A 72,089-nucleotide genomic window follows, 5' to 3' on the forward strand; every position below is an offset into this window, starting at 1 on the left:
GGGATCTCTTCCATGTAGGAAGCAGAGATGTACATTGATCACACTAGGATGGATCTGAATCAGTTTTTATTGTGGCCGGGAAAAAATGAGATGGGGATCTTTATGAAGAGGACTGACAGAATGACTAAGTACTCCAAGTACTGTGTATTACTTCTTTTATACACATGAAAAAAATTTCTAGATGCATTGTGAGGGACAAGGAAATGTAGCCCCTAATTACTGAATTAAAAATACACTTTAGTTTTACTGGTGTATCAGTTTATTTTTTTCCTATTTTTTTATATAAATATTTTATATTTATTACAAAAGAGTGTTCCACAAATAGACAAACCTTGCAGTTTTGTTGCTACTGGGGTCAAATTGTGGACAGCAGAAACTTTGATAAAGGCAGTTTTACAGATTCATGGTGTACATTTTTTTCACACTTTATTTTCAAAACAGTAATAACAATAATTTAAAACAGTAACACATATTAACAGTACATTATCAAAGTATAGCCTTCCTGAAAGGCATTAATCAACAACTTCCTTGTAAGCAGCAATTAGGGCACTTGTTTTAACAGTTCCAGAAAAAAGGCAGAAAAACAACTATCGTAATAGAGAAATACCATACATTTATGACATGTGCCTTATATACTGATTTCTTTCTTCTACCCCTAAAAAGAAAATAATAGACTAGGTGGTTACTTTGGAAAGATAGTTTGATACATAGCAGTACATTTGAAAATGATCCATGCATCCTATGTCACAGAAAACTTGTCAATATTATCCAGGCTAATGGCCTTTGCCTCCTCCATCAGGTATAACGAATTTACTTTGCTCAACCAGAGTCGCAACTTAGGTGTCTCTTGGGAGTTCCAAAACAATGGGATGACACTGCGTGCTGCATTTACTAGGTGGAGTGTCAAGGACTTTTTGTATTTTTTCAAGGACAAGTTATGTAAATGTAAGAGACATACTTCTGGTCTCAATGGAAGTGAGTATCCAGTGATAAGTTGACTAAAACAAGCAAGTTCCCTCTAAAAATACTGAATCTTAGGGCAGGACCGCCAAATATGGGACACAGTACCCACATCAGATCTACAGCGCCAACTGATATTGGGCTTCTGAGGGGCAAATTTGTGGATTTTATACGGGGTCCAGTACCAGTGTGTGAGAATTTTATAAGCATTTTCCTGCAGTCCCGTGCTAATAGAACATTTATGTGCCAAAAAGCAAGCCCTCACCCATTGCTCATCTGTAAATTGAGTAGTAAGGTCTTGTTCCCATTTCTGTCTAAAACTTCAGGAACAGTCTGGAGTTGATTGATTCAAGTAAGCATACATCCAAGAAGTTGTGTGTGGAAGAGGAGTATCCTCAAAACAATATCTTTTGAAAAGCGTGTGCTGTGTGGGTAGTTTGGATCTGGAGTCAAGGGCATTTATGTAGTGTTTAATTTGTAGGTATGCCCACCACAGGAATTCTTGTCCCTCTCCTACCAGGCCCCGTAAGTCCAATCTACCCAACAACTTCCCATTTCTGAAAAAATTCCCGATATTTGGTTGCTTGTTTGGCGTCCACCCTTTCAAAAAGCCGCTATCCAAAACCTGGCGTAAAATCAGGGTTTCCCAATAAAGGGGTCAGAAGACCAGGGATAGTAGCCACATTCTTTCTGGGCAATAATTTCCTAAAAATCTCCAGTGTGGCTCCCACAGTGGGATGAGATCTGGCCAATAATGGTAGACAATGTGGTTTCAGCCAGACAGCTGTGCCTAATGACACTCCACCAATTGTGCTTTCTAACTGCACCCAATCCTTGTGTTTAGCGTGACAATACCAGTCTAAGATTCTAGCAAGACCAATGGCCTGGTAGTACAGCAGTAGGTTAGGAAAACCCATGCCGCCCTGTACTTTTGCTTTTGTCACAATAGAGCACCGAATGCTTGGAGGACGCCCTAACCACAGAAAATTGGTGAGCAGAGCTTGCAATTTGTGAAAAAAGGATGTTGGGACTTTAATCGGTATGGCCCTAAAGATGTACAAGAGGCGGGGAAGAACATTCATCTTAACAATAGCATCCCTACCAAACAAAGAAAAAGGTTTACCTCTCCAGCTTTGCAAATTATTTTAAGTAAGGGCATATAGTTTTTGTCATATTTTGTCAAATTCTGTCATATGTCTAGTGACCTGAATGTCTAAATATTGAAGACTAGTTTGTTCCCAGGTCAAGGAAGAATTTTGCTGAATTTCACAGATTGTTTGCTGCAGCAAATCAATATTCAGAGCGGCAGATTTACTGTAGTTCACTTTGAAATTAGAGATCTACATGAATCTATCCAGTTTCCTATGTAATCTTGGCACCGATGTTTGTGGTTGTGTTAAGAAAAATATCAGATTGTCGGCATATGCCACAGTTTTGTATTCCCTGTTGCCAACCCCCTGATATCCTTGTTTGCGTTAATCATTCTGAAAAATGGCTCCAAAGTAAGAATAAACAACAAGGGTGACAACGGGCACCCTTGCCTGGTTCCATTACTAATCCCAATTGCACGTGAAAAAATGCCATTCAATCTGATTTTAGCCCTTGGAGAGCAATACAGGGAGTGAAACAAGGAAGGCATATGTCCCTTGAGACCAATGAACTTCAAACATGTAGTCCAAGGCTACGCTTTCGAACGCCTTTTCAGTGTCCGTGGACAGAAGCATACCTTTAACATTCTTAGAGCGCACCCAAAAGATTAGATTCAGGACTTTGGTAGTGTTGTCTCATGCTTCCCTGCCAGGGAGAAAACCTACTTGATCCAGGGCAATCAAATTAGACACAGACATGACTATCATACTTCTCAGTAATTTAGCTAACAGCTTAATGTCCTCATTTAAAAGCAATATTGGTCTGTAATTTGTGCAATAATGGGCATGCTTACCCGCTTTAGGAAGCACTGTAATATATGCCTCCGTCCAGGAATTAGAAAACCGGCAAACCTGTGGCCAAACTATTTAATGCCGGTAACAGGTTGTATCAGTGTAGTAGCAAATGTTTTATAGTAGAGAGTAGTAAAGCCATTTGGCCCCGAGCTTTTTAGCGATTTTAGCTGAGAAAAGCCATTTTGTAATTCCTCCACAGTGAATGGCTGTTCAAAACTATTGGCCTCAGCTTCCAACAGCTTAAGAAGCTCACTCTGGGTGAGGTAGGCTTGAATCAGCATCTTCCTGGAAGCATTTTTAGTATTATCTTGGGTTTCAGGCACGTTATACAGGTCTGAGTAATAATCATGAAAACACTCCGCCATCTTTCTGGCACAATGTGTGACCTGACCATTTGGTTGTATCAGCTCGTAGATATGAGAGGCCGCCTGGTATTCACAGGGCACCCTCACCAAAACCCTACCACTCTTGTTGCCTTCCTCATATTAGAGATTGGACTTGAAAAAAGGGAACCTCTTTGCCTTTTCATCTTTCAAGGCCTTGAGGTCCAGTCTAGCCTGTTGCAATTCTTGTGCTGTCTGTTGTAACATTGATTGTGTATATACACTTTCTAGATCAGCTACCATCTGCAGTAAGGTGGACAACCTCCTATCTTGCTCTCTCTTTTTCCAAATGCCTATTCTAATCAATTTCCCTCTGATAAAGCATTTATGAGCCTCCCACACTGTCATATGAGACATAGTAGGTGAGGCATTGTCCTGATAAATTGAGATTAAACGTTCCTCTATTCTCAGTTTCAGAACTGGGTCAGTGAGAATTGTGGGATTTAGCCCTCAACACCAATCTTGGTGTCTGCTATACAGTCCTGACAATGACAGTGTGATGGGCGCATGGTCAGAATATGATTTGGTACCTATCTTTACTGAATCAACCCTGAATAAATCAGATTGTGAAAGAAAGAAATAATTCTAGAGTATTTCTGGTGCACTGTGAAATAGAATGTGTAATCCCGTTCTAAGGGACAAAGGAACCTCCACACGTCAACCAACTGCAAAGACTGCAGCAATTGTTTCATTTTTGAAGCACGTTATAGGGGACTGAGGACCTGTCCTTGGATGTATAAAGTCCTGGGTTGAGCCGGATATTAAAGTACCCTCCCATTACCACTATTCCTTTGCCAAACTCATGAAGGGCAGACATTATCATTTGTAGAAAAGCCAGTTGACCAGTATTCGGAAAGTACACATTACCAATCTAAGTTCTTTGTTTTCCATGGAGCCCGAAAGAAAAATGTATCTACCCTCAGGATCAATTTGAGTGTCAGTGACAGGGAAACCTGATTGCTTACTCAACAGTATTGACACTCCTTTCGTTTTGAATATTGAATCTGTGGTGTGAAACGCCTGGGTAAAAAAGAATTTGTCATTTTCGGTGTTTTGTCTTTTTTAAAGTGCGTTTCCTGTAGGAAAAAGTGCCAGCTTTTTTAAATTCTCTCAGTAACATAGTCCTCTTTTCTGGAATATTAGGTCCTTTTGGGACATTTTGGGACAAAAGCATTTGAGCATGTACATTGTGATTTGAAGGAAGTCTATGCGCCATGGTTACCGCAAATGGCACCACCACCTCTAAATAGTATCTAATAAACAGCACCGGTGGGGTGAAGAGAAAAGGGGAAAATGAAAGGAATTTACACACAAGGCCCTGACACTACAATGTGTCACGGGTCCCTAGGAGTTTGGTGTGCTATATCTATAATATAGACACCACCAGAGTTGGGGGACGGCCAAAAATTGACCAATTTTATGACTGATCTGTCTAGCAACGAACAAAAAAGAAAATATTATTAAGCAGTGAAACGTTGGTATAGACAACCTCAATAATCTAATCTTTACTAGGTGGGGGAGTGAATAACTAATATAATATATTAACACCTTATATTTTAAGCAAGCATTCTATAGGTGCCAACATACATAAACCAATTTTGAGCTTCAATAAAGACAACATGTAAAGCAATAATAAGAACATGAAGGAGAAACCGGCCCCATGTGCGACTTGCAGTTCAAAAAACAGGGAGTAATCCAGGCATAGCTTTTACATCATAGCAAAACATGCACAGCTAAGCTGGTTCAGTAGCTGTCTGATGATGTCCCTGAAACAGCCCTCTTTCAGAACATTGGTAAATCAGAGGGTATACGTAACACAGCTACTTTCCAATTAGATATGGCCTGGAGGCTGAATGGGAAGCACCATCTATAGGGTATTTTCTTCTGGCGAAGCATTTGTAAGATGGGTTTTAAATCCCTGCAATTTTCAAAGTAATGGGTGATATGTTCTGGTACAAGGACACCACATGCTCCTGAAACATGATAGAATCATTCTACTTGGCAGCAGCCATGATTTCCTCTTTCAGACTAAGTCACTCTTATATAGTTATATAGTAGGATCAGTTGAAAAAAGACAAAAGTCCATCAAGTTCAACCACTAGGGAAATAAACATATCCCAGATATAAAACCATAAAAGATCTCTCCTCATAGCTGAGCTTCTCAATTCCTTTTATTAATGTAGTTGCCCTTTTCTGCATTCTCTTCAATTCAACAATGTACTTTTTGTGAACTGGTGCCCAAAACTGGACTGCATATTCCAGATGTGGTCTGACCAATGCTTTGTACAGGGGCAGAATAATGTCTCCATCTCTGCAGTATATTCATCTTTTAATACAAGAAAGTACTTTAGTGGCTTTAGATAATGCAGTTTGGCATTGCATGCTGTTTTTAAGTCTATGATCTACCAGAACCCCCAGATCCTTTTCCATTTCTGACTCCACCAAATGTATTCCCCCTAGACAGTATGAAGCATGCATGTTGTTAGCTCCCAAGTGCCAATGTCATTTGCCACTTGGCTGGCCAATCAAACGGTGCATCCAGGTCTGCTTGTAGATTATAGACATCCTATATGGACATAATTCCATTACATAGTTTGGTGACATCTGGAAACACAAAATTGGTACTTTTAATCCCAAACTCTATATCATTTATAAAGATGTTAAACAGTAAAGGTCCCAACACTAAACCCTGGGGTACACCACTAATAACCTTAGACCATTCAGAGTATGAATCATTAATTACAACTGTCTGGATGCAATCTTTATGCCAGTTCACTATCCATTTACAGATTGACTTTTCTAAACCAACTGACCCTAACTTGCATATTAACCGTCTGTGGGGTACAGTGTCAAATTCTTTAGCAAAGTCCAAGTAGACTATATCAACTGCTATTCCACTGTCTAGCTGTTTACCTACTTCCTCATAAAAAGAGAGTAAATTTATTTGACAACTTCTGTCTTTCTTGAAGCCATGCTAACTATCACTTATGATATTATTTTCTAGCATAAACTCCTCTATGTGGTTCTTTATCAAACTCTCTAAGACCTTTCCAACCATAGACGTTAAACTAATGGGTTTGGAGTTACCTGGTAATGACTTTGAGATAGGAACCACATTGACCTTACACCAATCCATCGGTACCTTGCCAGTGACTAAAGAGTCTCTAAAAATTGGAAATAATTGGCTTTGAAATAACTGAGCTCAGCTCTTTGAGGACACGTGGATGTAATCCATCAGATCCTGGTGCTTTGTCAACCTTAATTTTTCCCAGCTGTTTCTCAATCATATCGATTCTGAGCCATTGTGACTCAAGGCAGTGACATTGCTATTATAAATTTGGACTTGAACTTTGCCATTTTCCTTTGTCTACACAGAGCTAAAAAAAAGTGTTTAGTAAATCTGCCTTGTCTTTATCCCCAGTTACTAACCTAGCGACATCCTTTAGACAGGCCTACATGCTCAGATCTGACCTTTTAGCTATTATTATATTTGAAAAATTTTTAGGGGTTTGCCTTACTTTTCTTTGCAATCTGTCTTTCATTTTGACGTTTTGAACATTCTATCTCCTTTTTACATCTTTTGTTATATTCTTTATAGGTTTCAAATGATGAAGGTGATCCTTTATTTTAATATTTTTGGAATGCCCTTTTCTTATATCTTATGGGTTTTGTTAACATCAGCTGTGAGCCATATATGTTTTAATTTTAGTCTCTTAATCTTATTACCCATAGGAATATATTTTTCAGTTTTTTTTAGAACAGACTTGAAACATTTCTATTTCTGTTTTATGTTCTTTGAGGACAATATTGTCAGTCCAAGTCACAGATAGCCGCCCTTAATAATGGAAATTGCTCTCTTAAAATTAAATGTTTTTTTCTTTCCTGTTTTTGCTTGCTGTTTACAGCTTACTTAAATGAAATCATACTATGGTCACTGCTACCCAGATTCTCTTTTTTTTGCACATTTGTTATAAGCTCTGCTATGTTAGAAAGAATTAGGTCCAGCAGCGTATCATTTTCAGTTGGGGCTTCTATAAACTGTACGATAAAAATATATTGTATAAATTCACAAATTTCCCTCCTTTTGATGTTCCTGTAGTACCATTACTCAAGTCAATGTCAGGGTAGTTGAAATCTCCCATGTCTAAAACACTTCCACTTTTTGCTGCTTTTTTTATCTGTGCTAGTAGTTGATTTTCTATTTCTTCACTTCTAGCACTGGGGGCCTATAGAAGACTTCAATAATTAACTGTGTGTTATTCACCCCCACATTCAACTCCACCCATAATGCCTCAACCTCATCGCTTGTTCCGTCCGCAATTACTTGTTTCACATTCACTTTTCGATCACTTACATACAGACACCACCACCCTTTCATTTGACCCTGTCTTTACGAAAAAGAGTATACCCAGGAATATTGACAGGAATATTGCATGTGAAAAAGCAGAAATCCAAGGTGCAACCCTTCCACCCCCTGACTGCCACATACACAAATTAAACCAACCAATAATAAATACTTGACAACAAAACTGGCTTTCTAATAAACCTCCTTAAGTAGCTGTACAATGTAATATTTTATATATCTACAGGTTTAACTGATTTCATCTGTTATCAAGAAAATACAGCCTTTCATGGTCATCACGAACATTAAACCAGAAAACATAAAATTCCTGTGCCACAGGGTTAGAATGATCAGAATGGATTCTTTATTATTCTTGAATAATATAATCTTAAATCAAATTTGCAGGGAATATCACACCTATCAAAGAACGCAAAAATATACTGTAGGATGAACAGTAATCTGTTACATACAAATGTAAATTTACTTAGAAGAGCTTTGGAGCTAAATTGTTCTTTTTCTTTGTATAGTAATTTTGTAAAAAATGTAAATTCAAAAGGGAAATGTGCTATTTATAGCACCTAAATACAGTCATGGCCAAAAATATCATGTCAGAAAATGCACCACTTCTCCCAGAAAATTGTTGCAATTTCAAATGCCTTCGTATTGCTATGTCTGTTTCTTTGGTTGGCACAGCAAGAGCACAAAAAAGCAGGAAAAAAAATTTGAGACATTCCACACTAAATGTCAAAAATGGCCTGGACAAAATTATTGGCACCCTCAACCTAATAGTTGGTAGCACACCCTTCGGATAAAAACCATAAAATTGGTGCAAATAAAAGCATTTTTCTTGACCATAGCACACAACAATCTTTGATTCTCTATTTTACTAGTGCAAGTTAGAAAATGAAAACAGATGTTTAAATGGATGCACTACCATTCTTCTTTGCTCCAGTTAGTATAATCAGGGCTCTCCCAATAGAGACGCTGTTCACTGTAAGCAAAATCGATCATGCAGAGAAGTAAATAAAAAAGAATTTCAGTCCAGCTTGCAGAAGGCATTACCTCATTTGACTAATGGTTCAATGATGCAGTGCTTTGTGCTTATATGGCATGATAATAGTTTCTAGTGAGACCCCAGCTATTGTTTAACATAATAAACTTTGAACTTAAACTCTAAACTTAAACTTTGCTGTTCTGCACTAAGCTAATTTGTGACAGAAAAGTCTTTAAAAAAATTTCCCCCTTCAGTGTATCACCAGGAAGCCAAGGTATGTAACAAATCTACTCAATTACTACAATACTACAAATTGGAAAAGTTGATCAAAACTTAGAACAAGCAAGGCAGTACAATACCGACTTTATTAGATTTGATTGCCTGGCACAACTAGCTTCATCAGATAAAAGTCAGTATTTCTTAGAAAAAAATGGTATAAGAGCCTCATGTCGAAGGATCTGTGGTAAGTGAAGAAGTGTGACCACACCATATCAACCACATACAGTAGTGGAACAGTCTTAAAGCATCCTGCACCAAAACATGAAGAATGGATGGCTAATAGTGGAGACATCAAGTCTGAGAGTATCAGTCATAACTTTCCATCCACTACTCTTTGCATTCATTTTGGAGTATCACAGGAAAGTGGCTCCCTGCATCGCTGCCATCCCTTCTGGCCCGTTTTGTCATCATATGAATCCATCTGACATTTACTTGAAGGAGAAGCACTGCCAGGATGAAAATCTCCTACTATACTATTTTTGGGCTATATGTTGCAGTTCTATTTGTGCTGAACTGACAAAACACTTTGCACTTGATGGAAAAAGTTATAATAAAGGGATTTAACAACCCAAGAAAATAAACTAGTATCTTGCACAAAGTCTCTGCACGAAGAGGAATATCAGAAGCACTGCCAGAACCTCAAGGGATGATCTAAAGAGGTATAGTTGTGTGCCTGTTTTTGACCAAACTGTCAAGAACAGACTCCATAAGAGTGGCATATGAGCTTGGCATCCTGCCCAGCACTGTGCAGCTTAATTGGAATTTGTTAAGGGATACCAGAATTTGCAGGTCTGCCACTGGGTCCCCATTTTCCTCACAGATAAGGGAAAGTGCATACTGGACACAGGTGACAAACATCTGGAGGTGCCATGATGAATAATATTTTCAGGAGTCTTCGAACACAGTGTAAATAATAGTTGGAGCCGACAGCAGGCAAAGAATTGACAAAGTAATGAATTGCTCCCAGCAGTACAGGCAAGTCTGCAGGACAATCCAGCAGGGAAGAATAATGCCAAAGTCCAATTCGAGTAATAATAACAACAGTTGAGAGTTACAAGCAAGCAACATCCCGGGGTGGACCACAATAAATAGGAAACAGGAAGATTCAGGGTTTAAAAATAAAAAGTTATTCATCCAGATTTTTCACAGGAACAGAGGCAGGTGCAAGTAGTCTGGAAATCAGTTTCCAGGAATAACGAAACCAGGATCAGGCAAGTTATCAAATATACCAGTGGCAGCCATGCAAGATTGCAGTTTAAAGTCAGGGAGACCAGTGTTTAAGAGAAGTTAGTTATAGGCAGTTATTCTAGTTGCAACCTTATGAAGGCAGTAAGTCTTCTGTAACACAGTCTTCCTCTCGCCTTTCTTTCATTCAAGCAAGTCGCGAGTCGCCGGGAAAAACCCACAAGTCGAGTTGCAAGTCGTTCATTAATTTGGATTCTTAATTTGGATTCGAGTCCGAGTCCGGTGACTCGAGATCCAACCTCTGGTATGTATATATCATTGCATCCGACTCCAAAAAAAACACACACACACACACTACCCAGTAGCTAACTGCTGCCTTGTTCCAAGTCTGGTAGGAGATTCTCCAGGGCACCACTTTCCATCTTATTGGAAGAATGCTCATATGTTGCCAGGAGTGCATACAGTCACATGGGGGATATACACATTATTGAGTTACATTATAGGTTGTTGTGATGAAATTCACACAAGTTTGATCATTGTGTGATTTCAGTTTTTTACTTTGACTTGTAATATATATATATATATATATATAAATATATATATATTTATATATTTACACACACTATAATACTACATAACAGGTAACAGCTGGTGAGGAATTACACAGGAATGTGAACGGTCTTAATAATGAAGGTTTTCTTCTGTAAATACTTTTCAATACTATGAACAGTGAGATAAGCAGTAAAAGGATTTAGACATTAAAACATAGATTCAATAGAACAAATAGAAGGGCTGATAACGATACACACTTCAATGTACAGGGACATACATGAGAACACATCACTGCAGTCACATTCAACTACGCGCAAACATTCTGATATTAGGAAACGCTAATGGCATCTGAAAGCTGGGGAAATATGTTGTGAAAGCACTTATCAACACACGGACGGCTCTCCAGATATTAAAAGCATTACTTATCATTATAACAGCCACTTCCCTGTGGAAATTGAGAGTGATTTTGCCACTTGCAGGATGGCAGTATCCTTGGGCTTTGATCTAGCAAATCTTCCCACCCCTTTACTAAAAAATATGGAGAGAAATGCATTCTTCCTTCAGCTTAAGAAGTCCCAGAGCGCAGTGAGAGGGAGGTGTTGGCCATTTATTTCTTACCAGTCTAGTTAATGGCACCTATTATTTTTCTTCCTTTCTTCAAACTGGCACAAAACCGTTTAATATTCAAATGCAGAAAAGCTAAATGGAACAAATGCATAATACAGGTGCCCAATATATGCCCAAACAAGAATACCTATTGTTAAAGATGTGGTCCAATTTGCATACATACATTTATGTATTTGTTATTTTATAAGCACTGATATATAGGCATAGAGCTGAAACTGGTCGGCTGAGCTTGCAAATGTAGATGTGAACCAACTTAGTGTTACTGTATGTGTATAGGGATTAAGGCCTTTTACCTGTTTGCCTGGTTCTAGCTAAGCAACATAGCCAAAAGTAGTGGTGATTAGAAAACTACAACACCTAAACTGGAATTTTTTTGGAGATAAAACCTGGATTTAGAATGTCTCAGAGTTTCCAACCCTAATCCCAAATACCTTTAGCATATCTTATCAGAAAAGATCCTGCTTGATCACCAAACTGAAAGCTGAATACTAGGCGAACAACTAAATAAATGAATAACTATATGCTACCCCACTTTTTTTCTCTGCTGCAGTTATCTAACACTTAGGGCCATTTTAGAGCCACTGTGAGCTGCAGCGTCCTGTTGTGGGCCTAGTCGTGACCCTGACCTTTGGAGAGGTTAGGAACCATGTTTTGTAGGTGGCTGCATGTGGCAGCTGATTGTGGCATAGCAACAAGTAGTTTTTGACCGCAAAGTTGTTGCTTGAAGTTTTGCACATCTGCTATTTTAATACAGAGCTGCATTCATTTGCATCTAATATATCTTTCTGTTAGTAGTGGAACATGCTCCTGATAACTCTTTCTTTTTGTGAACCCAATAGAGTAAGTGTAAATGACCTATGCATATAGGTCTTTGAGCAAAATAGGGAATTTAGAATTTTGCCTAATTATAAAACTTCTATATTGTCTTCAGTTTATTAAAAGAAAAAGAAGTCGCTGGTTGGTTATAGCCCAGACATATCTCCCTACAGACCACACATCAATCTTTAAACTTCGAAATTCCCTGCAAATACTGTCCAGTACTGTCAGAAGAAGAAAAGGATTTGTGGGCAGACATTAATCCTTTGTCCACAGGGAAAGACTTTAGGAGTATATTGCAAACCTAGAAGAAAAATGTAATGAAGACATCAGCTACACCAAATAGGAGTATTACAAACTAGACAAAATGGTTAAGAAAATAGAAACAAACAGTCCAGAGTACAAATATCTTCTTGAAAATACTCAGGGCTCGTAAAGTAGAAACTTGCCAGAGAAAATAAAATTGTTGGGGCCCCTATGAGTTTTTTTTAGCATATTATAAATGTATGCATGGCATATTTGCACACCAGGCATTACATGTCAGACTTACATGTAAAAGAATTTATGGTCTCCTTATGGCGATGAAATGATTGATCTCCTGACTGGAGAAGGCCTAGATTATGCACATGCACAAAGGAGTTACTCCAGCACAAAATCATGCTAAAACTGTACATCGAGCTGCACACTTGTGACTCATCATATACAAAAATAAATTATCTGCCTGTCAGCTCCTTTTTAAAATAATGAATATGATAAGATAAATTCCACTTCTAAGTAAAGGAAGGGTCTTTATCCTCACCTGATCCTCTTCCCAGTTCATGACCATCTTGACTGGCCACACTGGAATGCCTAAATTCCCACTTGTGCACAGCACATGCGTACCTCAGTGTTCATTTTGTGAAAGATTACGAACAGGCAAGTAAGTATGGTTTATGGCAGAGAGGGACATTATCGGTTCCATCTGCAATTAACAACCTGTCTGCTCACAATTTCTTTTTTTACAGGTTAGTTCCACTTTAAATCTGACTGCTATGTTGAATAACTTTAAAATTTTGCTCCATTATTTCTCTGTCATATTTATTGTTCGCTTCACACATGTTATCCATTTCCATGTGTATTTAAAAATTCCTCCTACAGCAACTAGTGTGTGCATGCTTAGTCTCCAATGTAAAATGAATTATAAAGCAATTAACCTACACAATATTTAGAAACGCGATCACAAAAAAAATAGATTTTGTTTGTGGCCACCAAGGGATAATCACACGGCAATGTACTCAGTAAAATGGACATTCTGTTACTCACCACCCCCCTCCTCTAGCCACCTCATATCTGTTCCACTGCCGCCTGCTTGAATGTGTGTGTGAAGTTTAATTAAACCATAATGCACAGTTACAGTGTTCTGATCAGCAGCACAGGCAAAGTGGCAGGCTGAAAATTAAAGAGGGTTCCACTCCTAGAATTTCATTATCATCGTAAAGACTAACGGCTTCACTGATATAAAGGGATATTGCAAATTCAACACAAGCACCCCGAACATGTTTAAATATGCTTGTTATAGGGGTTGTACATTACACCAGCTAAGACGCAGAGGCGGCTTTTAGGAGCAGCACTAATCCATAAAGCATAAACTGGCACTGCTTAAAACTGCAAAAATGTGTTTCACAACTAAGTATTATAGTAAGTAAGTATAAATGGCCCCTCTGCTTCATGAGAAAGAAACATGGTAAAGAACATAACAATTTTTTTCTTTCGTTAAATACTGTATTTATTAAATAAATCTTGTAGGGAAATGGCTCTGAAAATATAAACAACCAACAACAGACAGCAGGGAAGAATGGAGCCCCTCCATGGTGCACATCTGACAACCGTGTAGTTAAAGCAGAATTTAACCCAACTGATACTCACCTATCCATGTTCCATTGGGGGCCCCTCCATCTTCTTTATTCTTCCCTTCCTCATTCTAATCTTCGGCAATTTAATTGATGAAACTTCTGTGCAGGCGCTTGGTAGTACACCCAGTCCCGGCACCCACAGAGTTAAAGTGGTTCCCCTTAAATTGCTCTGTGGTACTCTTGCCATGGGTCCTTTGTTATCCTTTAGAACACTTTGAACTTTGTAACGGGTTGTAGTTGGCAAGTATTCCCATTCAAGTCTAGTTGTAGCTTAGTCAAATCTAGTGTACCTCAGAAGGGGTACAGCCGCAAGCTGTCCTAAGATAGTTTTAACACAACCACATTGCCTTTAAATATCTGCCAAAAATAATATAATTTGTTCTCATTCTTTGGACTTTGGTTTACTACCAGTTCAAAACCAATGAACCATGGTGCTACATTGTAATTCATAAGGGTTTTACTGATTTAAGTAAAGAAGTGTTTATTTAGTATGATCTAGAATATGTAAATAATTTTTGGGAGAAATGTTTATTTTTATAATCACCCTATCAAATCATAATATTGCAGCCTTATTTTATATGTGCGGATCCCCCCTCCAAGAAAAGTGGTTTAAATATTTAGAAATAAAGCAATTTATGATTTTTTTATTTGATGAATGGCTTAAATATTTAATAGATTATTCCGACCATGTAATGAGGAATTTTTATTCTTTGTATATTTTGATTCAGGCAAATTTTACACAGGAATGCCTTTTCTTGTTCCATTTTTACTGGGAAACTGTTGCCAACAATTCCATTCACTCTAACTATGATGGTTTCTGTAAATATGTTATGACCTATTGGGTTTGACTTAATAAAGAAATAGGCTGCTCACATAGCAAAGTGAACTATCTCATTGCAAAGGGATATTTCATTATTTACAAGGATCCTGCATTGAATGCTAGTGAAGGATAAAATCCGATAGTTCTATCATTGTATGCCAACAATACCCTCCCTGGGGAAGACAGTGGGCAGGTATTGTTTCTGTAAGATCGCAGCTTCAAATCTCAGCCAAGACACTATCTGCATGGAGTTTGCAGGTTCTCCCCATGTCTGTGTGGGTTTTTCTCCAGGTACTCTGGTTTCCTCCCACATTCCAAAAACATGCAGTTAGGTTAATTGACTTTTCCTAAAATTGATCTTAGACTGTGGTAATACCATATGGCTATGGTAGGGACATTAGATTGTGAGCCCCTTTGAGGGACAGTTAGTGACATGACTATGGACTTTGTACAGCGCTATATGATGGCACTATATAAATATTTTGTGATAATAAGATAAACACCCCCGTGGTATGTTTGGCAAATGAAATTAGGTTCACTTGATGTATAGTAACAGAATGGGAGGTTTAGCATAGTAAGCTTTTGTGTACCCATCAGAGCCAGGGCTCTCTCCATTGTGGAGGTTTAATTACGATAATAATTTATTGGAGGTGCTTTTTTTTTTAAATCCTCTTACAATATGTTGAAGAAGAGATTTCATGAGATGGCAGCTTATTTTTTAATGTTTATCAGTTTTTGTTCAGTATTTCAAGGTGAGTGGTTATGATGATTTTGGCAGTATTCAAGGAATTTTCTGGTACTTTTAGTTGTGTGTAATATTGTTTCTTCTAAACACACTGCCAGTTTTTGAATATGATAGGATGCCCTCTGATTCCTCAGTGCATTTCCTAACATCCTCCCACACTTATTGCCATGTTCAAAGAAATGATATGAAATATAGCATACATTTTTTTTCTATTATTGTTTTAGTAAATTGGCTAGTTTCCCCCCTAGGTTGTTTAGCTTAACGTTATCAGCAGACTGAAGAGTTATTTCATGTCTACTTTTATTAGAGTGTACTTCTAATAGCTAATTATTTTAAAACGTGTTCGGTGAGGGAGATAATAAATGAGGGTGAGGGTGATAACAAATCTGATGAAGTAGTGGTTGTGAAGTGGGGACAAGAAGCATTAATTTAAAACAAGGAAGGCAACGGGAGGTGCTGTACCTCCCTAATTGGATCTCATTTGTTTTAGCATTGGCCATAAAGATTTTTTTTTAATTTTTTTTTTTAGTCCATTATAGGACTGTTGCACTTCTTAAAGGTTCTAAAATCCTAATCAGTAGAAGTAAATATAAATGGTTTTGGGGGGGGGGGTAGAGAGGCCCATCAACGACATGGGGTTCTAACATTTGTAGTTATGGCCCTACATAGAAATACCCCCTAAAGTTCATCTACAGACAAAACATCTCCAGGTGCCCAACAGGTGGATCACAATCTACCAGTAGATCTCAAAGGCAATGCGAGAAGATCCCGTAGACCAGCATTTCAAAATAAACTCTACTGCGCACAGGAGTTATTAGGTCCAAGTTTTTATTGTTGGTAGATCATTTTGACTTGGTCATTTTAAAAGTAGCTTGCAAGCCAAAAAAGTGTGGGCACACATCTCCTATATTTTTACCTACCTAAAAAGTTATTACAGAGGTCTCCACATTTGCAACATCTGTGCAGTTGGTGGAGGAAACCTACAGGCTGCAGAGTGTGGTTGAGCAAGTAGGCAAGCTGTACTGTACTATGAGCCCTGGGAAGGGGGGACTCGCCTGTGATTACTGATGGTTAAGGCAATTTAGCACACAGAATCTGTACCAACAATCTGTGCAACACCAGAAAACCTGTCTGTTCATTTCAAGTGGCAGAAAAAGCTGATAGGTGTTGAAAGTGAGGTATTTAAAACTGTCCTGAACCTAAAAGGATAATTGAAGGGCACTTTTCAATGAAGAGACAATGACCAATGGTGTCAGAAAAAACACTGAAGGAAGGAAGAGAGTGGTGCAGAAAGTGAGGCGTTGCTAAGTTATTTTAGTGTCCTGAGCTTCATCAGTAAGAGGCAGGAAATTGAATAGTGGCATTAGTAGTTGGGATATGATAGAACAGTGTAAAGCAAGGTGAGGAATGCCCACTACAAAATAATAAACCCCACTAGGTCTGTTCCTTGGCATGCTAGCTTTCTGCCCTTCAATGGTATGAAACACTGCAAAATCTGCTGGAAAATTCCTAATGTACTTTTAGTGTTTATGTGAGTTTTGGCTTTCTGTTTTCTCCCAGAATTATCTACTTTGTCATTTTTTCCAGAAAACTGTTGATTGTTTTTATTGTGCACTGGAGTCCTGACTTGTTGTGTTTTAGTATCACACAGTTTTTAAACTCTTTTGGAAATATATTAGTGCTCTTCTATATAAAAACTAGAATTATTATTTATCTTGGCATGACTTAAGCCCTGTACAGAGGTAGGACAGATGTCAGATTTCTGCTACTGTAAATGATCTTTCATGATTGTTTCTAGTAGAATGAAGTAGAATTAATGAGCGCTGTACACACAGTGCCATTCTGTTATATTGAAGGGGAGGGGGAGAGGAAGAGTGAGTAGCACCTAGCTGTGCTCTTCTACAGAGTAAAGTATAGTGCAGGGGTCAGCAACCTTTACTATCAAAAGAGCCATTTTGCCTCCTCTTCCACTAAAGAAAAATAGTCTGGAGCCGCAAGACATAACACAGTTTATAAACTTTTAAAAGTTTTAATATTTTTTTAATTTTACCTGTTACAACAAGTGTGCATGTGTAGGCCTACTTTGAAATAAATTTAACACTGAACTATGCCCCTAGAAGCCTCCAGCTTCTAACGTATCATCCTGTTACATTAGCTGGAGGCTTCTAACGTAACAGGGTAGATTTTTTTGATGGGCGAGTTCTTTATGTTCTGACGATGCCTTAGCGATGAAATTTTAAGGGGTGTTAGCCACAGGTGTCCCTCATTTGCAGCTTAAATTTTGTTCACCTGTACCCCCCAATCTTGAGTAATTGGGGTTCAGGTGCTTGAAGCCTACAGCAATGTGTAACAGGGTAGATTATTTTGATGGGCAGAGTTCTTTATTTTCTGATCATGCCTTAGCGATTCAATTGTAGGTGGTGTTAGCCATAAGTGTCCCCCACTTGCACCTCTATTTTGGTCACCTGTACCGCCTCCCCCCCGTTCCAGAGAAATTGGGGTTCAGATGCTAGATGCTTCCAGCAATGTGTAACAGGGTAGATTTTTTTGATAGGCAGAGTTTTTATGAATTTTTAGGCGGTGTTAGCCACAGGTGTCCCGTACTTGCACCTCAAATTTTTTTCACCTGTACCCCCGTTTCCAGATAAATTGGGGTTTAGGTGCTAGAAGCCTCCAACAATGTGTAACAGGGTAGGGGTTTTTTGATGGGTGTAGTTTTTAGGTGTTAGCCACAGGTGTCCCCCACTTGCACCTCTAATTTTGTTCACCTGTACCCCCTTCCTGTTCCAGAGAAATTGGGGTTTAGGTTCCTCCAGCAATGTGTAACGGTAGATTTTTTTGATGGGCAGAGTTCTTTATGTTCTGATGATAGCCTAACAAATTAAATTTTAGGGGGTGTTAGTCACAGGTGTCCCCCACTTGCACCTATATTTTTGGTTTTGTACATCTCCCCATTCCAGAGGAATTGGGGTTCAAAGGAGGGGGATGTCATTGTACACACCCATTTGTACACGCCCCGTGGTAGATTTATTTCACTGGTAGATTTTTTTCATTAGAACACCGGATAGGGAATCCCCCTCCTCCGCAGTGTCTTGGGAGGAAAGGGATCCCCCATCAGAGATCTCCCCGCGGCAGCCGAAGGGAGCCACAACAAGGAGGCTGAAGAGCCGCATGCGGCTCCGGAGCCGCAGGTTGCAGACCCCTGGTATAGTGGTCATTACTAATCAGTTGTTTATTAATTCATCAGGGCAGATTGATGAATGACATTCACTGCACAAGAGATTTTCGCCCAAGTTGAGCACAACTGTTAGTCCCGGATAACAATCATCTGACGTGTTCATGTAGCTTTGGGAACTTCTTTTTAAAGGTGTAAACATTTTTTATTAGCTCGACATAGTAGTCACAGCTTATCTCCACTGCTCCAGGCAAAACTGACAAAGCCTGAATTTGACCAGAGCTCTACAAAACCAGCGTTGCTATGCAAGTGCTTTCAAACTCTCAAATACTTATTGAACATCAACAAATAAACTCAAAACACCATAAACCACAATTGGGGACCTGTCTATTTGTAGAGAATATATTATTCAGCAAAGCAAGATTTAGGAGTATATTTTTAATGGATCACTTATCTCATCAGTAATCCAACTCTAAATATTTAACCTATTCCATCTGTCATCATCCACTGAATCTGTAATTACCTTTAATTTTTGCAGCAGATCTGCAAAACACTGACATTAAGTTAATATCTGCCACATAGAAAAGGCATATAAATTTATGGTCTTGTTTTGCTAGATGAGTATTTGGGTTCTGTGTGCAGTATAACCCTGTGGCATTTAGTTAATAGAGCAATATAACAAAAGCACTTAGTAATGATTCCAATGACATTTCTCAAGGCACTGCATCAAATCAAATATGCACAGTAGGGCATCAATCCTAAGTCTTCGGGTACACAGTGCAGTTTGTATGTATATATTTATGGTGCTTTCCGTTACACTAATATAAGGAATTGTGCACCTATGTCAGAACAAAGATTAGTATTTAATAATAACTTTGTGATTTGTAAATATTTATTCTTCAAAGACAAATTAGCTTACATGTTTCCAGTATGCTGATGTATAATCTGTAGTTATGTCCAGAAGCCCCTAAACTTGTGGGATGCAAAGAGCCCTAGAAAGGTGGTGCATGGTGTTTGGCAGGGGGACAGGACAAGCTGGGTAGATTGAGGGCAGAACAGAGAGAGAACTGAATGAGAAAGACACACATTAGCAGGAACCACTCACAGTGACCGGATTTAATAAGAAGACAAAGAAGGAAGCTTCTGGGTGACAACTGCACTAATGGCAAAGAGCAGAAAGCCTTTTTTTTAAATTCCTCTGAATAGGAATAAACCTAACCATGCATCAGGGCTGATAACCCTACTAACTGCACTGTGTAATTGGAAGAATTGTTTGTAATAAACATATTTGTTTTTGTGACAGCCAAAATATCAAACAGGACACTCCCTATGCAGAAACATGTGAGCTGATACTGCTCACCTCTTTCTAAAATGATAGCTGGCAGGATCTCATCTCTCTGTCCTTCAATATTTTTTTTTTCAGAACAAGCATGAAGGAAGTGAAGTTAGAATCCACTATACTACACTTGTTGCAGATAAGTGCCTCTGCATAATCAGGGAATTCGCAGGACAAAATGGCAACTAGTATTTTCAGAAGGTGATTAGAAGTGGCAGCCCATGTATTTTCCACATGACAGGTATAGTCTGCAATGTTACAATATACAGGGTAATGTGATAGACTGTTAATGTTTGCTTTAAAGACATGCTAGTTTTCTTCATTAGCATTTCAGACATTTGTATTTTTAGTCTACTGTGTTTCAGATTTTCTGCTTTTTTTGAGGACTAACACAGTGCTTACAGCCATTATATATAGCAATTTAGCAACTTCTCAGGAGTTAGCATTAACCTCTCTAGCAGTATGAATACTATTTTTAAAAGTAAAAGCGGTACATTTAAAAATACTTATTTTAAATTTCCCACCTGGTCCCGCCTCCTAGCCATGTGGCTCCGCCTCCTAGCCACACGCAAGCAGATGCCCGGCCAGCATTGCCAGGGAAAGAAGATGCCAGGCATTGCTGGAGGAGGCCGAAGGCACCGCTGGAGGACGCCACTGGAACGTGGGAACCAGGTAGGACTTTTAAACTCCCTGGTAATGCCATCCTAAGTGTGGCTCGGGGTTACCGCTTTTGTTATTGAAAATTTACCCTGAGCACACTCAGGATTACCGCCAGAAGCTAAATGGTGGCCTATTATATTTTTTAGCACTTATATTAAGTTTTCACCCTAACACTGAATAAAAATAAAATGGAAAATTGCAATGGACATCATGCCCATTCTGTAAACAGGGCCACTGCCCTGACGTTCAAAATATTCCTTTGAGCACTGAAACTGTTAAATATGAGGGAAGTGAAATTTCATCAACCCCTTGTAAATTAGCATTTTGCTTTCCTCTTAATGCTGAGCGCCAGCCTCCCGAGCCTCAGGTTTATTCATGGATGAGCTCGGAGTAATTTTCAAAGCAGGTATATTTTCTATTCTAAGGCAGCTCTGGGGCATTAAGTTAAATCAGCAAATTATGCAGACACTACAGAACCACCTGAACATCTTGCAGTAGTTGGGGAGTGGGACAGGAAAATCAAACAGTTAGGCAGGAATTGAAAATCCAGGAAAGCAATACCAAGTTTATTTTTGCCAAAAACAGTAAAACAAACATAATGCCTTTAACATTCAGTGATATTTCATCATTCATTTGTGAGAAGAAGAAAAAGGGAAAGATAATTGCCGAATGGTACTGATTGTCACAGGTCACTGCCTTGTGCACATTATTTTCTTTACCTGTTTACAATAAACCTCAAAGGATAAACGCTTCAGTGTGCTAACTCACTATGGGTGACAACTGGTGAACCACTAAGTAAGGAAGTCCACTAGGTATACATAATTTTAGGTTTATTTGCCATTCCTGCATGCCTTAGGGTTGAGTTAGTGGATTCCAGATTCCCATTCCATGTTAATGTCATCAAATGATCACATATGCAACTGAACTCTCCCTGACTGAGCAACAGGGGCTAAGCAATGGAACAATAAGTGGTCCAGCTGATTTAAATTGTTAACCCTTAGGAATGTATACATGTCCTAGAGTGAGTCAGCAGATCCAGGTCAGTGGGTACCCCCAGCAGCTCTTCCATAAGGTCATTCCAATGCGCCAATAGGGAGTGATATGTGAGCGTATCCAAAAGTTGTAGTACAGTCACAGCTAAATGTTGCAGCACCAGCAAAGATTGTTTGTTGTAGGATATATGCAACACGTCAGGTGTGCAGTACCAATGCATCAGAATTTAATACACGTTTTCTTTATATGTGGCACAGAATGAGCTTTTCTAAGCTTGCTGTCAAATGATTTTTCATTAGTCATGAGGAAGCTCCCTACCCAGGATCTGCTCCCATCTCTGCATGTAACAATAATATGCAGAAAGGGTAATTAATTCAGTTTGTAAAATCTAGTTAAATCCAGGTATCGATCATATCGCATAGATCGTTACAGTAAAATGCTTGTTTTAATAGGTACTTCTGTGATGTCAGGATGTCTACAGGTGGTAGCAGCAAATGGTTCTATACATAAAGTGAATAGTAGCAGTGAAAGTGCGCAACTTTGCTTGGTTCCTTATTGGTTTATGAATAACTGAGAGTTGAAGTGGGGTAGCCTAACTTCTGCAGTTGGGGCACTATATAAAGCTGTTACTGCATTTAGGAAATCCCCACCAATTGTAACGTATGTAGCTAAAAGACCAGCTCAATCAGTCAAAGGCTTTTTCCGCATCTAGACTTAGCAGTACCGCGCCGTTGTCTAGTCTAGTCTTATTGAGTGAGCCAATGATGTTGATAGTGCGTCTTGCATTGCCACAAAATTGGCATGCTGCGATGAAGCAGACCTGATCTTTGGTTACTATTGTAGGTAAATAGATACCTATCAGGTAGCTAAGGTTTTGGTGAAGATTTTTAAGTCAGTGTTAAGCAGGGCTATTGGAGGGTTGTTGGCTGAGTTTATTTTTGCCCAGTTTCAAAAACACTGTAATGTAGGAGTGGGGCATTGAGTTGTTGGAGTTTGTCATATGGGGGACCATTGTAGAGGCAAAAGTTTTGTAATATTTATAGGAGAAGCTATTTGTTCACAGTCCCTTATGTACGAGTAGGTTGATTATGGTTGCTAAAATTTGGTGCATTAGGAGCTTTCACTGTCTTCTGACTTAGTTACATAGTAGGTTAGGTTGAAAAAAGACTGGGCTGCCAGTGCATTCCACTATGTTTATTTAGATTTACCCTTATTAATATTGATAATTTTGTATTGACCCTTATTAACTAAAACCACTTTTCTTCATAAGTTATGACAGTATGCAAGCAGATGCAGCAACCTACCTACACAGATTACGAAGCTCTATTTATAAATCAGGGAATCAGATTCCCTGTTCACATTCCCTTGTGGAGATCTTCCAGGTCCATGTGTCTTAATGGCAAACATTCACACCAAGGAATGTTTGAAGGAAAGTCAGCTGTAAAAAAAAAAAATGTTAAAAATGTGTGAATTAGTAATAAGTTAATAAGTAAAATATCTCAAAATGGACTCATTTGTACCAAATTTCTATTTCAATGCCAATTCATAAAAACTGTTAATAGATGTGTGACGTGTGAGGTAAATTACTGACTTAGTAAAGTAAATATCTCAAAAGTGCTATATATATATATATATATATATATATATATATATATATATATACATCCAGCTTTTTCTTACAGCAACCTATAGTAGTTGTTGAAACTACTTCCTAAGGGAGCCGATTTCACATTTTCACAGACCTTACAGTGAAGAATCCCTTCCTTATCCGGAGCTTAAACGTCTTTTCCTCCAGACGCAAAGAGTGTCCTCTTGTTCTTTGTAATGATCTCAAAGTGACGTAGGTAAAGAGCAGCTGTTAAAGTATTTTGGGATATGTGCATGGAGACAGGGTTCATCCCCAGCTTGGGAGTTATGTACCTTGGTATACAAATAATAATAATCACTGAAAATATAAGCAATGACCTCTGGGTCATATTAAATGTTCCGTATATGATTGAGGAGTGCCATGGGGGTGAATTTGATGATTTGTTCCTGGACTTGTCGGGCAAATAAAGTATCTGATTTGTTCCCTTTGTCAAACAAAAGGAACAAAAGAGACTTATTATAGATCCAATTGTTTCACTTGGTGGTGGATGTCTACTACTTGACGTAGTAGCTGTACTGTAGGGGCAGAGTAAAAGGACATCTCCATATTTTGCAGATAATGTATGAGTGTGTGCGCTGGAGGAGGAATGGCCTTTGAGTTTCCCAAAGGGTGGATATATGCGCCATAGAGTGTAAGTGCTCCTGGAAGTATCTATATGAGGTAGTCTGAAGGGCCACCTTGATGTTTATGTTTAAGCAGATAATCATTCTGGTGCCAACGACATTTTCTAACATGTGTAGCGTCACAATCTGCAATCAGCGTAATGGGAGCATGGTCTGACCAACTGATTGGGCCTACCTTAATAACCTTTTTACCACCATACCTAACTCTTCCTGTTTATCTGAAAAAATGTACACATATGCACAATCAATATAACTATATACTATAACGACAAAAGCAAAGCAAAAAAATCAGCAGTGCACCTAGAGATCCAATAGTAAATTGTGGGTGCTTGGGCATCCAACAGGACTAAATCAATATTAGCAATGGAAAAAAGTTGGTTTATAGTGTACACCTAATGCTAGAAGTGCAGCCTCTATATGTAGGGTAGTGACTATAGTGTTGATCTTTAACTATACTGCAAAACACAAGTAAAACCAATCCTCTAATATGTCCTTCTATTGTTGCAGGCCACATTTCTCCAGGTTTCAGATATAGCCAGATGTTTCTATTAACTCCATGCTGTTCTGGTAAAGCTGCAAGGGAAGGGAGGTAATAAAGCATGTCAAGTGGTAAGGAGGCAGCAGAACCAAATGAGGACATAGCAGGATTAGAGTTTTCTTACACTGATGCCAATGGCAGCATAAGCATATCTTTATGGTTCTGTTTTTAGAAATGGACCTCACATACAAGTGAACCTGTTGTCAGTTTTGCACTTGTCATCTGCTGAAGTGATGTAGACCTCCAGCAACTGAACACATTGAGGCTGATTCATCAAGCAAAATCGGAAGCTCGCTCGCGCATTCGTATTCGCGATCCGAAATCGTACGTCGTCACGCAATTCAGCAACTGAAAGAGCTCGCGGCCAGAGCCGCGCATCTCCGGCAGTTTTACACTGGCGAGCTTGCATTAAAAGTCACTGTTCCCCTAAAAAAATCATTCTTTCTAATGGCACACATATTACCCTTAGCCCTAAAAAAAAATGTTTGTGCTGTTCAAATGTTTAAAACATGTACCTCCTTAATCGCGCAGCTGAAATCTAATGAAGCATTAAAGATTCTAATTGACCTGTAAAGGACTGTAAATAAGCACAGAACAGAGCGCAGGTGTGCGGTCATTAATTGCTATGATCTCACCATTGAGCTTAACAGATCCTCCTTAATCGCGCAGCTGAAATCTAATCGCCTATGGGCAACCCCTATTGCCCATTTTGTTACGAAGGCAAGCATCCGGCTTGGCAGTAAGGAGGCGAGTGTATGAGCGCATATGACTCCAGCCCGCGGTAAACCGGCGCGATATAACGGCGCGAAAGTACGCGCGACCAGCAAGCGCGGATTTCATTGATAAATTAGGCCCATTGTCTTGTTCTTGATATCCCAAAGCTATCCCATGGTAGGACCACATACACTATATTTAAACAGCCTACTATTGTGCTGTCCTTTTAATAACTACACTGCTGCTTGCTTGCCTGTGGAAAATATTACAGTTGCAAAAAATAATATTTAAAAGAAATCAATTTGATTCCCAGGTGTGTATTAAGCAGTAACAAAATTTCTGAGTATTAAAGGAACAAGTTGTGAGGGAATCATAGAGCTGCCATTGGGGAACACTTCTGAGAATGCTTTTTGTCTAGCTGTCATTGCGACCTCTTGCTTCAACAATTTGAGTCACTGAAAGTATTATAATAAAAAGCAAACGTGTACGACTTCGACTTCAATCAGACTGGTATATGGGACCAAATGAGTCTTTACTCACACACCTACCAGCCAAAGCTAGGATGAGAATTTATACAGGGAAATCTCCATACGAATACAGACAGAAAATACATCTGACAGGTTGTAGCACCTAAGCCTATGTAACTAAAGATAATATTTTTTTTTTTTTTTGTCTGTGTTGTTATAAAGTTTCCCTCACATCCTGCCTAGAAAAATATCGTCAACAGGACAGGAAAAAGAGAGAATCTGAATAAGAATAATGAATTAAATAAAAATTTGGACCAAGTTCTTGACTTGCTCTACTGAAATATAAACAAAAATAATATTTATATTTATTTCTGCGTTGCTGTCAGAGGGAATCTATTTTTCAACATTTAAATATTTATGCACATAAATGAATGTGCAGTTTAGCTAACTTCGTACTTTTATTACATTTAGGCTACGTTCTGATGCACAATTGGCGACTGCATGGTTAACTGCTCAATGTCAAATGCTATGCGCCCGCGATTGGTGAAGAGAAGCTGTTGACATGCATTTATGAATGTTTGTTGAAATCCTTTAGTAAGAGGTTGTGGTTCTCTTGTCACGTTGGATAGGATTAGGTGGTTACTACTATGACTTCAAAAAATGACTCATTCTAATTCATTTAATTGATATTCAGGTCTTTGGTTGGTTTACTATTAGTTCCAAAGCGGTGAACTGCAGCGGTACTGCTTGGAATTGCTGTCCGCCTGAACAGAGCCTAGTTATTCACATACTTGCAGGTATAATTGTTCATTGGATTTAATGCGTAACCTTACCACAATTTATCACTCTAGAACCTGTAAAGTTTACATGTTTAAGTAATGAAGAAACAAACTGGTACTCCTACTTTGCAGGGACAGTTTAGGTGGGTTAGGACTTCCACAAAGAAACTGAAAAACAAATTCAGAGCTTGGCTAATACCAAAAAAGCAGTCAGAAAACATATCTTAGTACTATATTGTAGAGTATAGCAAATGATAAACCGTGATCAGTAATGAGTTGCTTTTGGTCTCCACACATCAGTGTTCTGAGTACTAAATTTGGTTTTATTTCGATGTATTACCATATAATGTACTACATGTAAATGATCTCCATTCTGGTCAGTAGCTGGGTCAATACACATATAGTAAAAAAAAGGGGCTTTATTGGTACTACAACATTGCAGTTAAAAGTAATAATTCATACCAATTTAGGCATTTCTCCAAATCCTACATTTATAAATAAATATAGTTAATCATCTGTAAAAAGATGATAGTGTATGACAGATGCCATATCTCCAATAGGTATATATTACAACTCATACATATTCTGATTAACCACGTAATATTTTCAGTACAGTACATTTACCTCACCTGAGACGTCACCTAAACCACTGCCAAATGTATATGTGGTGAGCAGAATACAGTAAGTACTAATTTTTGCCTAATCTGAATGTTAACAAATCTTTTGGGACTGTTATTGGAATGCTTATACCCATCCTTGCATGCAGAGTTTTACTAAGTTTGTAAAGGTTCTCAAACTTATGTATATATATGGATGTTTTAAAAGCTTGATTTTTAAATGAATTACATATTCAAGGCACCAAAAGCTACTTGTTGTCAGCAGAACATATCAGTGCTAATAACAATGTGCATAGTATACAGGGAAGGGTGTACTACATAAACATTGCAGGCTGTATTGAAGGTGACAGACTCTAAGGTAATTTTATCTGACATCTTAAAAAATAATGATCTGAACAATGCCGAATGCAAACATATGACAATTTTCTAAATTTAGTAAAAGCTTTTAAATCAAGCTTTTTAGTAATTTATAGTTATTATTGAGTTCTCAACATGTCACAATATACAGCAAGAGTAGTGCTTTGTTTTTTAAATATTTACTGTTTACCAAACTATGAAAACTTAAAAACTAAGGCTATGTTGACAAGTCAGATGATTCTCTATCAATAATGGCCTCAGGGCTGATATCGGACGATAATCAGGTGTGTGTACAGCACTCGACGTTTGTCGTTCATGGATCCATCCTGGCTGATCTATGAACGACGAATGATTGTAATGAAAGTAAAGGGGAGAGATTGCAGCGGGGTGTCGTTCCATTCTCCCCTCCCCTCTCCATAGAGGAAAATGGTGCTGTATGTACAGTGCTCGTCTATGCATCTTCCAGTCTTTTGTCATTGGAAAGGATCGTGAAAGCACTGTTACACATGCATGAAGAAAGCATTTGATCAGACTCCCCCCTCCCCCCAGTGTTACCTTAAGACCATTTTGTTGCATGCAAATGGTACAGATTGCAGGTTAGTTTCTAAAACCAGGATTGCTGATTGTAATTTGCAAATGTAGTTGCCTGTCCTGGCTACCCAGTAGCAATTTGTTAAGTCCCTGCCAGCTGCACTGCTTACTCTGTGAGTCTTAAAGGGCACCAACTCCCAGTGTACAAGGTAAGTCGTTGGGAGGTATAAAAGACACAGTTGTATCGGATGATGTGCATATCTACAGCCAAGTATATACTATACCAAGTCCTACTGTACAGCCACAATGATTTAAACGACTGCATCATTACTGGGCTAGTAAATTCCAGAGGGTTCCAGAGTTAGGTGCTGCCATTATGTGATGCTTGAACAAAAATAACACCAACTTTATGTGAATAATACAGGACAAAGACACTTTCACAAAGCAGAGATTGCTTTGAGAAGATATTTTATTGCTTTATTTTGTGGAAAACATCAGCATGAATGACCATTACTGAATGTGTGTAAAGCTTAGTACTTTGTGGATACCAAAATTTAATGTGTAAGTCGACAGTAGAAATATTTTTTTCTTATTTTGCTTTACAGCTTTTGGTGGGTAGGAGGGATGTCTGGGAAGTGCCTCCATGTAAGTGGAAACTAGAACTTCTTGAATCAAAAATAAAAATGCTGGGGCAGGTGTGACTGTAATTTGGCTTAACATCTGTGGCACACATCACTAGTTCAAGGCCTTTTTAAAGTTCGTTTTTTAATGCTGTGCAATTGTCGCTGAACATTTCCAGTGCCAGGGGTTTCATTATATCATAATCATTATAAGTCATATCACATATAGGGTTAAGAAGGATGATGTAATCAAACATGCACCGGCAGCACAACTGGATTTATATTTTTCACAAGGAACAGTCATTGGCCTGAATATTTTTAGCCTTAATTTGTTGCAGCAATAAAAGATAATAAACTATGAATACTCTGGATAATTTTAACTATTTTGAATAAAATATAACATATTGTAACAGTTCTATAGTACACAGAATTGTAAAAGGAGTCTTTTGAGAGCAGAAGTTTTCTTGAGGAATCTTTTAATTATTACATTTTATGGCTGGAGTCTTTCTGCAAAAATGTGGTGTGCCATACACTCTTAAAGCTTACCTGCAATAAAATGGTACTCACCTCATCCCCATCATCCACTCATGACATCTAGAGGAGGGTAATGTCACCTTCCAGCTAGATTCTTGGGACTAAAGAACAGCAGAAATCTTGTAGCAATAAACCCATGCAATAGATTGAAGTACCTTCTCACAAGATTTGGCCTGCATTCTCCATGAATATTCCCAGAAGAGCAGTGACATCACACACAACAAACCTGAAGATGGGGTCTAGATGCATATATATATTTTTTTATATAATAGTTTACTTACCTACTAGTATCAGATGATTTTTACAGGGGAAGGGCATGAAAAGAATTTGCAGGCCTTGCACTGAACCACAAGGTCTGCTTTACAAGATATAGTAGCTTCCCCCTTTTTAAAATTAGGGGCTTCAAGCAATGCACAATGACCGGAATTGTGCAACAACAGATAAAAAGTGACAGCTAAATTCCAAAGCTCTGAATCTAGTGACACACAACATGTAAAGCTACAGTATTACAATTACCTCCTACAGCATATTAATTTCATACTCTTTAGACTTCTACTTTTTCTGATGTTTAAGTGAGCACATACATTTTTGTAGTAGGGTCATGTTGGAAGGTATATTTGGGGCTAAATAAAGTAAAATGATTGTCGTCATTGGTGTATCACATAAAATGAAAATATTGTTTATCTGGGACCCACTTAAATGTGTACATGATTCCTGGAAAACCAGCAAAGCACTTTTTCTTACAGGAATCATGTCTAAGCCATGGCCTTTCTTACCTTATGGGCTAATGTGCAGATGACCCCATTATATTACTGCTGCAGACCTCAAGGCAATTGAAATGAAAGACTAGCCCTCTGTGCCAGCTAGAAAATAGATCTTCTACATTCGGTGACATACCTGCTAGGCCTACATTACTTCTGATATATGTATACATCAGAGCTAAGAAACTGTCAGAGGAAAAACAAAAGTCTAGTCAGTGATTTGCAAGCTTGTGGAAAATTAGTGCATTTTAAGTTTCATCCTATGAATTAAAGTAGAAAAAATACACCACAGAAAGATTCAATGTAAAAGGAAAATCTCCAAAAAAATATGTAAGCATCAATCTAACAAAAAGAGAAAAAGATCCTCTGCAATTTTTGCACTTTTTCTGGTGTCTGATTAACTAGCATGCAGTTGTGGTCATAGGTTTACATACTTATCATTACAGACCAAGCACGGTTTATTTCATTTGCATTTAGCCACATTTATACTGGTTTTCATTACAAAATAGCAAAATCATGCGACAAACCATATTAATAAAAGAAAAAAAAGGATATTGTTCACAAGTTTGCATTGTTCTTGATAACGTGCCCCCTTTATCATCAATGGAGGCTTTAAATTGTGACGGAGACCCTTTATTTTCTCATGTGGTAAAGCAACCTATTTAGCTGACAGAAATCTCTTCATAGTAAACTGTGGTGTTTAGTATGAAGTGCATATATGAAATCTCCCCAAAGTGGGTCAATGACTGGGGCTGGATATTCTGATGGATTATGCTTCAGATGATAAAAAGTGGCAGCTTCCAGGCTAATGTATGCAAATTTTCCGCCAATAAATTGTGATAATGTACTACATTCATCGTGCCCTCAAATTTTAGTTAATTCCTTGTGCTGCACATTTCAAAACATCAAAACTTCCCCACCATGTGTCATAATAGTGAAGCTGTGCTTCTCTTCATAGGCCTTGTTGACTCCTCTCTGAACATAACATTAAGAGTTGTAAACATGAAGATCAATTTTTGGTCTTTTCTTTCCAAATGGTGCTGGTGCATGAAAAATGCAAACATTTTAGAAATTAGAAATAAACATATGAACACGACTGTATATTCTGTGACCTGGAACTTTAAAAACCGTTTTAGACCATCCAAAGCATCATATTAGAGTGTTTATGGTACACAGAAATAAATATAGCTTTTAAAAGAAGCGGGACTTTTTTTTTTTTAGGTAAATTGGAAAGTATAACAATATGAATATTTGTAGCAAAGTGTTCTGAAACAGGAGCAGCATAAAAAGCAGGTATTTGTTTTCATATCAATACATATAGTTTATAGCTATACCATAAACAGAAAAAAAAGGAAAATGACATACATTTATGCTTATTCCTCAGATTAGCTCCTAGAATAAGCTTGACTCTCATAAGTCTTAGTATTATAGCATTACAGGCCTCAGAGAAAGGAGCATTATGGTAATTGATGAATATGACATTGTTCACAGGGGGGAAAGACAGATAGCTGTGTATGTTCCATAACATGGCTATGAATGAAAGATAGCTGTGAATGCCAGGGGAAGATGAACAGTTGTTAAAATACAGCTTAAAGGTTGACTAATGCCTGACGATTACTACCTGTTACAGAAGCAAGATGATAGATGTAAGCTGACGTCACTAGAAAACAATGCAAAGGGAGTCTAATAGGAAATTGTTGTCATCATTTTCTATATAATCATATAGCTCTCTCTAACCCCAGTACAGGAATGGAGAAACGTCAACACATTTAAAACAGACAGCTGGTACTTAGGACACATCTTCAGCTGATGAAAAGCTAATTCCTGCCTTTATATTTCCCTGCCACCCTGCAGTTTACAGTAGAAAGTAAAAATTAGAGTGAACATATATGAGAGAAAGGACCACACTGTTTAACGACAGAGACAGAGTTTGGGACAAACTATAAATGGTAGGCAACTCCAGCAACAAACACTATGAAATCTAAACGTGACTGTTCTAGACACCACTGGCAGTGTTTTAGTTTGTCATAACTCCTGTCACTGCCTCGATGACATGACCTGTAAATGTGGGGAAAATACCAATAAAGGTGGAAGAAATAAAAAAGCAATACATATACCGAATACCATCCTGACATGTACTAACCATATAAAATATTTGTCTTTAAAACTGTATCTACAGGAATTAAATAAAAAATTTGAAACCTGCATGGAAGTGAGTAAACCACTTATCAAACTACTTGTAGTTACAAATTGCTACATACTGAATTTGACCTAAAAAGGAAAAATGCTTTGCATGGAGAACAATTACAGATAAAAGGTCACAGAGTCAGATTTACCAGAAGACTGAAATGTAAGAAAATTCCAAGATTAAAACAGGAAATGTGGACCCTTCCATGATTGTATATGGACAATAATTACTTTTTTCCCTTTTTTTCTTGTTTTGCTTTACTTGTTCATTTCTAAATGTGTTGTTTAAAATTGCACTCCAAATTTGAAACATTTATGTAGAGGGTATTATTGCAAGATTTTCTTTAGCACATATAATAAACTTTCTCACAACTATTGTTTGTATTTCAAAGTAAATTAGTGCTCTTTATTAACAGATAGTTGGTATCTTCACAGAAAATGAGTCATTCACAATAATCTATCAGGTATTGAAGATCTTGTACTTTGGTATTCTGGGTAATGACAGAGCATGTCATGAAGAAGTTTAACCTTTGGGGGCTTATAAAGATACAGAGAGCGGTTATTTTTAGCAATTCTCATTGGGCATTAGATCTCAGTGACTAGTAATCAATTAACATTGACAAATGGCAGTTTAATGGATGAGGTTACACAAAAGCTTAAACTTCACTTTGGTAAGCAGGAGGCTGATGTACATGAAAAGTGATATGAATCGATGGGATGCAGAAAGCAAGTCTTTCAAGAGCATCAAGACGCTGGAGGTTTATTACTAAACCAATGAATTTAACTCTAATAGGAAAGTGGATATGTGTCTACAGTATACAGCTACAACCTTAATTGCTCAGCTTTAAACTGTACATGCAAGGGTTTAGTCCCTAATTTCTTTTGTGAGCTATGACACAGAATACGTTACAGCAATGCACAGTAACACGTGTGACATTTTTGGTGAACTATAGTGCCAATAATTCTGAACGCCACCTCTCATCTTGTCAATGGACCTGCATCATACGGCGCCACATGCACTGTGCATTGTACTGCATTACAGTAAAATTGTAGTAAAAGTAGTAAAAAAATGTCATGCACTTCCTTTGGTGCTTTACATTAGGCAGCTTAATGGTCTGCCTTTTCAAACACATGGCAATACATTGTTTATCACACATCTATGTGGCTGTGTTACTGCAGTCACATAGATGTGAACCGAGCCCTAGGACTAATAAGTTTGGTTTGTGTTATTGATGCTATCCAAATGTCAAATGCTTTGCCACACCAATACCTAATCTTTACAATAATACTACACAATCTAACAAACATTTAAAATTCACAGCATGTTTGTGTCACTTTGTGTCATGTTAATTTTGAACTTGCATGCAACATTTGGCAGGTGTTGGCAACTAACAATGCCTGTCAAATGGCGCAATTCAAGTCAAAGGAGATGCTCTGCAAATGCGTTCTAAACACACCTATAGCATTTGGCATGTGTTTGCAGAGTGCTAGCATAAGACTATAGAACAAAACAAAAATATCCATTCTGTCACATTTAAAAAATGCATCCTAAAAATCTAATATATGCCTGAAATGAAAATTAACACTACATGGGTATTTCAGATATTCTTTAGATGTACTGTATCTTCTTTTAAGTTCAGAGTGAGCTTGGTTCTATCCCACTTTTGTCTCCTATTAGTTGTCTTAGTGATGAGCAGCTCCACTGACAAATCACAAGTCTCAGGGGCCAAGATCAATATTTTAAGTAAAGGATTAGGCTATTTAACTGCTCTGTTTTTCATTGTATGGACCGAGTACTGCACTGCACACCTAAAGACTATAAAAAGTAAGTTGGCAAGATTTTGTCATAAGGCTCAAAATCTGGATTCAAATAAAATTGCAGAAATGTCTCATACGGCCACCTAAAAACTAGAGGTGGAAACTAAAATTGTGCTGACTGTATAATATATAAGAAAACTAAAAAAAAAATTACTTTCAGCAGTCATCTAAAAAATAATAAATCAGACAAAAACACATCATAATCTGCAAAACCAGAAAATGTTTATTTTATTTTATTAGGTAATTAGCACATTACAGACTGGTGCTGAGTTATGATGGCTGAAGGTGATGTTATGGTGTATTTTCCCTACTTTACTATGACAACGAATTCTCTGCTAAACTGGTCTCCATACTATCACCACACTGTTAAGCAGAGAACACACTGTCATTGTAAATTGGCCTTGGCAAATGGTTGAAGCTTTTTGTATATATTTTTCAAATATCAGTAGCAACATTTGTGCTGTTCGGTGCTACCCTGTTTCCCCGATGATAAGACACTGTCTTATTTTTTTTTGAAGGCCAAAATATGCTCTAGGGCTTATTTTCAGGGGGATGCCTTATTTACCCATGAAGAAGACTACAGTACACAGTTGGGGGGGGGCTTATTTTTCATTTTTACCTAAAAAGGGGGGGCTGTCTTATTTGATGGCCCTGCCTTATCATCGCGGAAACACGGTATGTGTGAAAAAAGGCTGTGCAATTAATTTTGAGTACACAATGGGTGAATATGAGTTAAGTTTTGTATTGCTCTCTGCTGAGGGGATTTACCCTCTCTGATAGTCTTGAAGAGCATTGTTGCTGGGAAAGAAAATGAAAGGAAATTCAAATTTTAGGTTCTTACCTGAACAGAATTGAGTGGTAGTTTCTAAATAGGGACACTGTCTAAGAGGGCATTATCCATCACTTTGGGACATTGCTTATTATCCTGATGTGTGAATAGCACAGGAAGTGACCAGAAATGTCCACAATGAGATACAGCAAACAGTTAGGGGTTTTACCACCCTTTATTCTAAAAGAAACACATTTTGGCTTTAGATATACTTGAGTGCACAAAAATAATGCAATGTAGTGACTTATATGCCTATACACACGTGTTATCCTGGCAGAATGCCACCTTAATATACAGGCACTACTAATAAAGCATTTGAGATTTAAATGCATTTAATTATATCCAGCTTCCCCATTTCTGATAAAAAGGAGCCAACTGAAAGATCACAAAGCTGATGACCGTTAGCTGAAACCATTGGAGAATTTATACTAAATAGCTGTCCAAAGGAAATGGATTCATGTCCTTCTACAGTGTCAGAGTGTTTTATAACTTTTATGAACAGCTGCCTATTACAGATGATCTTATCTGCAGACATGAAAGATTGAATGTTCCAAAATGCATGAGAAATAAACTGATAGAACAAAGCTTTCAACTGGCATGGAATGAATGCTGGTCATGCTACAACTTGCAAAGAGCTTATAAAATGGTAAGGGAGCACTTGCCGTCCAGGATCACATGTTAAAAGTTGTTATGTTTTAAATAGTTGTTTTTTAATTGTTATTTATTTCTCACTTTTTAATATACAAAGTGGCCGTAATTCACTGCTGCCACATTCCACTGTAATATTGCCAGCAGATGTGGTACCTGCTCATATAGAATCTAAATAGACTTATATGGAATCTAAATAGACTAAACACTGTTCGTTAGTTCAAAAGAATATTATAGACTCATATCCTTTTCTTGACAAGGTAATCAGATTGTGTAGAATAAAATGCTCAGAAAACAGGAAGCAATATGGAAATAAATCTCTTTCTAATTATATGGAGTGGATTACAATCAAATATAGCTTTATAGAAAAAAGAATAAGGCTATGTTTAGACTAGCAGTTATTTACTGTTACCATAAGCAGTTTAGGGCAAGAATGATTTTAAAAAAGAATAAAAGAAGAATAAAAGAAAAATAAAAGAAGAATAAAAAACAAAGTCATGTTCACCCAATAAGACCAGACCCTTTAATAGGATTGGGGCCATTCTGAATTAAAAATGGGGTAGCTAGCATATATGCTCCTTTTCTTATCCATAAAAGGTCCTCTGGAATCTAGTTTACCAAAGACATGAACTCCATCATCACTATATTCATTTAGCCATGTTCATAGGAGGGCAAAGGAGGACAGCTGTCCCTAGCTGACTTGGCTGAATGGAATGACAGGAGCGACTGGAGATGAATATGAAGCAGCCAACATTGGAGGAATCATCACTGGATTCTATTTGGAAATTGCTAAACTCTGCAAATTTTCTAGAAATAGGAAGGTGTGCTATGTACTCCTCTACTCATTCTCCAGGGTGAGGGGTTGGATATCTGGGGGCCCTTCAAATAAAGTGAGCTTTTATCCAAATAAGCTCATCACCTCACAGACCCCAAAGGCACAGGGGTTACAATAGGGGGATGAACTCATCTTACCCATCAATGGCCCTTGCCACCGTTGGAGACAAACGGGGTCTGGTTTTTGCCAAAAGGTAAGATAGCTACATGCTTTTTGCACCCCTCTTTTTTAGCAAGCCAGATTCCAGAGAACCATTAATGGATAGGAAAGGGATCTCACACCCTACCTGCCCCATTTCCTATCCAGAACAGTTCTAAGCCTAATACAAGGTCTGGTTCTAATATTAGGGGAAACCCAAACTGTATTATTTTTTTCTGGTCAAAAAAGTGATTAAGGCATTAAAATTGCCTGTAAGGACATTTGAAAACACCTGTACAAATGTTTGCAAACAGTTCCAGGTCAAGGCAATGGAGGCAGCAGGTGAAGCAAACCACCAATAAACCCTGTTTTTGGTATCCCAAAAAAAATGTGCAGTGCAATTCTGCTGCCTCCTTTCAAATAAAGGACACTGCCGAAATAAAAAAAAACGGAATCCCTGTTTATAGTGGTTACAACTTTAAAGCTGGTTTCCTTGCCCTTATTAAATAGCCACTTTCATGGACCATCTACTTACTTGAAGTTCTGTGCCGTAAATCTTTTCTGACCACAAAACCATAAAACATTGTACCTAGCAACTGTTCAGGCATAGTTCTTAAAGCAGAGTGGGTTGTGCAAGTAAACATTCATTTGGCGGATAAATATGCACACTTCTAGATAATGACATGCTGTGCTAAGTTGCATTTTCCCAATACAAACAAGCCAGCATAGACGGGGTAAAAAAATTGCACTTGTCTTGTGCTTAAGAACATATGAGATTGCTGGTAGGGTTAAATTACTAGCTGTGTTTTTAAAAATAATAGTTTTCCTCGGTGGCTGAAATCACATTATTATGCGGTTTCATATGTACAATTAGTGAGCCGGCGCTTTCCCCATCACTCACCTGACAATATTTTTACAGCTCTGTAACTATACATCTACACAGTGAAGTTTTTGTAAGGAAATAATTTTCAAAACCCTTGCCAGTGTGAAATTAATTCATATGCAAACTCCAATAAATAATTCAGGATTATATAGAGAAGTGTACTAGAAAATGCATTTATTGCTTCTCCTGTCCCTATCCAACCCTAGACCTAATACATTCTTAATCAGTGAATTGGATTTTGAGAAATAAATAAATGTTATAGCATTTTTATATTGGTCTGGTACATATTAGAAGGGTGCTGACTCACCTGGAACAAGGCAAAAAGTCATTTATACTAGACATACCCACAGGCAATGTTCTATTATCACCTATTCTTCCAGGCTAAATCCATAACACAAAGTTCAAACTAACAATTATTCTTGCAACAAAATATTCTGGTAAACATCACTCCAAATCTAAAACTTTGTTAATATTTGCTGTATTACAAACAAGGGACTGTATACTGCCGATTCTTGTAAGTGGTATTTTATTATATGAATGTAACATGACATGGACAAATTAGTTAAAAATAAATGAAAAAATCTATTTCTACTGAAAATGTCTAATAGTTCTTAAAGAGTAGGAATGGATTTGCATCTCTGTTTTCACTGGTGTCTGTGGCATCACTGGACTTATTGCCCCTCCCTCACTTTCTGTCCTGTGACAACAATGTTGGTGGAAGAAGAAACTGAAGGGGATGTCTGCCCAACAAGAAAAACAACAGACATAAAAACTGGTTTTATTAGTACAATAAGTTATGTCCAAACTAGAGATTTCCCATCGCTTTACTGTACTACTGAAACTAGAATGTTCTAGCTTGCTTTGCACTTTAGGAAGAAGTGTACACTGCGTTTTAATCCAAAAGTTTTATTAAAAGTTTTACTTGAAGCAAAAAGATTTTTTTTTAAGTTTGGACACTTATCATAGTCACTGAACTTACACACTTTATTTGCCATCACTGCCCTACCATACAGTATCCCACTTGCTGCCACACCACTGACATGCACATTTGAACTTGCCACCACTGCACCAATGTGAACCTACTTTATTCCCCACCACCTCAGCAATGAGCACTACCATACTGCCACTTCACCAACGTGCAATAACACATCGCTGCCACTCACTCTTACAGTTCGTATCACTGCATCAATACACGCTACCTCACTCCCAGCATTGAAGACTACCATACTTGCTGCCAATACAACTATCCCACTTGCCACCCATGCAGGGACTACCCCATCCCCAATCACAGAACCAATGCTTACTACCCCTTCTCACCACCACTGACCCAACAAGGACTACCCTGCGACATAACATTGAAACAAAAAAGGATTTTCGCACTAACCATCATCAATGTCATAACACACCATGTACCACAAGCCAATGTAGCTAAATTAGCAGATGAGTACCACTAAAAAACAATACTGGACACAATTCTCCTTAGTCCATATTGATAAATAACAATGTAGATGAAATAGAAAGTCTTGTTGTTGATGCCATCCTCCTGATGGTTAAGAATTATTTGGAACCATTGGGACTCACCTACATAGTGTCATTATACAGAACAAACTCCACAAAAAATATACAGGTAGTCGCCGGGTTACATATGAGATAGGGACTATAGGTTCTTAAGTTGAATTTGTATGTAAGTCCGAAAAGGTACATCAATTTAATAAATGCAATTGGGACAGATGTTTGTCTCAAGATACAGTATTATTAGATAGTGTGGTGTCAGTTACTGTATAAAATCCTCACTGTGAGGATTAGAGGATGACAAACAAAGCAAAAATAAAAAAAAACTTTATGGAGCCTGCAGAGTTTGTCTTGGTAATTAAAGAGTTAAGATGTTGCTCAGCTGTGTTTAGCAAAAGATTTCTTCTGCAAGTCATGCAAATTGCCCCCCTCCCCCCTATCAAGCCTCCTTCCTGCACACAAGCAGCAGTGTAAATGAGAGATTAGAGTTAATGCTTTAAAATTAAAGGATATGCTTATTTGTTTTTAGTAACAGTATTGTCCCCCATACATATTTAGATCCCTATTTAGCTGACTTGTTAAACCACTTGGTCTTTTTCTGCCATTATTCTTATGTATCTCATCTGATATCTGTGACATCTGAATGTTGTATGTATTAATGCACAAACATTAGCCTATGATATGATTGACAGTAATGTGTGTGTTGTGTTGTGTTGCGTTGCTTGCTGGATTGAGGTAGCCAGGGCTCACTAAGAAAAAGAAAATGCCAGTAAGAACAATTATCTGATAAACGATGGTTTAAACAATAATAGTTGGCAAATGATAAAAAAAATGGCTGTTGTTAAGGTGTTTCTAAAACACATCTCAAAAACAAAATATATAGTACACATTGTAGCTTACTGCAATCCTGGATTGTGGTAACTTGATTATTTTAATTTTCCTATCAAACCTTTGGTGGCTAACTCAATGTATTGCATCTATGAAAATGTACAATGGCACCCTAATAGATAAATTAAAATGTTTTCAAAGAAATATTTATAAGACTAAATGGGAACAAATAAAATAAATTAACTTCAGGGTGTAGATACATAATAAAGGCAAACGTGAAATGGTGGTACAAAATGCTACCTGATGATAGATCGAGAAGAATTGGGGACCAATGACTATGGAGGGGAACAAAAGAAGAAGCAAATGGAACACTTGAGATGGTCAGTACAAGAAGCAGTAATGATTGGAAATGATAGATGAGGAAGTCTTGGGGGATCAGCAATGGTAGGACTGGCCAAAACGAAATAATTTGACATTTGTAACAGTGGAAAAACAAATGAGGGACTGAAGAAAGAATTGACACCAGAGGAATCCATCGGTACAGCTGAAGCCCACGCTCTGTAAACCACAACACCTCTCTTTTATTAAACAGTGCACAGTTGCTTGTTGGTGTTCTGTGTTATGCTGATGAGTACAAGAGGATGTAATCAAAGCTGCAGCAGAAGGATTTGTTATGTACTTAGTGTTTAGAGACTGAAAGATTCAGCACCATTTAAATAAAACCTTTAAAAATATAATTGTAACCTTATTCTTATATTTATATGTGGACCCCTTGTTCTGTTGAGACATCCCTATCAAATACTACAGTATTTAAGCATATTTGGCACCTTATCCTAAAACAGGTCTTCAAAGGACCAATAATTTAGCTCCTATGTTTCTAATGTGTCTTCAAATATGTATATAAATATTACAAGCATATATATTATTGATTAGTTTACAAAATCAAACATGTATAATCTACATATTACAGTAAATAATTTTGACATTAAAGCTCACTCCACCCTTGTTTTGCTATATTAATGACTAACAGGACTGTCCTTTGACAAAAATGATACTACATGCCCACATATGCAAGTTACAAGTGCAGAATATGAATTTGTGGTACTCTGTGAAACCTATTCTTTATGTCAACATTATAAATAAATAATTATATTAAATAAGTATGTGTTGGGGGAAAGGTGTAGCTTTTGGAATTTTAAAACAATATTTTTAAAATGATTAGTAAAATTAGACTGGAGTCCCTAAAGTGAATATTACCTAACACCAATCTGTCATTACATTGGCTACAGTATCAAGATCACTAATTGCCTAGAAAAAGATCTAATTTTTTTTTTTTTTTTAAGGAGGGCAAACAGCTGACTGGGCCTTCATACATAGGTGCAATTAAGCACGTTCCTTGTTTTAAAAATCGGCATAGGAGTATCCCACCCAATTAATACCAAGAACTCGGAAGGTCAAAGATAAATTTGGAACCAGCTGCAGAAACCAGGATTCATCCCACTACCAAACCTTGATATATAATCACAGGTCACATCTTTGCATCATACTTTTGTTTAAAGAAAAACTGATTGTTCATAAAAAAGTTGTCATCCTGCTGGACACATAGCCTCACCTCTGATGTGATTCCCCCACTTATGTGGTAATTGTTGAGGGGAACTTAAAAGGGCAGCTTCAAAATAACAAATGGCAGAAAAACAGAAACACACTCATTTCATGTTAAATGGGAAAAACCTAGAAAAGAGATGATAGCTGTCCTCATAAATGGCAAATAATTATGAATCTGAAAAATACTTACAGCGTTTTAGTGGATAAATGTGGAGCACTTTACCAGAATTTCAAGCACACTTCTGGCTTCTCTCTGCAAGAAAGATAAACATAATTAGCTTCAAAATGTGTATGCCTTGAAAGCTGATTTCTAGCTCTTGTATATCATCAAAATATCGAACACTAAATAAGAAAATGTTTCTATTTATAATCAATGTAGGTTCAGTAATGTAGAGAAAGATGTTAGAAAATGTTTTGGGAATTTGTAGTTGTCCGTGCACATGCTGGGGTTTGCCTAATTTTCATGTCCTGTCACTAGTACAGAAAGTGACAGATTTTCCCCAACCGGGAACAAGACATTGCTAAAAACCTCCCTACACTAGCGGCAAATAGTTTTGCCTAGAGTTTCACACATTTTAAGTATATCTATTGCTAAAACATTTTTTTCAATTCGTATAACATAGGAAATCGTTAAAACCCATGTGAAGCTTTTATGTCATCTGTGTCCCATTTGGGAAATCTCTTTTCACTTTGTGTTCGGTACACACAACAGGAAGTGAGAAGAAATAGTAAGGAAAAAGTCATGTTTGACATTTATCACTGGTATACCTCCCAACTTTAAATTTGATTTATGAAAGCTCTACAAGGCTGGAGAGAATACACTTTCAGAAGTGAAGCTGGGTGATCCAGAAAACATGGAATGGATTTTTAAAAAATATTTGCTATTTGCTAGCAAACATTTTGAATCCTGGACCAGATCCATTCCAGGTTTGCTGGATCACCCAGCTTCACTGATGAAAGTGTATTCTCTCCAGCCTTAAAGAGCTTTCATAAATCAGGGCCAAAGTCTATATAAGGTGTGGGACTATATAAGGGTGGGAGTAAAAAAAACAGTACCCCAAAAATGGGTGGGGGTATCAGTGGTGCTCAGAAGAGGGAAGGAACTACAGAGCATACGGGGAAAGGGAAAGACGTTAGTGCCCAGCAGAAAAGGGTAAGAACAATAGTGGCTAGGAAGGGATGAAGCTAGGAGGCAGGCTCTACCAGGTTACTTAGAGCACTGGAAGAAGTCTCGGATACAAGCACTGAAAGCTGAGAGGGACAGCTAGAGCCTAAGGTGTTCTCTAGCTGAAACATAGCTAGCCACTACCAGAGGGGGAGCTGCAAGAAGTGTAAATTTTTCTGCTGACCTAAAAAATACCAAGACCATGTAAATGATGACCATATTAGGAAGAACCTCGATTACAGCCCTAGCATCTGGGTGGGGTTACTTTTTTATTTATTAGGCCATTTCCTTATCCTATTCTATTCAGCAACTGGGCACCCATTGTCACTTACAGGATAGCATTGTTTACAATTCTGTGATGAAAACACTACTGATGTTAGAATGGGCGGAGAACAAGTTTTGGAAAGCAGGGCACTTCTGATGGAAGGATAAAGTACAACAACTAAACTCATGTTTAGAAGGTTTTTTTTTTGTAAATATTCCTAGGCTGCCAAGTGTGCAGTGGTGACAGGATCACTTTAAGCAAAGGCAATTCTGGATCAAAAAATAAACACATGCTAAAAATTCTAATCCTCACCCAATACTGAAACATTTAAACAGCCCACATTTTTTTATGAATAACTGAACTATAAAAAAACATATATTTGCTACCCAGGTTTCAGAGGCATAAACAAGTGTATTACTATGTACCTTTATACCATAAATATTAGAGACTAAGGAAGATAGACTTTTATGGATGAACCCAGGTGATCCAGCAAACTTGGAATGGATCCGGTTCAGGATTGAAAACATTTGTCAATTAGTAGCAGTCATTTTTAAAAAAATAACTCCAGGTTTGCTGTATCAGGCCTGTAAAATCAGGCCTAATGGGTTCAAGTAAAATCTCACAGCTCTCCATTACCCTCTGATCAGTATGCAGGTGAAGTCACCCTTCAAGTGTTGGTCAAATACTTCCTGGCTGAAAGTGATGCAGTGAACCAGAATATTTTTCTTATGAAATGTAATTAATGTTTACCTTAGTAAATCTTAATAGAAAGAATTCAAAACCCACCATCCGGGGCAAAGTGGTGAATTACTCTTTTCCCAAGTACATAGAATGCTAGGCACTGTGTACAACAAAGAACATTGTACAAAACAGTGAGCCCCACGTGAGCATTTTTAATATGACTAGCTTGATGTTTGCTGTCAATGCAGCAGAACACACAGTTTATTTACAAACAATATACAGGTAGTTCCCAGGGTAAATATGAGATAGGGACTGTAGGTTTGTTCTTAAGTTGAATTTGTATGTAAGTTGGAACAGGTACATTATTTTAATAAATGCAATTAGGACAGATGTTTGTCTCAACATAATATTAGGTAGCGTGGTGTCAGTTACTGTATAAAATCCTCACTGTGAGTTAATCACAAACAAAGCAAAAACACAAAGAAAAAAAAACTTTATGGAGCCTAGACATTCATTAACTTCTGGAGAAAGCTGTGGTTTGATATGCAAAAAGAAACAACTGCAGAGTTTGTCTTGGTTATTAACCTCCCTTGTGGTATGAATAAGAGTATTTTTAAATGTAAAAGCGGTACATTTAAAAACACTCATTAAAATAAATTTCCAGCCTGATCGCGCCCTCCAGCCTAAGGCTCTCGAGTAGATGCCGGGCCAGCAACTGTGTAGCCTGGCGAGGAAGAGGATGCCGGGCATCGCTGGAGGACACCGCGTACATTGCTGGATGACGCCGTGGGTACTGCTGGCGGACGCTGCCAGAACATGGGAACCAGGTAAGACTTTAAAACTCCCTGGCAATTCCACCCTGAGCCACAATTTAAATTTAAAATAATGAGTGTTTTTAAATGTACCGCTTTTACATTTATAAATACTGCCTACCACTTTTGGCACTGAAAATTACCCCGAGCCACACTAGGGAATACTGCCAGGGAGGTTAAAGAGTTACGATAGGATATTTCAGATCAGCTCAGCTCCTAAGATCACCCACAACCTCAGCTGTTTTAAGCAAAAGACTTCTCCTGCAAGTCATGAAAACTGTCCCCTCCCCCTATCAAGCCTCTGTCCTGCACAGGAGAAAGCAGGGAAGCTCCATTCATATCTAGGAGTCGTCCGTATGTCGGATGTACTTAACTCGGGGACTACTTGTATTAATATAAAGAAAAAAACACCTTTCCACGCCAATTAGACAATTTACTGTGATTGCATGATCCAGCCCCCACAATGCAATCCTCCTCAAGGCTTTTGTTTATCAAAGCCTGATGTTTAAAGAGGCCATGTACTGAAAGAATATGTAAACTGCTATTTCTGATCTGGTTCTGAAAAATAGCTTGTTTTGATCCTTTGCATAACTTTTAAATTATGGACCAAGAATAAGTATTCAACCCAGGTATTCAGGTAACTGCCAAACAACTTCAGTGTTCTCCCTGGGCCCTTTTAGCTGGAAGCACCACCTGGCTCTTTTCAGTAACCACTCTGCTGTTTTTGTGTAGTTACTGAGGAGTTAGGTCACAATACAGAGGCTGCCACCTGCCTACAATTTCTTTCCACCCAGGGTTAAACACTGAAATGCCACAAACCGCTGCATGCATGTTTTACTGAAAATACTAAATAAAAAAAAAAGCTTTAAATTTGGACCCTTTTAATTCTTTAGAATGAGTTCAGCCTTGGCAGTTTATATAATATCTCAGTATAGGTCCTCTTTAATCCAGATCTTATAATCTAAGATTTTCTGCAGACTGGGGGATTAGAGAAATGGATTTGGTCAACTCTCTTCTAAGTCTGTAAATAGGGAATTGTTGGCTGTCTATAGGTTTACTTTCCAAGATTAACACCAATTAGGACAGAAAGAACTTAAAAGCATAGCTTCTCATCTTTCCAGAAGATAGTGCTGCCAGACTTTGGCAGAAACTGAAAAGATACTGACAAAAGTAAAGCTCTTTCAATTTTTCGGAGTATGCGGTTCGAGATAAATGACAGGAAGATCACGTGCTGCAGTAATAGTCGTGGGGAAAACCTACAGACAGGGAACAGAAAAGTGATAGTCTGTCACACCGAGACAGCTTTACAATTAATAAGACATATTCCAACTGAAAGACTGTCTTTGATGAGATTTTTGTTCCTTTATCTCTGAGAAATTATCATTACAGAGAAATATATACCCATTAACCTACTTAGGAGACTGACATCTTTCCATGGAATGTGATTAACCACCACTGACATCATTTTAAATAAATGGGTAAAAACTGCCATCAAAGTGGGCAAGAATTGACGTGAATGACCAAGAAGTTTTGAATCAGTTTTGAATCCTCTTTGAAGACCGATACTTGACACTTACTACTTATTACTAATGCCTAAGAAGTGCCCACACATATCAACAGCAGCTTTTATGTTCTGATAGATGTTAAGAACGATAAAGAATGAACCTCCAAAAAACATTTAAATCATTTTATTAGCATCTACATCCCAAATGCCCAGTAATAGTTATTCTTGCCTCAGGGATCCGTCCGGTTTACATCTGGTAGAGGGGACAGCTTCTGATAACAATGAATGAATGAATAGCAACTTAAAGCTTTCTGACATATTTAGGTGGCTCCCATTCACTACAAATACAGCATTAGTACCACATATCAAAAAAGTCTCAAGTAATGTAAAATGTAAATGTAAAAGCTGTAAATGGTTTTTATACGCACAGCAGAACAGATTCCTGACTCAGATGTCAAGCTTCTCTATTCACTTCCATGCTGAATTAGGACGACACTTACTTAACATAACTTTGACTTCAAAAATTCAATCATAGCAAGCTCCATAGGTGTCCATCTGAACAAACCCTAAAAGACCCTCAGATACAGCAGAATGTGAATGGTTGTTACATCCTCATAATATTGAAGCTTTCCTGACCCTTCTTCCTTTACTGGGGTGTAACCATATACCAAGTTTTGACACTAACCAAAGTTAGAGTCTGGGATGCACTCAGAAAAACAGATTAATCTGTGGCCACAATATTTTTTTCATTAACATTAACACCTGCCTACAGTGTTTGTGTACTGTTTCATGTTTTACCCTGCAGGACAGTTGATGTAAGTTGTGCCTTAGTGAAAACCTTCAAATCAAAGCGATTGTCCAGCTTCAGTATTTCTCTTTAGTTTAGTTTAGTGGATAAAACGCGTTCTGCTGACAAATGTTTTATCACATTGTACGTGAGGAGTCCTCCCCAAAAACCCATTGTAAGAGACTACTTTTTTGGGTTCTGATCACTCATGGATATATTAGGCTTGTTGGTAAATATCATTAGAATATACACAGGCTGTATTGTGTACAAAGACATCCAATCTGAGTTTGGATTTCTCTCTAATTTTGGAAAATGATCTGAAGGGCAGAATCTCAAATATGTGTGTGAAGTGGTTTTGGACTTCGGACTAATTGCTTACTAGTGGAAATATTGTTTCTTCAAAAGTGCAAACATAAAAGCGGATCTTCCTGTGTGTCCAAGCCCCAGGGAGGCAAGGATGTCAGTGAAACCCCAAAAGAGAGCTCTGATTCTTTTTTACTCTATCCAAAAACAAGTTTTTTTACTACGATATTATACTGCTCAAGCTGATCTGTACGCTGCTTTTTTTAAAGGATTTAAAAGGAGACTCCCAGATCTCCACCACCCCACCTTGGGGAATAAGTACAGGGGTACATAAAACCCCTTACTCATTCCCTGAAAGGGTTAAAATATGTGTACAAAATAGGACGAGGCTTTATTGTTAAAGTATTTTATTAAATGTGTGTGTGCTTGTGTAACTAAACTTTTTTTTTTTTTTTTTACAGGTTATCCCAATGGCAGGATGATTTCCACGGCTGCAATCATGACATGAGCACAGCCATGGGCCTCCTTTCTGACAGTGAGGGATCCCCGGGAACTAGGGGTTAAATGAGGACAAGGCTCTCCATTCAAGTCTAGTGCTGAATGGCTGAGAAACAGAAAACCTCAGCCAATCACAGAGCACTACAGGTGAATGGAGAGATTTGTCCTCATGTAACCCCTAGTGCCCGGGGGTTCCCTCACTGTCAGGAGTTTAGTTACACAAACACATACACATTTAAAAAAATATTTAACATTGAAGTCTACACATATCTTACCCTGTACATAAAAACCCTTAAGCTGCGTACACACTTCCAATTTTTATCGTTGGAAATGAACGACGAACGAATGACGAATGACCGATTGGCCAAAAATCATTCGTAAAAAAAGTAACCAACGACGCCGACGAACGAGGATAGTCGTTGGAAATGAACGACCGGACCGGCGGATCGGATTGGACGACGATCGTTGACCATCTATCGTGTGTACGGTCGCCGACGAACGAGGATAGTCGTTGGAAATGAACGACCGGACCGGCGGATCGGATTGGACGACGATCGTTGACCATCTATCGTGTGTACGGTCGTTCAGTGATCGTCCATAGTCTGAGCATGCGCAGTGAACGAGCGTTCGCTCACTTCCTGTGGTGCACGTCACTTCCTGTATCGTTCAAAGGATCGCATCTATCGTGTGTACAATATCTTTGAACGATCGTGTCGTTATCTGTAGGTACAGGATCGGTGCCATACGATCGTTTGCAGATATCGTGCAGGATCGTTCGTCGTTCGTTTACCAACGATAAAAATTGGAAGTGTATACGTAGCTTTACTCATTCCCTGAGCAATCTTATGATTAGATTTAAACAGCTCAAACAGGTTTTCTCAGTAGTCTTTCCTACAAAGAGTATACAAAGCTGCTAATATTGGAAGAAATAAATGTTATTAATTTGCTGCAGGTTGTTGAATGATAAGGATTATTGATATATATTAAGAGACCTATAAGAGAGTAACATCTTTTCATACAGATTTAGAAGTTAACAAATATTTCTTATATCATTTTTCTGTTACTATGTTTTTAATAAAGAGAAAACTGTATAAATACAGCAAAACATGAACATGGAATACAAATGTTTTACGTAAGAAAATATTAAAAAATAAAGGCACAAACATAAAAAAGAGACATAAAGAGGTGTATATAAAGTACTGATATGATTTCTCAATGGAACATTTTCATTTAAACTGAATATATTGGTATCACTTGAATATTTTTTTCAGCTGTTCTGTTCTAATGGAAAATGTTTGCACTCAGATTCTGATTATTAAACCATCATTTTCCAACGCAGTAAAATCTTCCCATAAAACATATTTGGCAGTTGTTTTACAAATGCTTTTATTACCCTGCATCTCTTACACTATTACAGCTGCATACTTGTTTTAAGTTAAACTTATAATCAATGGCCATACATTTATTTATTCTGTAACTAATGTCCACATCCACAACGCTTGTATCACCCTATAAAGCAAGATACTTCTGGACTCTCTCATACAGCTTTAGGTATATTCAATATGGTCAAAATATTTATAGCAAAAATATAGAAATTCTCTGTGGTCAATGTCATTATGACCAAAATTATTATCCTAGATAAACTTAAAAAAACTGGCAACCATTTTGAGGGACAACACAGGGGTATTGTGAGAGAATCTGGAATCCATGGAAATTTTACCTACTAGTCTCCTAACTACATTCTTTACTCTACAAGGAAAGTGTGGTGATCTAATCAGGACTTGACTGAATAAGGAAAATGTTCTGCATTCCCAAATGCTTCTAGCAGTGCCAGGAGTTGGTTGTCTCATGTTGAAGTTGAGCAAATTAGTTGAACAAACACCTGAGCTTTATTAAATGCTTTGTTTGTAGGTGGCTGATTGCTATGTGGTTTAGAACTGGTAACCACATTACTTCACAACTGTCCATCTGGACAAGATCTAAGGGCTACTCCAGTGTTTCTTTACACATTTGTGCACTTAGAAGCTTCGGCTAACAAGAGGTTGATTACCTAACTAGCTGCCGACTAAAAGCGCTCCACATGCTCTGGTATTTTAATGAATGAGAAGGGGAGGATTCAAAGGGGAAGTTTTGATAGGCAGTTGTCAGACTTCACCAATCACTGTGACAGAACCCTGCATTCTGCATCCTGTCGACTGTATCTTGTAGAAGTTGAACAAGCAAGCTGAATGTCTGAATGCTTAGTGAAATGCTTTAAACGCCAAGCAACCGGTCAGAAAATAAGCTTCATGGCTGCAGGCAGCTGATTACTGGGCAGTTGAAAACTATATTGCTATACAACCATTAAAAAGCCCTAATGTATTCATTGACAAGAAAAGCTTTTAAAAAAGCGGATATATTTGAAGGTTATAAACAAGTCATAAAGGAAATATCGAGCTCATGATTTTGAACTATGGATGATATTACTTACGCTCTCTTAGCTCAAATGTTTCTCACAATTATTTTACTGGTAATGATACAATGTATACCTCATCACACACTTCTTTTTTTTCTTTCTGCAATTTTATCTTTTCCTAGCGCATTCTATTTTTTTAGCAAGAATTTCTTCAGAGATTCTTTTTTATACTCTGGATTCACTGCTTGCCTGACTCCTTATCTCTGTTGTATACTTTTTTTCCAAGGAGTCGCAGCTTTTTCTCTGCATTTGGTTTCATGTTAAACATTCCCTTATCTCAGAGAACCCAAGTCTTGCAAGCCTGATTGGACAGATCTGCCAGTATGGTTACAGATGAATGCTGCTGTTTTTGTGGGGAATGAGACTGTTACTTACCTCTTCTCCATGTTTTTTCCAACAAAACTGTAATTAAAGTGTGACTACTTTTCTGTCTATAAAACAATTTTATAGGTTTTGTTGTATAATAAAAAAAATTGTAGTTGATTTTTATATATTATTATCTTCTTTGTGCCAATAAAAAAGCCTGCCTTCTCTTTTTCCTTTCCGTTCAAGCGTAGACCTATCCATTTGCTTTTTCTTTTCTAGATTTCAACCATCCAATCAAACACTGGTTGACTAAGATTGAGTAATCGTTCCAGAGTGAATTTTTATTTAGTAACTAATTCTTTGTAATAGAGAGTATGGCCAATATCACTTGACACATTTTTTAGAACATACTCACATGATGTGCTTAGGACTAGGTCAATGCGGAGGCAACTGACTGATGCAAAAGTCTTCTATGCAATGTACCAGAGGATCAGACTATCAAACTGACAGGCAAGACCTGCACAATACACAGTGTTGTTTGCAGGGCTTTACAGCCTGTTTGAAAACTTTGTGTGCTTCTTGGAAAGTAAGGAACCGATGCGGATGGTAAGTAATGTGCTAATATTTTATAGAATTAATGAGGTTGTAAGAAGAATAATTTCCATTAATTAAACTTTTCACAACCCTTCTAACTGGGTTAGAAAACCTCCCTATGCAACTGTAGCCAATTATAGCAACAAGAAGGAAACAAAATAATCACTCTTTCTTGACCCTCTACTGGTAGTCCTTTCAATTTCATGGAATTAAATATAGCCTTCAGTATTTATGAGATAACAAAAAACTATGAAAGCATTAAGGCCTTTAGTAGACTCCATGATTGCTTTTGTCTTCACTACTACTCTTTCATATTTGTATGTAGACAAGCATTTTGCATGCAATATTTCTATTAACATGATTTTTTCCGTGGACTGATCCAAACTTTTTAGCATTGACTGGTTACCTGATAGAAAAACAAAGTAGTTGCAAAAATATGGGAACCTTTGCACATACACATTAGGTAGATATTATTTGCTGCATACCAGCCCAAAAAGTTCAATCTTTTACTCAGAAGACAAAAAAAGATGTGCTAGTGAACATCTAGAATTGTTAATGTTGTCTATGCAGTACCCTGAACTGCAAAGTATCTTTTGTTTGGAAAACCTCCTGAATAATAGATTTAAATACTTTGATATTTGACTGCTCAGGTTGATTTTCATAGGTGGAATATGAAATAATTCAAGACACTGCCTATGACCACTGGTCTCAGGAGATTAACAGTAGGATCTGACAATATGTTTACTATAATGCTCACCGTTCTCTTGCTATAAAGAAAGGTGTACCTGTGGACATGCAGTACAAGAATCTCCCCTTACTGAGATGGTTGCCACCCCACAGAAGCACAAAGTAGAGCAAGGTTTGGTATGTAAAAAGGTTGAAAATCAAGAAGACTTTACTCCGGTGTCTACTCCTTTTTCCTCTGTGTGTCCTTTTTTTTTTACACATTTTGCAAAATTCAGTCAGCAAAGCTCTTTAAAGCACAAAGGAGAAATGTAAACGTACAACTGACTTGTTATCCCCATAACCAGCCTCATAATGGTAAAGTTTTGTGTAAGGACTACTCTACACTTTTGTGTGTGCATCATATTATTTATTAAAACCATAGTAATATATACATTTCTGACACCCTCCTGTACAAATACAAACGGCATCAGTGGAGGTGCAGGACAAAAACCTGGGGAACATGCCCCTTATATCCAGTTCCATGAATACTTAATTGTAGATACATATACAGCCCAGCTGCCACTAGGAAAACACCACTGGCTTCACAGTTTCGACCAGGCAATGCCACCAGCAAACCAGAAAATACAAACTAATAAGGAGTTGTCAGCAGTATGTCATGTTTAGTAAGTGCTTTATTCACATTCCAACACAAAAAATCCAAGAAAGCATTACAATGCCTTGATGCATTTTGTACTAACAGTGCTCAGACATAAGCATTATGATTACGTACTCTTAGTACAAAATGGGTCAAGGCATTGTCATGCTTCCTGTTTTTTTAGTGATGGAATGTGAATAAAGCACTTACTTAACATGGCATACCGTTGACAACTCCTTGTTCATTTGTGAGTATTTTCTCTCATGGTTGTGCAAAACTGAAAGAACTGTTAAATAAGGTTTTGTACACCTTTAAAGTTGTTTGAGATATACAAATCTAAATAGTTAATGCATAAAAAAACATTAGGATGTGCCTGCTCTACCCTTATTACTTACATCAAAATAGCAAGGTTTGGTATACCTGTGAAAACTGCATATAACTGTATGATGACAGTTATGAGTAAGAATTGTTCTCAGGTCTTTCTGCAGTTAACACAACACTTTCCACCCATATCTAAGGTGACAACACTTCTCCTTCATATATGCAGCACAGCGAGGTAGCATTGTCGTCCTAATACAAGAGGTTTTATAATTGTGAAAATAAAGGGAAAATATAAAACCAATGTAGTAATATCAAAAGGACTGGTAAGCTGTTTATAACTGGGTTTAGAAATAGTTTATTTTATCAATGTTGTGGGGAAAAAAAAACAAAGTTAGTGATTTTTAAGAAGCCGTCTTATTATTATTATTATTATTATTATTATTAAACAGGATTTATATAGCGCCAACATATTACTTACATGCATTGTTTATAATGAGGTACCACACAGTACAATGAATGTCTCAGTACATAATGCTGATTGAATAAGTGAGAAAGTGCTCATTATTGTAGTGTGTTTATTACCAGTAACAGGGGATAATGCTGCTGGGGCCTATCAATCACTCTATTCCTCAACATTAAGTCTGTAAAGTGGTCAAATAAATAGAAGCACTGCCCACACAGAATCCAATACCTTCTTTTATCAATATGTTTATAAGCAATCATTAGAGCTGTGTTTGAATTACTGAGCCACATTCAGGGTTACCAATAAGGGCTAAACAGTCAGTCATTCTGTAGCACGCAGAGAGCAGAGGTTATTCAAATAGAAAAAGGGGAAAATTATTGTCAAACATCACCAAAGTAATTACATATCAGTCATGGGGATTTAGCAAGAAAGTGTTAGATATAAAACTCATTCTGGAATGACCTTGCAATGATCTACTCTGGTTATCTAAGTCATGGTATTATTTTTATGTTATATGATGATATGAGAAGGGATTTTGTAAATTCTAAAGCAGCAGCAGAAATAGACATATCACTACAGAGCCTAATACCCTCCTCCCCATCAAAGTTATCTCTCTGCTTTGGTGTTATTCCCAGAACTTGATGTTACCAAGCTACCACATTAAGAACAGCAATGGTAAAGCTACGTACACACGGCAGATTTTTATCGCCCGATAATCGGCATCGGCCAATTATCGGGCGAAAATCTTCCATGTGTACAGTCGGTGTCGTCCATCGTCCGGACGACCGACCTGCCGGATCCACGGACGATGGACGACAGCCGATTGTAATGAAAGGGAAGGGGAGAGCGCGCAGAAGGGTGCCGCTCCGTCGCTCTCCCCCCTCCCCTCTCCATAGAGCATGAACGGTGCTGTATGTACAGCATCGTTCATGCATCTTGCAGCCCCTTGTCGTTGGAAAGGATCGTGAAAGATCCTTTCCAACGACAAAAATTGCAAGTGTGTACGCAGCTTAAGTCTGTGTGATCATTAAAAGCTCATCTTGTCACCTATATAATAATTTGTTTAGGATCCACTCTCATTCATGCTGTTTTATTAGTAGAGAAAATGTTACAAATTCAATATTATTGTGTGGTTATTATTTATCAGTTCACAATAACGTGTCATTTTGTAATGTGTATTATTTGCCTTATATTAAATTACATACAACACCGCGTGCAACATGCAGTTTTTATGCTTTTAATGTACTGCAAGCTATTCTGGACATGTTTCTTAAAACCTAAGAACATACATTTAATAAATTGCAGCTTAATACTCTTTGGATGTGGTGGCTGCATTAGTCTTTTTTTACATTCTTTTCATCATGTACAAAAAGTACCTAAATATCTTGCAGAAGTTCAGTATTTTTGTCACTTCCAGCCAGCTAAACTGTATCTTTCAAACCTAACAAAAAAAAATGAAAAAGCTGGTAACATTCATCAACATGGATTAAAAAATGCGTTAATATATGAAAACATGTTTGAAAGTTACTGCATGTGCATATTTTTGAAGAACTCGTATTGTATAAAGTAAAAACATTTCTATTTTCTGCATACCTTCCACTTTAGAATTTCATATTAAGATAGATACAGCTTGGATAAGGGAAAATGTGGCGTACTGTCCCTCAGCAAAAAGAAGGGCGTGTCTATATAGTGCTGAATTTAGGATCTTTCCAATCAAATCTACAATAATACAATAATAATGAAAGGACTGGCACAATACTATGGAGAACAATGGGAAACCAGAAATCCGACACTTGTCGGATATTGTATGTTCTTCAGTTTTCTTCACTACTAGATGGCACAGGCAGCAGAAGAAGTGGGTATTCCATGTCATCTTTGCAGGGTTGATTGTCTGCAGCTTAATTATAGAAACAAAATCGCCAAGATTCACCAAGAGCAATTATGTGTTATCATTCTTAAATAAAACATGCATTAAAAGAAATCTCTCCTAGAAACTGACAAAGGTTGCCGTAACTGACTTTCTTCTAAAAAAGCCAGTTGCCAGGCTGTCAAGATGGTTTAAGTTTTTTTCCTGATGACTGCTAAGTGAGTCGTACTGTAGGCAGGAAAGCAGAAAGTACAGCCTTTTCCTTTTCATAGAACAGGTGTCCTTTTAAAAGTACACAGAATTAATTTGCCTATCATTGACACATACCTACGAAATGAACACAGTAAAAAGATTTTAGTAAGAGATAAAAGATGAAGGGAAGATGTAAGTATTCTAGGTAACTGCAAGCTTAGGAGCTGCCACAATGACAGACTGGATGCCATTAATCTGTAATTACAAGTCACCAGGGGGCCACCAGAATGTGCAGAAAATTCATCCCACACAATCTAAATGAAGAAATGCTTTTTGAGATTCTAGGATTTGCAAAGTGAAAACAATAGAAGGGAACAGAATATACTGACTAGCAAAAAAATACATGAAAAAGTCTGAAAAGAAAGTATTTTGTTTCTGTGCAAAATCAGAATATGCATAAGTAAAAACTGAATACTGGACTCACAAGGGAACAGGATGAAGCCTGTAAAGGATTACGCATACACATATTTCACAATTTCATCTCTGCCCAAATAGTGTGACAAACAATAATTCTGCTTACAATACCATTGCCTAAGCATCACTTTACTGACCTCTTCTCTTGTCTTGCCCCCTTATACCTATCTAGATCTGAATGACATACCATTGTCTAGACTTAGACATTGCCTCTTGTCTCCCTCTTCTTACTTTACTGGATTACCTGACCTACCATCACCTACCTTCACCAACTTGACCTATCACTAGTTTTGCAGTGCAGTCCCCCCTTGATATCCACATTTGGGCTTGTATCTTAGCAGCCTATCAGAGGCTTTGGGGAAGACCAAGGCTTGCCTAATTTATATGCAGCACCAATTATTTAGGTTCGCCTTTGCATTGGCTTTCCCCATTGTCATAGTTCAAACCAGTTGTGACATCTCATTTAACTCTTGACCACTGAAAAAAGATATAAAATGTTCTATGCCAGTTTTGTAAACCTTTGTAAAAAAAAAAAAAAAATCCATTATTCAGTATTAAGACATCTAAATTGTATAGAAATATGCATTGTGCAGCTAAGCTACTACAGACCCTTTATCAGACAGATGGTGATAGTGTAATACTTGACTGTAGATGACCAAGATGATAACTCTAGTTGGCATTTAATTAGCTGATAGTTTAAGAGAGGCATTAGCACAATCTGAATTATCTCCCCTGTCTAACAATTTAACAAATCCATTCTTCTTCTCCTACAAACAGTACCCTCATCATTAGGATAATCAACTTCAAAGCTTTCTAAAAAAAAAAAAAGACACTAACATGTTTTCTGTAATGCTGGTACAGCTTTTTAGAAAACCATTAACCCAGAGTGCTTCCCGGTTTTTGTTTTTTTTTGTTGAGTTGAGTAAAAAAATATTGTGCTTGTTTTGCAGGCCTAAAAACATTTCTGTCTTATGAAAAACAGGGAAAAATAAGCAACTGACTTGCAAATCTGCTATGCAAAGAAAAAGGCAAAAAGCATTTCTGATTAGAAAATGACAAGTGTTGCTATTTAGATTCAGTTTTATGTCAAATTCAAAATATTGGTCATTATTTTAGTTCTACAGGAAAATATTTAATATTCAATCGAAATTGTGACTCTGAGAACTAAAGAAAGGACATTTTAGGTGGCCAGGAAAGTCTGAATTCTACTGCTATGGGGACTGGAGTGCTTAGTGTTATTGCACTTGTAAGATATTTCAAAGTTCCTGCAGGCAGGATATGAATAGTTAAGCTGCGTACACACGTCCAATTTTTATCGTTGGAAATGAACGACGAAGGACGAACGACCGATTGGCCAAAAATCGTTTGTAAAAAAAGTAACCAACGACGCCGACGAACGAGGATAATCGTTGGAAATGAACGACCGGACCGGCGGATCGGATTGGACGACGATCGTTGACCATCTATAGGAATTGGGGTTCAAAGGAGGGGGATGTCATTGTACACACCCATTTGTACACGTCCCGTGGTAGATTTATTTCACTGGTAGATTTTTTTCATTAGAACACTGGATAGGGAATCCCCTCCTCCGCAGTGTCTTGGGAGGAAGGGGATCCCCCATTAGAGATCTCCCCGCAGCAGCCGAAGGGAGCCACAACAAGGAGGCTGAAGAGCCGCATGCGGCTCCAGAGCCGCAGGTTGCAGACCCCTGGGCTAGGTAGCAAATAAATGAACGACTTTGCTCCTGCTCACTGTTTTCTAATCATACAATACTCAGACACACATTTGCCTACGCTACTTCTTTAAAATTAAAAGCAAAACTTGAAAGCACAAACAAAATAATTTTCCACAATTAGCCATTGTTTGAAGATCATAACTATAAAGGGAATTATTGTTGAAATAGTACAAATCAAAATTTTCTGCTCTTCTATTGTAAGCCAGATACATTTTGAGATTATATCCACATCCCCACCCCCGCCTTACTTGTTGATTAAAGATGTTTCAAAGAACATACAGGCATTGCTGTGTTGTGAAATGATTTATTCAATGAGAAGACTCTTGCAAACACAGTGTAATGGGACTGAATTCATGTAAGTAAACTTGTTTTGCTTCTAACAACCAGTCTACATCCCCAACTTTTTCTCAGGCCTGCATTGGAAAATGGGCAATGCCAACTCCCAGAAGAGCTGTTATGTATTAAATGGGACTTCTCATACTGAACAAGATCTATTTACAAAAACAGCAAAATCCATTGCAAGATTTCCCACAGTCTACACTCGAAGATTATTTTCATATATGGGGCACATACGCAAAAAAACAGAGAGCTCCTCCGATCCTGAGTACTAATCTGCCCTGAACCTTGTTTATTGATTTATTTACATACTGAGCCCTTTCCTGCACATTGGGTGACAAGTGCCATACCACAGTGCTGGCTAGGAAGTACCAGATTTTTTCTGGTTGTTGGCTACGTGGGTGTTCCCCACTCCTCTTCTGGTACTTAAACTATATGGACGTTTCAGGACTGAATATGAAATTAAACAAACTACATTTTCAAGGTGTTTCAGCAAGGAACTCATTTAATAGTAAACAGGGTGCTCCCCTTACGAAGGCTGTGGATCCAAAGATCCATTAAACTTACTAGAAAGGTTACTATTTTCATACAAAAGTAACTGTCATGTAATGTACAAATGATCATGCTTGATCCTAGAACAGGATCTATTTTCGCTAGTCACTCCAGCTTTAGTAACATGAGTCCTGGTTCAGGTAAATGTTCCCTCCAGTGGAAAGATTGTCTCCTTATAAGCCTCAACCAGTAATACATCATTGACATCACTTTAGGAAGTGTTCTCGATACCTCCAACCCACACAAAGTGCTTATCTTTGTAAAAAAAATGATGCTCAGGAGTTGTGGAGCAGGCATATATTTTAGCCATTAAGGTAAAAGATAAGGAAAAAGATTTGTTCATTAATAATTTGACCAAGTGAGAACACATTTGTGTGGCCTGGCATGATGAGGAGCAGTCTCTGGATTCTTTGCAGGCTTTGCTGCACATTAGATGGGAAACTGAATTGCAGTACAGTAGTATGGGACACTGTTCACTTAGAAGGTGGATGGAGGAAGGCTTTAAAAAGGAGGTCAAGAATGGGAAATTCTTAACTATCTTTACTGGTAAGTCTAGGCCTCAGGCCACATCAAGGTGTTGTTCTGTCAGACTTATATAAGTGTTGTGCTTAAAAGAATGGAATCTGGCCCCATATTTTTAAAATGGATTGGATTAATATATGCCAAACCAACTCCTGACATTCAATTGGGTGATTTACTTTCCTCAGGTTTTTCACTAGAGAAACTAGGAAGGACTGTCCCCTTTCTCCAGCCCTATTTTCCTTGATAGTGAAACACATAGCTGCAGTTATACTTAACAATCCATTGATTTAAGAACTTGATAGAGTAACAAGCTTTATATTCAGATCACAAATTCAGATCACAAATCACAAAACTACAATATTTTATTCTAGAGATCTCTTTCTCAATTTCAAGTTCTTAATTTCTTCCCCTTAAATGTTGATTCTGTGCTAACTTAGTCCAGACCTAAATGTATAGAGTGGACAAACTTACCCCTCTTTCTTACAGGTAGCATTGTTATATTATTATAGATAATAGAGTCACATCTAGAATACCTCTTAATGTCCCCCAGCTCCCATGGTTGCAGGGTGTGTTAGCTGCTCCAAGTGTTCAATTACTATTTTTAGTCAGGATTTTTTTTACCCTTCAGAAGTGTGGAGGCAGTAAATTCGTACTCTTTCTACTCTCAAAATGTGTTTTCCCAGATAAATACAATCTTTTATTCTCCAACTAATATATTTTGAATCCAAGCAGATGTGGCCATTTCTGTGTTTCTCTGAAGATAATTGGAGATAATTAGGAGAACTTTTTGCATTTTCCTTTTGCTTCTCTGGTTTCAGCTATAGTCTTACTCACTACAGATTTTCATACAATCTATTTTACATATATTACGGAAGCGGTTCCTAGTCAATAGCCAGTATGGTTCAAATTTTTTGGCCTTGTCCTTTGACTGCAACTTTTTGGCAGGAAGTTGAAGATTTTGTCTCCCAAGAAAGCTCACTTTGTCTTTCTTCTGTTATCTCTGTTTGTTTGTTGGGTTTAGTGGAAACTGTATCAATTAGCATAAATCTCCAGCCACCCACTGGGGTCTGCACACGCACAGGGTTTACATCATCCAATGGCTAAAGTGGATCCCCATCTTCAAGGAAAACCACTGTGAATCCAGCAATGAACATGGCGTTTTCTGAGGATGTAGGTATGATAAGTCCAGGACCGGTCATTGCTATGGGGCGACTGCATACAGGTAAGTTTGTGCCATAATCCACGTGTATGCTGTGCATACCTGCTGATTATTGTAGAAGCTCACCACCCACCAATGCGTTTAGTTCCACTTTATTATCTATTGGAAAAAATTTTGACACCAGAATAGCAAATGAAAACAGAAGCATTTAAAGTAAAAATGAAAAATAAATAGAATCTCTCACAAACCAACATTACATTGAAAATTAGATGGCATTAAGATGGTATATCCAGTTTTCTACCTGTGACAATTTGTAACTTTTGATTAAAATATGATGCATTGATCATTTTATTGCATAATATATCATATAAAGACACAGGAATGCAATTTTTCAGAGTTAATGAAAGTCAGGGATTTCCTACTGTTGTCTGTTTTAAGCTATTAACAACCAATCTGTTGCTTATCCTTGACCTTTTGCCTTTTATTTAGATTTACAGGTATACAAGATACAGACTTGAAGCTATAATTTATCAATAGTCATTTTCAAACTGAGCAAACAAGCATGATGAATAGGAGGAAAGTAAATCCTTGCATTTTTCCGTCAATCTGGGTATACCAACACTGAGTAATCCTCAGAAGAGAACACCACAGTACTGGCTAAAGATTTATTGCTGTGTTCAAACCTCTGACATGGCAATCTTCTACAAGATTGCTTCCCTCTACAACACAGTAGATAGTGTTATTACTACTTTAATCTTAATTCTAAAATTATCAAAAATTAAAATAGTTTCAATCACACACAATTGATACACATTCTATATTATATCCTAATCTACACTATGCACAGCCTGATATTTGTTTTCAACTGTAATTTTGTATGTTTCATTTTCAGCATTAACAATGAATATCAACAGTAACAACACAGTGGTCAATTTCCACTCTCTGCTATGAACACTCCAATTGTTTCTCTGAACTGCTAAACAATGAGGTTTATTTCTATATCGTTTAAAACGTCTAAATAACTAATGTAAATAACTAAACGCCTAAATAACTAAAAATGGTGACATCTTTGTTGCATTTGACTATACTATGCAAAATTTTATGCAACCTTGCCACATAATATGACTGTAAAACAAAAATTATTTTCCTGTTGTACAAGTTAGCAATAGATTGCACTTTGTGCAGGTTTGCAGTCACAATCAATACGGGTGTCGTCCAGATTATCGAATTATTATGTTCAGTTAAGGTAAGGGGGGGATATTTGTTTGGACTCTTTAACCTCCCCAGCGGTAACCCCGAGTATGGCTCAGGGTAAAAAAAGATGCTGAAAGCGGTAACCCCGAGCCACACTCGGGGTAGCTAAAACAATGAAAAACAATACTAAATAGAGCCTTACCTGGTCCGCCGGCGTTGTTCTGCGTGATCCCCGTTCTCTCGCATCCTCTGCATCTGATGAATCACCGGGTGTCCCCAGTGACGTTGGTGCGTGCGGCTGTTGTGTTGGGGGAGTGGCGGGAATTTCAAATTATTTTGTATTGCATTCAATACAAAATAACTGTATTGAATGCAATACAGTGGATTTATATGTCTAAAAGCAGTACATTAGCTTTCATGAAAATTTATTTTACAATATAATATAAAAGTATTATAAAAAAAGTATAATATTTTTTTTTATTTTTTTTTTATTTATTATTTTGACATGATTTTGTGTTTCAAACTTTATCATACTATATATTATACTGTAAAATAAATTTTCATGAAAAACAATGTACCGCTTTTAGAAATATAAATCCGGACAAAAATGAACCGCCCAGGAGGTTAAGGATACATTTATTTAATTTTTTGGTGTAGATACACTGACTTACAATTGTAGCAATTTGAAGTGTAGGATAAGACAATATAGAATAAAATCACTCCTCTTTCTTGATGGGCACTGGAGCTCACAAAATATCCTGGTAATCTCCCAGATTGCATCATGTAACGTCTGGATGTTACTACTCGATTTGTGTCCACATTGTGCTACACAAACAAGCAATATAGAAGCCTCTTGTCAGCTTCATCTATATTTCATTAGCATCTGTTTAGGTCATTAAATATCCAATGTAATTTAATTTTAAGTATCCCAGAATTCTTTGCAGTTCTTTAGCACCACTAATTAGGAACATCAGTTATGTGTATCTAACTTTTAAATGTACAATATATATAACAGGTTAGAAATTCTCTGTCCAGGTTTTAGACCTAAAAATGATCATGACACAACTAACATCCATAAGATGTTTTGTTATAGATTTCTTTACTTGTTTGTCTTCCATTCTACTTCAGTGCTAATAATTATTACATAACAGTATTTACCTACTTTGAGTGAAACCATCAGAAAACCTCTTCTTTACTATGTCATTCACTTTTTCCATGAAATGCATGTCTTTTTTATATGAGTATATGATGACAAATATTGAGATAAACTCTGATCTGGCTATATTCAGAGTGCCTCTGATGTAACAATTCCAAAAATCCACAGTAAGACTATCACACGTTTCTGCCACAAAACCCATGTGGCTATCTAGGTCTATGTATGTTGTGAGCTTTGTGCCAGTTGTTTTTGGAGGGATCAAGGAAAACACTTATCCCATTAGGGTCAATTAACCTATGTTGCAAGTGTAAAGGAAAACATACAAAAAGTCAAAAGCCCTAGGTTTATGTAAGAAAAATCTTCTGGGACAAAGAAAAAACAGGTTTGGGGTCCAAGATACACATTTTTTTAAGTGTTGAAGCTAGCTGGCTGTCGGGACAGTATAAATATTGCTTTATTACTGGACCTCTATCCCTACTTCCTAATAATAAATCAGTAAATCTAGTGCTAGTGTTTTTTTCTACTACTAGTCATGCGAGTACATAGCTCCGTCAGCCAAATTTATATCTGGAGAGCAACCTGCTCTCAGAGACTTTTCTTTATAGGCAGATCATAAATTCCAGTATAGAGCAGTGACAAAAGAGGGAAAAAGAAAAATGAGAATGAAATTCCACATATAAAATCCAAATGTTGGATGTATAGAAAATAATCAAAATTACAGCAGAAACCTGTAGAATGGGAGTAAATATTAACCCTATTCTACACTAGCAGTGGTGTAAGTAGGAATAATAGAAACAAAAGAACACATTTATGTCATATGTCAGAGGTCCCTAGCACCTGACTCTGAAGTCATTAATAGCTTATAACTAACTTTTACTAACTAACCATTTTCATTTTTTTTATTCTTAACCATTATGTTTTCAATTTAAAAGTAACACCAGGTTTTGTGCTGTTAGTGAGATCCCACTTTTTTATTAATATTATCGGATGCAAACAGGGCAGATGTATATACGTATTTGTATATGGCTTCACGGATCGGTGAACTACAAGCAAGTCCAGGAGCCAGTGGTAACACTTAATGGAACAGTCATCCGCTAATGCTATATATTTTAAATAGCCATAAATAAACACTCAATGCAGTACAAGTGACTTGAAAAAGGAGAAGCCACCTTTGAAACATATTGCCTGGTTAGTGTAGGGAAATAGATGGGCTTACTACATTTTGTTGGGTTGCTTGGCAATGAATCTAAGCACCAGAATGCCATTTACTCTGGTCTACATGGGAGGCTTGTAAAGCATTGCTCCATTTAGTAGAACTGCTGGCACTAATACCTGTTATGCAATTCCTTAAAAAAACAAGACCTTTTGTATGTCTTCCACCTACTATTAATGTGAACAACTTTTAGTTTTTCCAACAAACATTACCATGATATTAGATTCTCAATTCTCACTTCTACACACTTTTTTGCACATTGTAGTGGAGGGAAAACAGGATCAATTGCTGAACCATTTTCACTGCTCAGCAGAGTTACCCTTATCTCAAGTGTCAAACGCAGTTCTCATACTCTGACATGATGTGCATTATCCCTTATTCTCTCCCATTTACTAAAATCAGGAAAACTCTCTCTCCTGTGTTAACACTGAACTCTGAGCAAATATAACAGATACCTGTTACAACTTCAAAGGCTTGTTGTGTCAAGGTCACAGTGTGCAGGGAAATGTGTCTAATCTATGGAACAAATTCCAGACTTACTATGACCTTATTTATTTTTTTAATATTTCTATTGATATTATTCTCTTTTTTTAAAAAAAGCGGAGCAGATGAAAAAAAATAGCAGGGGAGAAATAGAGAGAGTAGGTGACCTGATTCAAAAGCGAAGTAACGGTTTTCTTTATCTCCTGTTTCTAAATATAATTGTATTAAAAAACTGGTTTAAAGAAATACAAATTCAGCCATGGGTGACCCCACAGGTTGACATTTCGTGAGATGGCCTGCAGGAGCAGCATAAAATATTGCATAGGTTGATTTCCTAAACTGTTGCTCTGATTTATTGCAAAGAGCAGTTATCAGGTTGTTTGTCATCACACTATTCATCTTTGCTCATTTAAAAATTGTACAACAAAACAAAACTCATTTTACTTCATGCCAATGGGACAAACCGCTCCAATTCATAAACAGACCTCCAGACAAAAATAACAAAATAAAAAGTAAAAAACAAAATGAAACTAGTTTTAGCTGAAAAATCCAGAGCCTATGTCTATTATTGTTAATAATAAATAGTATTTATAGAAGACCAAAATATTACGTAGCGCTGTACAATAAATAGGGGTTGTAAATGACAGACAGATGCAAACAGTGACACAGGAGAGGACCCTGCCCAGAAAAGCTGACGAAAACAAAAAAAAAAGAAGCAGAACAAGGGGTCAATTTGCTTGCTTGCTTGCTGTTCTTATCAGCATGCTTGTTGTCAGCACCAGAAATCCAGATATTCAAAAAACTCAGATCAGGGAATTTGGAATGCCAGTGCACCCACACTCTATATTAACCAACCCACACTCAGTGCACCACACATTTTTAAAAACCAATCTCTATTGTTTATTAGAAGAGAAGAGAATAACTTCAAATAGTACTTCAGATACTGCTTGATCTCATTGGGACCATATCTTCTCAAACTTCTTAAGGCGATTATAGAGTCTTAGATAATTGCTCCATCAGCTGAACGTATCCCACATGTGTGGAAATAGACAGCGTGCAAATAAACTTCCAATGCACTTTTATAAGGTATCCGGCTTTAAGAATATGTGCCATAAGCGCATAGTTTAGAGAGAGTCTTGATATAAGCAAGTTCAGCAGGTGGAGTCACTGGGTCTAGTTTGATTAAAATCTTCATTATTCTGGAGAGACGCTTTTTCAGTTTTAACATAAAAACCTTACCTGGCAATATCTAAAAAAATTGTGATCCGTAGAAACCCTTTGTTTAGCCACCAGTGAAAATGTCAAGAAGTGTCAAGCCCAGGGTAGAACTCAGGATTTCCCCAAAGCTGAACATCAAGCTCTCCCACTGTAAGAGTTGCAAACTAAGTAAATTATTATCTTCCTTGTTCAGTTTCTCTAAAATAATGCAGATAGCATCAACCAGAGTACCTAGGAAGATAAGAAATGGATCACATGAACTGAAACCAGTGGTAGTTATTTAGAAATAAACATCAGTTTCTAAAGGGCAGTTTCTTTAGTATATTATCACTATTAATACAACATTCATAACTTTGTTGTGTGCAGCGTAATCAGACATCTCCATGTTCATCCAGAAAGATGAGGCCCAAGTGTCAAACACACGGTGCCTTGGATGTTCATACATACAGGTACAATACATGAGAGCAAATGCTATTTTAACAGCCAGCATCACAGGGGATGTTTGAATGTGCAGTGGTAAAGATTTCCTTTACGTTGCACACACATTGCTGAGAAAATTGCAAGCCGATCATTGCTGCAAGTAAAGCTACATACACACCAGATGATTCTCGTCCAATAATCGCCTCAGGGCTGATATCGGAAGAGAATTGAGTGTGTGTACATCGCTCTTCGTCGGTCGTCTGGACAACCGTTCTGGCGGATCCACAGACGACGGATGAGGAACGATCCTAATGAGAATGAAGGAGTAGAGCACAGCGGGGTGCGGCTCTGTTGTTCCCCCGATCCCCTCTCCATTGAGCAGAATGGTGCCGTATGTACGTATTCATGCATTGTGCAGTCTTTTGTCGTTGGAAAGGATCGTGAAAGATCTTTTGCAACGACAATTATTGCACGTATGTACACAGCCTAAGCCAAAAAGGGACATTAAACATTAGGCATGGTCAAGTGAGCGGTGGGGCATGTACATACAGCATGATAAACACATCTGACTAAAAAGGAAACATACAGTCCATTTTGGGTACTACAATAACAGTAAATTTAAAACTACTGTATCTTTTCTGCAAACCATAAATCAATTTTTGTTTTATTGGTGGTTCTAAAAAAAATAAATTGTAACTCACAATTCAATATTAGCCAAAGAAATCCATTTTAGGAATGGGATCCTAAAGAAAAGTTCACTAAAGCAGACTAATTTACTATAATATATATTATGTAACACAGGGATAAAGAGAGCACCTGTGTTACTGGGAAAAGTCCTGAGTGGACATTACGTGGGGTGCAGTTTCTCAGGTTTTATTACTGCAGTAAAAACGACAGCAATTTGTTTGCAGGGAAGCTCTAACTTTCCATGCTGGTTGTTTAAAATTTCTGCCCCAGGGCTGGTTTTACTGGGAATCTGCAAGAGCAGGATGGGGTAGATTCCCAAACCCATGTCCTACGTTTTCCTGAGGCTCACAAGCCTATATAGGACATCTGGTGCTAAGCAGCAGGGGCTGTGTGAGGCAGTGTTCTGGCCTGTGAAGAAAGATGTGCTGGTTTATGTTAGACAGAAGGCTGTATCTTTGATTTGAAAGACTATTATTTTGTTGATATCACCCTTCTGAGGGAAAACTCCTTTGTTCTTTGCCATTTGTTTGGCACTTAATAAATACATGCTGAGGCCCTAAAGAGAAACTGTCGCCTGGAGTTCCTTCATTGCCAACCTACTATTTGAGGCTAATCCTAACAATTACTATATTAATATTTCTATATCGTAATTGCACACATTCCAAAAATGTAACACTGCCCCAAATCCCTATATTCACACACAGCTAAAAAAGATAACTGTCACAAAAAAGGGTAAAAGTGTTGCATTTTTAATGCCTCAAGTTTTTTTTTAACAAAACCAAAACAGCATGTGGTCCCCCTCATTTTAACCAGACCCTTTAATGGGCTGGAGACCTTCTTGGATAGGAAATGGGGCAGCAGGCATGCATGTCCCCTCTCCTATCCATAAAAAGGTCTTCTGGAATCTAGTTTTCCCAAGAGGAAGGGGGCAAAAAGCCTGTACCCCCACTTCATTCCTCTTCCCCACATCATGGCCCCGGAGTAGTGGAGGTCTGCAGGTGGGGGCCTTTTGGAATCTGGAAACCCCCTTTAATAAGAAGGCCCCCAGATATTGGCTACCCCATCCAGACGAATGAGTATGAAACAATACCCCTTACCCAATCCCATTGGAGGTTAAACAGCCCTAGAAATGATTATATCACAACATGTATAAAAAAATCTTTGTTCTATTTTTAACTAATTTTTACCTTTTCAGGATCAAGCAATGAGCCTGACTTATTGAAGCTCTCTAAGACTGGAAAAGATAAATTGTCATGGAAAAACCGATGCAGCAAACCTGGAATGAATGTTGTCCTGTATTGAAAACATTTGGCAACTAATAGCAAATTTTTTTTATGAAATCTATTCCAAATTTGCTGGATCACCCAGGTTCACCCATGATAATCTATATTCTCCAGATTGGCAGAGCTTTGACAATTCAGGCCCAATCTCTAAATGTACCCACCATAGATGATTCATTAACTCATAAAATGTATCCATCCAGCGATGAGGACTTCCAGCATTGCTGCCGCCTCCACACTAAAATTATCACTGGATGGATGCATTATACATTGTGGGCTCCTATACATAAGATTGGCCATGCTGAAGGAGGAAGTGAGGGGGGCTGAGATCTGCTTTGTTGATTTATTTAAAACTAACACTCTATGGCAGGGGTCTTCACCCTGTGGTGGCCTGCAGCTCTGGCCGGTGCACCCCCCAGAGGGGTCAGGTGAAGGACCCCACTTGGGGGGGGGGGGAGCACACCGGCCAGAGCCACGGACGATGTCTCCCGTATGCATTGCAGGCTCAGGGCAGTGGGCAAACCTTGAATGGATTTCCTAATGTCATTTGCTATTTTTAATTTACTGTTTTAATTTAATGTTTTTAATCCTGGACCAAATCCATTCCAGGTTTTTTGGATCACCCAGCTTCACTGATATCTTCTAAGAGCTTTAATAAATCAGGTCCAATGTGACATTTACACAGCATGCTGGGACAGCATAACAACTCCCAGAAACCAGTACTGTCCAAGCAAAAACAAGGTGGGAGCCTTAATGTAAAGCACAGTAATATATGTCTGCACATGTGCTCTGCCCAAACAACAAAATTGTCTTGCACATAAAGCAGAGACATTGCAAGAGCTACAACAACTGTATAATGGTAAACAAAGCTTTTTCCAGAATACTGGAAATGTAACTTGAGCCAAATACAAGTAGGATGCTGAAAAAGGTAATTGCAACATTTGACTATTTAAGTCTGGTGCTTACAAGTCCTCATGTCATTCAAAAAATATTGATGACTAAGTCAACCCTTTATCTCAGCCATTTCCTTTAAGAACCCAAGAAGCTCACAAGTTCTCTTTTCTCCATTCTGGAAACACTCTTGCTCTTCTCTGCCAAAAATTCTATTAAGAAGGAAGACAACCCTCTCCATGCTTAATTTACATTTAAATAGAACTCCAAGGCAGAGTAGATTATGTGTTGGTCAAGTTTAGTATATTATTTCCATCCCTTTTATGACTTACTGATTTCATGGCAGAAGTTGTTTTTAATCTGCTCATCGCCCCTTTTTCTAATTAAAATTTTTATTTATTTATTTCTTTTTTCATTTACTGGAATTACATTTCCATCACTACAGCTTGGCTTGTTAACCAATACAGGATTGAAGGAGAGTGAAATGGGTATATGTGTCAGTTCAAAAGTTCTTATTAGATGCTGCTATGATTCTTTTAGGCAGCATGCCTTAAGCATGTTAAAGAGTGAGAACTATCATTTTTTTATGAAATTGTATTTATATAGCAGCAACAAAGTGCTTTTCAGAGTCCATAGTCATATCACTATCCCTCTGAGGGGCTTACAATCTAATGTCCCCACCATTGATCTCATTAACAGTCTAGGAGCCACTTTGAGGGAAAGCTAATTAACCTACCTGCATGATTTTGGGATATTGGAGAAAACCAGATTGTCTGAAGGAAACCCAGACAAACATGGGGAGAACATCTGAATTTCTATGCAGATATATAGAACAAGCAGATTGTGCCCTGGCTGAGATTTGAACCTTTAACCCTAGCAAGACAAGGGTAGTAGCCACTGGGCCAAACATGCTGCATTTATAGCTGTCTATACTCCTGTTGGGAAAAGTCTCCATCACTGTTCTAGAAGCACCTGTCACCATGAAAAGTAAAGTAGAACCTAAATCTTAATAACTAATAAACCTAATAACCAATAAACTTTAAGGTGTCCTAACAAACTTTAGGTGTCCTCAGTTGGGAGGATTTACTCTAACTTCCTAGGCATACCAGGAGTGGAATCTTCCCAATGGTTAAAAACATCAAAAAAGCTCAACTGGGACTGTTAAAGTTGAAAGGAAATTCCATGGCTTTACTGTCAAGCTCAAATGTTTGGATATATAACATTTTACCTAGTAAAAATAGAAAAACATCTGGCCTTCCCCTGGGTAACAGAGTGGTGATGCCTAGAAATCCGCATTTTGGGCTTATTCTCCAAAGTCTCTCTTCACTATCTAAAGATGGGTACATCTCTGGAATATAGGCATATTTCCCAGTTTTATTCCTTTTAAAAAACTGGATGTACAGAAGAACAGATATCTGAAATCCAGTGTACTTCTAACTTGCCATTTTGGCTGGCAATGCAGTGCCTTTGCTGTACTAAAATTTCAAGCAGTGTTGTTAGCCCTGGCTGCTGGACTATAAAACCCAACAAATCAGTCATAGCACAGAATTGTTTTAATTTGTTTATCCTAAACTACAGACGCACAAGATGATTAAGTCTTTTATTGCATGAAACTGGGTGGCTTGGTTTTCCATCATTATCAATATTACATTTAAAGCAAAACTTTTGCCAGATATTTATGTCAGTTCAGGCTAAACTTTATATTTTCTTCAAGTAGAACACTAAGTTTAGTTGCATCATTTGTGACAACAGATAAAAGGAAAGGATTGAAAAGTTATGAAATATACATAAATAACCTAAACAATCTTCTGTTTGTATGTGGAATCAGAAGCAAAAAGTGTTTATTTGTCATTTACCACCCAGCACACAGAGAATAAACTCCTCCAAATATGTATTATTACCAACAGTTTGCTGTGACACAACCTTCTGGAGAAATATCACCAATTTATCTGATAATAAAATAATTTGATAAAAGCACACTGCCAGATTAATCATCCAGTATATACACACGCAGAACTCCCAACCCTTGGATCAAAGGTTTGTACCATCCACCAGTAAAATCAAGTTACATCAGTTGTAAATAAATGAGACTTAGTCTTACTTGAACATCCCTCAATCAATCATAAAATATAATGTACATTTATTATTATTGACATACTATTACATGATCTGTATTTTTCGGTTAACCATATCTATGGGGATGAAAAAAACTATTTCATCATCTTATAGAAACAAATCAGAGATAATGTTCACTATTAAATAAAGCCACTACCTCTTATACCAGGTTTATTCTATTATAATCCGATAATCTATAATCACAGTCTTATGTTAAAAAAAAATTATGATTTAAACTTAAAATGTATCCTCAGCCAAAACCTCTTTTATAGTTGGGATAAAGTAGGAAAGAGTAAGAGCAATGTTTCTCAATTTTTTTTAACATGGGGGAACCCTTGAAATAACTTTCAGTTCTTCAGTGATCGCCTGCTATAATTACTATATCCACAGCCCATAATACATTAGTGTGGTGATCAGTGAGAAGAATGTCACCCTTACAGATAGGCAAAAAAGATAATTGAACAGAACCTTTGTTGAGAAACATTGGGTTAGACCCCAGTTTTCCAGTTCGAGAGATTCACCCTTTTACTTGTACAGTGGTACCTTGGTATAAAGTCCTTAATCCGTTCCAGATCCTTGGACTTTTACCAAACAGGACTTATACCAAACACATTTTTCCCATAAGATATAGAGGGAAAATGATTAATCTGTTCCCATGAAAAAAAAATCCTATTGGTATTGGCATATTATAGGGTTGCATAAAATAATTTAAACACTGTTTAATACTAAAATACACAAATACAAAAGCAATTAGAGGAAATAAATGAGAAGAGTTGAGTGCCTACTAACTAGGATGGTGCTGAGAAGGGAGGAGGAGATGTTATGCAATTCACAGAGAGTTACAGCCATGTAAAACGCATCCAAAATAACAACTGCAACTGGTAAAAATGCAGGTGTGAATAGAGCTATATTTTACACTGACATTAGACTAACTACATGTGTAGGCTAGATTTACAGTATTTAATTTGTATTACAGTATATGTGAGAACACACATGTAGCCATGAAACGGCCATACAGTTTTCCTTTCTGATTTCACACTAAGCAACAGCACATGGATATAAATCAGTCCCATAGGAAGCAGCAAGATTTCTACTTGAAATACATCAATCTGAAAGTGTTTTGCTGTATAGCAGCAGAGAGCGAACAGGATCTTAAAGTGCTTTTCAGAAAATAGCTTGGATTTGAGATCAGCCTGAGTTTCTTCTAACCTACTTCTGACTTGCTTTTGTATGCATTTATATCAGTTTGTAAAAAAAATAAAGTTCAGATGCATTAGCAAAAGTATTTAACGTTTACCAATGCTGTTTAAAAACAGCAGCTTAGCTAAATGCTAATTCTAACCCTTTTAAACTGTTTCACAAACACAGATTAAAGGAAAAAAAACTTTCCCTGGACAGAGACCTAAAGGGTATATTCACACTTGTTTGAAAAGCAATGCTTTTCTATGTGTTTGATTCTCATCTATGCACTGGTGTTTTGTGTTTTTAAAGGGAAATTATAAGGGCCCATTCACACCTCTATAAATGCAGCATCACTGGACCAGATTTATCAAAGCTCTCTAAGACGGAAATTATACGCTTTCATCAGTGAAGATGGGTGATCCAACAAACCTGAAATGGATCTGGTCTGGGACTGAAATAATTTGCTAACAAATAGCAAACAAAATCCAATTCAGGTTTGCTGGATCGCCCAGCTTCACTGATGAAAGTGTATCTTCTCAAGCCCTAGGGGGCCTTCATAAATCAGGCCCATTGTGTGCATAAACTTTTAACCCTATTCCTTACTTAATTTATCTGGTATCCAGATACCCCCCGTATTAGTTTAAACACACTCAGGCTTTCCTGTATGGGGGAATGGCTTTTCCAGACCCGGTTCTGTACCAAAGGGCAGTACATGTGGCACATATGATGGATTGGTGCACTAATCAACAAACCAAACTCTGGGT

This window comes from Pyxicephalus adspersus, chromosome 9 (assembly GCF_032062135.1).
Source record: "Pyxicephalus adspersus chromosome 9, UCB_Pads_2.0, whole genome shotgun sequence".
NCBI classification, from domain to species: Eukaryota; Metazoa; Chordata; class Amphibia; order Anura; family Pyxicephalidae; genus Pyxicephalus; species Pyxicephalus adspersus.